General features: G+C 37.6%; 5 protein-coding genes and 1 pseudogene across 5 annotated transcripts; 3 read left to right on the top strand and 3 right to left on the bottom strand.

Moving 5' to 3' along the window:
• Positions 1-2,684: 2,684 nt before the first annotated feature.
• Positions 2,685-3,644, bottom strand: LOC122914154 (olfactory receptor 51L1-like). The gene has a single exon (XM_044260786.1). It carries the CDS (start codon positions 3,642-3,644, stop codon positions 2,685-2,687), a length of 960 nt encoding a protein of 319 aa, XP_044116721.1.
• An 18,903-nt stretch (positions 3,645-22,547) lies between these two features.
• Positions 22,548-23,528, top strand: LOC122913522 (olfactory receptor 51G1-like). The gene has a single exon (XM_044260219.1). The coding sequence runs from the start codon at positions 22,548-22,550 to the stop codon at positions 23,526-23,528; it is 981 nt and encodes a 326-aa protein (XP_044116154.1).
• Positions 23,529-34,382: 10,854 nt separating this feature from the next.
• LOC122914153 (olfactory receptor 51L1-like) lies at positions 34,383-35,342 on the top strand. The gene has a single exon (XM_044260785.1). It carries the CDS (start codon positions 34,383-34,385, stop codon positions 35,340-35,342), a length of 960 nt encoding a protein of 319 aa, XP_044116720.1.
• A 4,767-nt stretch (positions 35,343-40,109) lies between these two features.
• Positions 40,110-41,042, bottom strand: LOC122914152 (olfactory receptor 51L1-like). Its single transcript, XM_044260784.1, has one exon. It carries the CDS (start codon positions 41,040-41,042, stop codon positions 40,110-40,112), a length of 933 nt encoding a protein of 310 aa, XP_044116719.1.
• A 13,986-nt stretch (positions 41,043-55,028) lies between these two features.
• LOC122913521 lies at positions 55,029-56,146 on the top strand (annotated as a pseudogene).
• A 3,797-nt stretch (positions 56,147-59,943) lies between these two features.
• LOC122914150 (olfactory receptor 52A1-like) lies at positions 59,944-60,894 on the bottom strand. Its single transcript, XM_044260783.1, has one exon. The coding sequence runs from the start codon at positions 60,892-60,894 to the stop codon at positions 59,944-59,946; it is 951 nt and encodes a 316-aa protein (XP_044116718.1).
• Positions 60,895-72,089: the final 11,195 nt, after the last annotated feature.

The following is a 72,089-nucleotide window of genomic DNA, read 5'->3' as shown; positions in this document are numbered from 1 at the left end:
ATTTAAATAAATAGTATGGCTGCACCAACTTGCATTCCCACCAACAGTGTAAGAGGGTTCCCCTTTCTCCACATCCTCTCCAACACATGTTGTTTCCTGTTTTGTTAATTTTGGCCATTTTAACAGGTGTAAGGTGATATCTCAATGTGGTTTTAATTTGAATCTCCCTGAGGGCTAATGATGATGAACATTTTTTATGTATCTGATAGCCATTTGTATGTCTTGATTGGAGAAGTGTCTGTTCATATCTTCTGCCCATTTTTTGATGTGTTTGCCTGTTTCGTGTGTGTTGAGTTTGAGGAGTTCATTATAGATCCTGGATATCAACCTTTTGTCTGTACTGTCACTTGCAAATATCTTCTCCCATTCCGTGGGTTGCCTCTTTGTTTTTTTGACTGTTTCCTTTGCTGTGCAGAAGCTTTTGATTTTGATGAAGTCCCAAAAGTTTATTTTCGCTTTTGTTTCCTTTGCCTTTGGAGACGTATCTTGAAAGAAGTGGCTGTGGCTGATATTGAAGAGATTACTGCCTATGTTCTCCTCTAGGATTCTGATGGATTCCTGTCTCACATTGAGGTCTTTTGTCCATTTTGAGTTTATCTTTGTGTACGGTGTAAGAGAATGGTCGAGTTTCATTCTTCTACATATAGCTGTCCAGTTTTCCCAGCACCATTTATTGAAGAGACTGTCTTTTTTCCACTGTACATTTTTTCCTGTTTTGTCAAAGATTAATTGACCATAGAGTTGAGGGTCCATATCTGGGCTCTCTAGTCTGTTCCACTGGTCTATGTGTCTGTTTTTATGCCAGTACCAAGCTGTCTTGGTGATCACAGCTTTGTAATAAAGCTTGAAATCAGGTAACATGATGCGGCCAGCTTTATTTTTGTTTTTCAACATTTCCTTAGCGATTTGGGGTCTCTTCTGATTCCATACAAATTTTAGGATTATTTGCTCCAGTTCTTTGAAGAATGCCGGTGGAATTTTGATCGGAATGGCATTAAAAGTATAGATTGCTCTAGGCAGTATAGACATTTTAACAATGTTTATTCTTCCGATCCAAGAGCATGGAACACTGTGGAGATTCCTCAAGAAATTAAAAATAGAGCTTCCCTATGACCCTGCAATTGCACTCCTGGGTATTTACCCCAAAGACACAGATGTCGTGAAAAGAAGGGCCATCTGTACCCCAATGTTTATAGCAGCAATGGCCACAGTCGCCAAACTGTGGAAAGAACCAAGATGCCCTTCAACGGATGAATGGATAAGGAAGATGTGGTCCATATACACTATGGAGTATTATGCCTCCATCAGAAAGGATGAATACCCAACTTTTGTAGCAACATGGATGGGACTGGAAGAGATTATGCTGAGTGAAATAAGTCAAGCAGAGAGAGTCAATTATCATATGGTTTCACTTATTTGTGGAGCATAACAAATAGCATGGAGGACAAGGGGCATTAGAGTGGAGAAGGGAATTTGGGTAAATTGGAAGGGGAGGTGAACCATGAGAGACTATGGACTCTGAAAAACAATCTGAGGGGTTTGAAGTGGCGGGGGAGTGGGAGGTTGGGGGTACCAGATGGTGGGTATTATAGAGGGCACGGCTTGCATGGAGCACTGGGTGTGGTGAAAAAATAATGAATAATGATTTTCTGAAAATAAATAAATTGGAAAAAATAAATAAATAAATAAATAAATAAATTTAAATACCAAAAAAAATAAAAATAAAAATAAATAAATAGTATGCTCTTAATTATTAAGATGCATTTAACCCAATGGATTATAATCATAGACTTCACGTCATAATATCTGGAGTGTTTAAGAAATGACAGAATCTCAATTTTTATAAAATTAAAATTATTTCTAAAAATTGAGCAAGAGAAAAATATGCATATTGTACTTTTCTATTCCAGAGGAAACTAAATATCCTTAGTATGGTATAACATGAATATAAACTTTTGAAATATGATGTGGATACATTGCTAGGCTTTCTAACTTCTGCTTTGAGCTCTAAAATGCCTTTATGTCAAGATAAGATTTTTCTCATTGTTAAGAAAGAAAGAAAAAGTAGATATCCAGAGACACTGATATTACAAGAAAGGGAATAGTAAATTCCCTGACAAATGCAGAGTATCAGGAAGCAAAGATACATGGATTTAATATATTTAATGAAGAATTAACAGATAAATCACCCTGGAAAAGATTGGAATTAGAAATGGAAGGGTGGGGTGCCTGGGTGGCTCAGTGTGTTAAGCCGCTGCCTTCGGCTCAGGTCATGGTCTCAGGGTCCTGGGATCAAGTCCCGCATCGGGCTCTCTGCTCTGTAGGGAGCCTGCTTCCTCCTCTCCCTCTCTCTGCCTGCCTGTCTGCCTCCTTGTGATCTCTGTCTGTCAAATAAAGAAATAAAAATTTAAAAAAAAGAAATGGAAGGGAATAGGTGGAAATGATTTCTATGACACTCCACTCCAATACATTTATATTTAAAGGGAATTTATGAAGTACATGTTAAGCTGTATAGTCCCAATGGACACCAACTCTACTATAACCACTTCTCAACGTACTCTGTTGACTCTATTTCTGTTCTTTACTCTTTTGCTGGCAATCATGATGACAACATATCTAGAGCACATAAATAAGTATGTATTTAAATCATTTAGATTGAAACCTTCATTGCCTTGAGGACATGCCTACATCACAGTAGAACTGACTTTTGTGGGGAAAAGCAGATGGAAGATTCCTTGGCGGATCTGTTTCGTCTTCACACTATAGATGATTGGATTGAGCACAGGTGGCACCAATAAGTAGACGTGAGCCATGAAGATATGGATGAGTGGGGAGGAGTGTTTGGCAAAACGATGGACGATAGAGAGCCCAATCATAGGCACGTAAAGGATGAGTACAACACAGATGTGGGATGCACATGTGTTGAGAGCCTTAAGCCTCCCCTCACGTGATGCAATTCTTAATATTGACTGAAGGATACACATATAAGACACAAAAATACCCAGAGAGTCCATGCCCCACAGCACAATGACCAGAAGCAACCCATATATAATATTAAACATGGTGTCAGCACAGGCAAGGTGAATCATGTCCTGGTGTAGACAATAGGAATGAGAAAGGGTGTGGGAGTGGCAGAAAGGAAAGAAGGCCAACCGGGCCAGAAGTGGAATCATGGCAAAGGCACTCCTAAGCAGAGCTGCAATTCCAATTTTAGCAATAAGTCTTGGTGTGAGAATGGTAGCATATTGTAGAGGGTGGCAGATAGCCACATAGCGGTCAAAGGCCATGGCCAAGAGCCCAGATGATTCTGTGAAGGAGAAAGTGTGAATAAGAAACATTTGGATCACACAGATATTGAATTGGATTTCCCTGGAAATGGACCACAACACCCTGAAGAGTGATATCATTGTGGGCATGGACATGCCCATGTCAGTGAGGGAGAGCATGGCCAGGAAGTAGTACATGGGCTCGTGGAGCCTGGGGTCCGTCCGAACAATATGCAGGATGGTGCAGTTGCCCATTATTCCAACAAGGTAGAGGACACAGAATGGGATGGATATCCAGTGGTGAAATTCCTCATAGCCAGGGATACCTGTGAGATAGAATGTGGAGGACAGGGTATTACTGGAGTTTATGTTTGCCATGGAGCTCACTGTTAAATCACAACCCAGTTTCAGGATCCCACTCCAGTGGGGAGGGCAATGATAAGATCAGCATCTGAGCCTGGAAAGCAAAACAAAACAAGTGAAACTTCAGTGCTTTCTGTAAACACTCTTCCATTCATCCCCACATTTCTTGCTCTTTCTTCATTGCATTGCTGAGCATGGCAAGTTACGTAAAATATCTACTTTACAACCACAAGGACTTTTCTTCTTGCCTCTCAGATGCAGACCCATTGACATCCTGTCTAAATATGGACAATCTTCTTCTAAATACACTATGAGGAGCAGTATATAGACAAAGGGTTCTAGATTCCAACTTTTATTTTATAGTTTTCTTCCAGAATTTCCTTGGTGAGGGCTATTGATTTTAACATTACTCTTTTTTAAATAACTCCTTCAGTGATTTACATATACTGCCTTATTCTGCCTAAGAACATAGATTTTCAGGAATACTAGAACACCATGCAGGTACCTTTACAAGATTTGGGCAAGTATGGGTCAGCAGTACTTATGAACATAAGCAGGTCTTACTAACATATCCCCAGTTATAAATTGAAGGAATAGGCCTGGCAACTAACATTGCCAGAAGCTAAGTATGAGTTAAATTAGACTTAAATAAAATAATTTTGAATTTAAAAAATATAATAATTAAATATGGAATTTCAGATCTTATCAGTCATTTAGAGAACTGGCACCTTCTACAAGAAAAAAAAAAAAGAAAAAGAAGTGATATAAGGAAAGACAGAATAGTAAGTCATGCTTCAAAGCAAAAACAAGAGAAAATAAGATTAGGAAAAGAAATGATAATGTTCAGAAAAACACCTGATCTTGAAATGAAATCTTTCCTACACAGAACAAATGAGAACATTTATTTCCCCCACAATAGATGCCTGTACTTCTTCTGTGGTCAAGAAAAACATCTCTGAAGCAAGAAAGATCAGCCACCTCTCAACATCTCACTTTCCCATCACTTGCCAAGAATTCCTGCTTAACAAAATGCTCTATTGAGAATTTATAATCCAGGAGACAGATTACTTGCGGTTGTAAAAAAATAGCTTGTCTCTTCCTATCATGTAAAGTCTATGTTCATCCTTTAGGAACTTCAAATCTCTTTCAATCTTCTCTAGCTCCACACAGATAAAACCTGAATTCAGCAATTTTGACTGGAATAGTTAATAATCACAATTTTCTAGGAAATGGAAGACCAGTAATCTAGAAATCAAATAAGCAAATGTCAGAGATAGATTCAATCTCTCTGACTACTCACATTACAATTGAAAACTGCTCACATATTGTATACCTGGTGCCTATGGTCCTATTTTCTTCAATCTGCCTGGCTTATTACCACCACAATTCCTTCTTCTCTTGCCCTGGGCTTGCCCCTTCACCTTATTTTCTTCCTTTCTACACTTGAACCCATTACCAGATTCTCCAGTATTATTTCTTTTTTATGTTGATTATTTTCCAATATCTCATCCCTAATCCAAACATAGAAATATGGCTTATTTTTACCTCACTCCTTGGTCAGTTCAGACCATTTCTCCAATTTTATAGGGGCTCTCTCCCTCTGCCACGAAGAGGTGAACTTGAAGTTTAATTTAAAACTGGAAGATACCTGAGCTGGAGGCCAGTCTGAAGCAGCTTTATCATCTCCATGACTTTCTATTGAGGTTTTAGGAAACAACTGTCCACCATTCCCCTCATTCAGACTCTCCCTCTGCTTCCACAAACCTATCCACGTTGGGAATATTCTGGTTCCAAGGCTTCCTCACTTTTTAAGTGGGACAAATTGTTGATTTTCCCCTGTAGCAAAGTAGCCTCATCTGTGAACTGTAGATAAAAACTATTTGACAGGATTGTGCTTCAGAATAAAGGAGATCCTGTGGGTGAAATACTTAACCTAGAGCCTTACATATAATGAACATAAAATAATGGTGATAATGATGAAGACAACAATGACAACAACAATATTTCTTTGAAGTGTAATGGAAGGAAGTAAGAGATGAAGAGACTCTGGAGTATCCTTCCAGAGAGGAAACCCCTGAGTGGGCATCTCACAAAAGTGACCTAGGTCAGCTGAGTAAAGTGAAAGATACCAGATTCATCTCTGTGTCATCTAGTGAAAAATTCAGTATTGCCATAGGTATAAACTGCTTCATGTTCTTTTACTCTACTCCCAAATTCTTCTGGTAATTTTGATAGCTTTACTTATATACTTTTCATTCTATTCATTGCCAAATTGAGAAAAAAAAAGATACATTTCAGGATAAAATGGGAAGTCTCTTGAAGAAAAGCAATGAGATTTGGGACTACCATGAACTTGGAATCTGAGCAGCCATGTTAGTATTCTGAAGTTGCTACAACAACAAATACGCACCATATTCCATGTATTCACTAGGATCTGCCTTGCCTATTATCCCACAACTCCTGTATTTTGACATGGCTTCATTTTGACTGCCCAACTCCTACTACTTCTGATCCTGTAATGTAAACTTCATTCACATGGCCTTGTGATGTCTTCTACCATTCCTCTGAGGAGGAGGATGGTGTTTGAGGACTTAGTTTATAAACTCAAAGACTGAAAGGAGTTATAATTTGGGGTTTAGATTTGTGAGTCACAATTAATGTCATATCAAAAGCACTGATATTTGGGATTCTTGGAGTCTTTGAAGGTGATCTGATACAATCTCAATCACCCTGGAATCTCCATTCTGTCATGTCAGAAAAATAAATTGTCACCCTGTGTAAACATCATATCCTGCCCATGGACACAGAAACCACCTACCATAAAGGTCTAGGGGATCTCAGGCAGGTCTAATCTGAAAAGTCTGACTGAGTCTGGCCTGAATGCTATAAGAATGAGCATGAACAATGAAGGTATTTTGGTGAAAATTATGTCCTGTGATGAATTGAGAACCCCTTCCTTTCAGAACAGTCTCCTGGTTCTCCTCCTCACACTCTGGGTTCCACCCTCCTCTCTTTTGTCTCTCAGGTCCCCCTCTGTGTTTTCCTCTTACCTCCTTCTTTCATTGTGACTAGTCCTCACATACCTGGCAGAATAGTACCTCTTGGCATTAGAGACCATTCTAATTCTCAGAGCCAGAAGGATCAGATAAGTCTTCCTCCAGTCCTTTGAGACAGGAAACCCCAGGATAAATGCAACACAGTGTGTGTAACCCTGTTAGTGCTGCCAGCTCAGTGTGGTTTCTCTCCAGCACTCAGGCTGCAGCAGGCGATGGCAGTTTGGGAATACAGGGGCAAGAATCCTATTGAGACTCTTTAACGCTTTCTGCCTCAATGTCTGGAACAAACGAGGTAGTGCAACACGAGATGAAATACTAGTTGGTATCCAGAATATGATGGGTCAGTAAAGATGTTTGGTTACAATATAGTCAGTGAGAGGGCCTTGTTAAGTACTTAAACTGGGGATGGACCTAGAGTTTGTGCCATGAGAGCTGGAAGTGACATTAGTTCAGTACCGTTATTATACACTGGATAAAAATGAGATTCTGTTATGTGATCTGCTTCCCTCAAAATCATACAAGTGGGTATATGGAAATGTGTGTTCCTTTCACTCAATTTTGCTGTGAACCTAAAACCACTATGAAAAATAAAATCTATATTTAAAACCAGATATAACACAATAAAACCAATGTTATCACTCAACTGATTGGCTGGTGTGGTCCTGTGCCATAGAGTTCTTGATGCAGATTAGTATGTTTTATATGATTAAAAATTCCTCCTGATGCAGATGCCCCCTATCAGGTATCAGGATCTCCCTTCTGTTGGGGCCGATTCCATGTTAAACCGCTAGGGCCTGCCTGGGCCTGCTTAGCCAGAGTGACTCCATGTTACCTAGATAGCCATTCCGTTGCCTAGGTAGCCATTATGTTGTTATGTTGCCTAGGTAGCCATTTTGTTGTTTAATAAATGCCTCAGCAGTTAGTGATATCAGTTCCGGGTAACAGTTGCTAAAACACACAGAAATAAGGCCAGAATAAAGGTAAAATAAGGCCAGACAGGTAAGAGACATCCAATCAGCCAAAGCCACATATGTAGAGGTCTGCGGTTGTGCCCTATAAAAACTAGCCTGTAAGACCAATGGGGGTCGCTCTCTTCGGAGGCGGCCCTGGCAGGTCAGTCTGACTTCAAATGCTTGGCATAGAATAAGGCTTTGCATAACTTTCACTTTGTCTCAGTCTCATTCCTTTGATAACGGACCCAACACCTTCTGGTCTTAAAAACTGCTATGTACGATGTAGGCAATGTTACTATATTTCATCAAGGTGAATATACCATTGGTTTAAAAAAAAAAAAAAAGACATCCCAATTTCAGAAATGTTAAGATGCAAATGAACGTGTCAGTCTTAGAACCTTATAGATTGATAAAATGGTTGGTAAACAGCTCCTACACCAACCATCCGCCGAGTAAAGAATGGAGAGAGAGCAAGGAGGAAAGAGTGGGAAGTGGTGGGCGCCCAGGTGACTCAGTCATCATTGAGCGTCTGCCTTTGGCTCAGGTCATGATCCCAGGGTCCTGGAACTGAGTCCGAGATCAGGCCCCGGGGGGAAAGCCTGCTTCTCCCTCTCCCACTCACCCTGCTTATGTTCCCTCTCTTGCCCTGTCAAATAAATATAAAAAATATTTAAAAAAAAAAAAATAAAAAATAAAAATAGAGGCTTTTTCTCAACTATTACAAGTCTATTTTTTTCAAAAATACTGACTCCTTAATGTTTCTTTGTGGTTGAGTGGTGCAACAGGGTGGCATGTGCACTAATGAATAATCAGAACTCTCTAGTTGGGATGGGAGTTTCAGTTGTAAATTCAGAACTGTTTGGTCCAAGAACGACTTTTAAAAACGTGGTCCTCTGTTAATTTTTCAACCCCAATTTTGATCTTGGCAATATTGGTCTAATTATAATCCTTACAACTTTATCATGTGTCCACTCCCCTCACATGTTGTCTATTGAACATAAATTCCAAATTGCTCATCTTCAGGCACTGCTGTATTTAATACTTTCAACTGAGAACTGGCTTTTTCAGGAGTTGAGCACCTCAGTATAATAATTGTCCTACAGAAAATGTACTCAAGTACTAAAGAAATTCGTAATTCACTGATAGTCTAGGAAAGTGAGAGATTATTTATAGCTTAATTGTCAAAAAACCCTCACAGTTCCATCTTTGAATGTCTTCTTAGGGAATTGTCAGACAAATGATCTAAACTTACTGACTTACCTGGCATTGGATGCCTCTCATTCTCCTTATACTTTAATTTCTCTAATATGAATTTAAATCACTCTTCACAGATTTTCTTATAAAGCAAATCAATAATAACATACATTTTGAAACCTCTGCTGATTTAAGTAAGCCAAGATGCAAGGAATTTTCGCCTATGGTGAAATTACAATGTCTATAAATGTTTAAGTAAAAATTCTTTGCATCATATCACATTTTATCATATGAGCATATATTTCTGAGTTACTCTACCTTAGCAAGGACACTATCCAAATAAATGTGTAGAAATTGTCTTTATTGACAGACAACTGCAGGAGTATTTTGTTTCCTTATTGCAAGGCACTGAGATGATCTCTGTAAATATCTCCTTATTCATGAAATGGAGAAGCTTTACTAACTTTTACTAATATATTTCCACAGATGTGCTTTCATTAATATACATGTATGTATATGTAATTTGCTATATTACCAGTGTCATATAAATGAAGGAAAGTACTAAGTATTGATATCTAGAGTTAAATGTAGGAAAATCCAAAAATCTTCCATTGGGAAGATAGTTATACCACTTGTAAGCTGAAGAATGTGTATGAGTCCTAGGTTTGGAGTACTTAGTAAGAAATAGTCTAGTTGTAAGACAATAGAGTGAGACATGGTCTGATAGACAGTTTTCACAGAAAATAATTTCCCCCAGATTTTTTAAAGATATTAGTCTAAACTGTTTAGGGACTGCCAAATTATAGGGCAGGGCTTTGAGATTGAAATACCAGAATTTGTGAAGATATGCTGCTTGCTGGGGAATGAGCCAAGGGAAGTTCATTTGCACCAACATGAATTTCATTCAGCATGATGTCAAGGTGAGCTTGTTGAGTGTGTCAGAAATGGAACGGCTCCTTGCATTGCTCCTGACTCTCCACTTGTGACACAATTTCTATTTACTTCTGACCTCAGCAGGCAAGAATTGCAGCATTGTGGTTATAATCCACACTCTGAGGTTCCTTCTCTTCCTTACATGTTTCCAGTTAGTGCCATAGCTTTATGACAGTTTTATGACTTTCTCTCCATTCAGTCCCCTCTCTAGACAAATTCATCCAAACTTCCCCTGAGGACCTTTCCTTTGCTCTGCACACTTCTGTATTGGCCGACCCCTCTACCACCCCATACTGTGATTTGCTGACTATACTTGTTTCATTTCTTAACACCATAGTACAATATTTTGAAAGTCGTACTGGTCCCATAATAAACAGCCTCCACCCCCCCCACACACACACTATCTTCCTTTTAGGAGCGCAACTGACATTATTCCTTGGACACTCTTTTACACTACCCACTGATACCAAAGGCAGGGGAATTCTCAACACCTGAGACCTCAACTGCCAGCCAATGCCGGGTTCTTGACTGTGCTGGAGAAAGAATTAAAAAACAAGTCAGAATAAAGTGTAGCAGAAGAAGCTTTATTGCAAAAAATGAAAGTGCACACTACAGATGAGGAAGTGTGGGCAAACTCAGAAAATTCGAGTTGTGCCATTTGGACGTTGAGCTCTGATGTTTATGGGTGTTTATAATGTGGGAACAAAATATTCATGTGAGATTCTGGGTATAGGAGTGGATTTCTAGGAATTGCGTCTAATATTATTCATGATATATTGTAGGTATTATGTGCAGACAGTCTAATCTTTCTCTTGCAGGTACTCCATATATAGACATATAGACAAAGCCTACTACGAATCTTCTCACATCCCAAGTGGAGGGGCCATTCTGTCATTTGAGACCATTCTGTCATTTGAGAGCTAGCTGGCTTTTGGTGCGTATGTATGCTGCAGTTAAGCAACAGTAGCAGGATGCTTGTGGTTATGGGAAACCACAGAGCGACCTTAAGTTTGCTTAATCACCACAAACTGTCAGGTGTCAGACTCAGTTCCCTGTTTTTTTGTTACTCTTGAAAATATCCAGCACTTCCTTATTCTGCCTGTCTCACCCATATTACAGACATCAGAAAATTATGGAGTCTTGTGATGAGGAAAAATAACCCTTAAACCAGTGTCCATTGAAGCAGGGATTGGAATATGTATGGCAGAGAGGGCATCAATATTGAGTTACAGTGATCTACTTGTCCTGTTGTTGAAGTTTCATACTCAAAATTTCTGCTTATTGTGATTATATGGCCTTCAAGATCCTTAGGGATGAATATTTTCTTTTGAACATGAAAACAGCTGGATGGGGTCAAGGAGTAGGGAATGTCTAGAGAATAACATTTTTGAATCATGATATAAACAGGGACACAAGAGGACTACAGGGAAACCAGATTATTGGGAAGTTATATAATAATTTGTCAATCCTAAATGTTTACTCAGAATCAGTTGTTTTTCTGAGAACATTCCATGTATTAAACCACATAAATTTTAACTCAAATCAGTATAAGTTTAAGTGACTTGTATAGCATTAGACAGATGACAAGTGATAGACCTGGTTTGTCTCCACACACTGACTCCAGAGCCCTCATTCTAAAATGTTTTTACAAATTGTCCTAATGACACAATAGTTTATTTGTATTTTTGCATGTGAGACACTGGGTGGTGACTATTCTGTACATAATATTGGAAAATACCATCATCATTAATTTGATTATGGGTGTTGGTTGAAAATACCCCCTTTTTTTTTCAATTTATTTATTTTCAGAAAAACATTATTCATTAATTTTCACCACACCCAGTGCTCCATGCAAGCCGTGCCCTCGATAATACCCACCACCTGGTACCCCAACCTCCCACCCCCCCGCCACTTCAAACCCCTCGGATTGTTTTTCAGAGTCCATAGTCTCTCATGGTTCACCTCCCCTTCCAATTTACCCAAATTCCCTTCTCCACTCTAACGCCCCTTGTCCTCCATGATATTTGTTATGCTCCACAAATAAGTGAAACCATATGATAACTGACTCTCTCTGCTTGACTTATTTCACTCAGCATAATCTCTTCCAGTCCCATCCATGTTGCTACAAAAGTTGGGTATTCATCCTTTCTGATGGAGGCATAATACTCCATAGTGTATATGGACCACATCTTCCTTATCGATTCATCCATTGAAGGGCATCCTGGTTCTTTCCACAGTTTGGCGACTGTGGCCATTGCTGCTATAAACTTTGGGGTACAGATGGCCCTTCTTTTCACAACATCTGTGTCTTTGGGGTAAATACCCAGGAGTGCAATTGCAGGGTCATAGGGAAGCTCTATTTTTAATTTCTTGAGGAATCTCCACAGTGTTCCATGCTCTTGGATCGGAAGAATAAACATTGTTAAAATGTCTATACTGCCTAGAGCAATCTATACTTTTAATGCCATTCCGATCAAAATTCCACCGGCATTCTTCAAAGAACTGGAGCAAATAATCCTAAAATTTGTATGGAATCAGAAGAGACCCCAAATCGCTAAGGAAATGTTGAAAAACAAAAATAAAGCTGGCCGCATCATGTTACCTGATTTCAAGCTTCATTACAAAGCTGTGATCACCAAGACAGCTTGGTCTGGCATAAAAACAGACACATAGACCAGTGGAACAGACTAGAGAGTCCAGATATGGACCCTCAACTCTATGGTCAATTAATCTTTGACAAAACAGGAAAAAATGTACAGTGGAAAAAAGACAGTCTCTTCAATAAATGGTGCTGGGAAAACTGGACAGCTATATGTAGAAGAATGAAACTCGACCATTCTCTTACACCGTACACAAAGATAAACTCAAAATGGACAAAAGACCTCAATGTGAGACAGGAATCCATCAGAATCCTAGAGGAGAACATAGGCAGTAATCTCTTCAATATCAGCCACAGCCACTTCTTTCAAGATACGTCTCCAAAGGCAAAGGAAACAAAAGCGAAAATAAACTTTTGGGACTTCATCAAAATCAAAAGCTTCTGCACAGCAAAGGAAACAGTCAAAAAAACAAAGAGGCAACCCACGGAATGGGAGAAGATATTTGCAAGTGACAGTACAGACAAAAGGTTGATATCCAGGATCTATAATGAACTCCTCAAACTCAACACACACGAAACAGGCAAACACATCAAAAAATGGGCAGAAGTTTGAAGTGGCTGGGGGGGGTGGGAGGTTGGGGTACCAGGTGGTGGGTATTATAGAGGGCACAGCTTGCATGGAGCACTGGGTGTGGTGAAAAAATAATGAATAATGTTTTTCTGAAAATAAATAAATTGGAAAAAAAAAAGATACCTAATGTCTCTGAAAAAAAAAAAAGGCAGAAGATATGAACAGACACTTCTCCAATCAAGAAAATACCCCTTTTAAAAAAATTCCTCAAAGGGGCTGTTCCACATCTCAGCCTTTCTCTTCCAAATTAATGCTTTTGCAGTGCACTTACCCACCATGTATGAGCCTCAGAGTAAAAAATCATCACCAGACAAAAGCTCTCTCAATCTACCATTCAGTTTATGTATACTCTTCAAGAAAACTCATTTTTACATACTTTCCTTTTTTTTTGGTCCTAAAATAAACTTATATATCTTTTTATCTGTGTTTGTGGCTTCATCAAGAGTTTCATATTTCTGGGTGCTTGGGTGGCTCAGACGGTTAAGCATTTACCTTCAGCTCAGGTCATGATCCCCAAGTCTTAGCATAGAGTCCTGCATCCGGGTCCCTGCTCAGTGGGGATTTTGCTTCTCTGCCCCTCCCCTGGCTTGTCACATTCTCTCTCTCCCTCTCGCTCACTCTCTCTCTAAGTAAATAAAATCTTTTTTAAAAAATTCACATTTCTCATGCACTTTCACATTCACTCTTTCTATCTTTATCCTATTGCACAATTTATTTTTTCTTTTTTTATTTAAATTAAATGACCCAACATATGGCACATCATCAGCTTCAGATGTAGAGTTCAATAGCTCATCAGTTGCATATAACACTCAGTGCTCATCACATCACGTGCCCTCCCTAATGCCTATTATCCACTTACCCCAACCCCCACCGAACTCCCCTTCAGCAACCCTGTTTTTTCCTATAGTTAACAACCTGGTTTAAAACATGGTTTGCCTCCCTCTCTGATGACCTTCCATTCAGTTTTCCCTCCCTTCCTTTGTGATCGCTTGTGCTATTTCTTATAGTCCACATATTAGTAAAACCATATGATGACTGTGTTTATCTGACTGACTTCTTTTGCTCAGCATAATTCCATCCACATTGATGTAAATGGTAAGAGCTCACTTTTTTTTAAGGTTTTATTTATTTGACAGAGAGAGAGATTACAAGTAGGCAGAGAGGCAGTCAGAGAGAGAGGGGGAGGCAGGCTCTCTGTTGAGCAGAGAGCCCAATGCGGGGCTCGATCCCAGGACCCTGAGATCACGACCTGAGCCAAAGGCAGAGGCTTAACCCACTGAGCCACCCAGGCACCCCAAGAGCTCACTTTTTTGATGGCTGAGTAATATTCCACAAATATATAAACACACACATATGAGAGACATATTGTGTGTATATGTAGATATATACATATATATGTATATATGTGTGTGTATAATATTATATTCACACACATACATACATATACACACCATGTCTTCTTTAGCCATTCATCTGTCAATGGACTTCTGAGCTCTTACCACAGTTAAGCCTCATGCTGTCAAAAATTTGCTTATAATTTCTGACTCTCCAAAACTTAACTACTAATAGAGCCTTCCATTAGTCCTACTGATAATATAAACAATTCATTGATGAACATATTTTGTAAGTTATATTTATTATATACTATATTCCTAGAACAAAGTAAACTATAAAAATAAAATGTTAAGAAAATCATAAGGAAGAGAAAATACATATACTGTACTATATTTATAAAAACAATACATGTATAAGTGGACCTAGGCTGTTCAAACCTGTGTTGTTCCAAGGTCAACTGTGTAGTATATACACAATTGTAATGGGAATTACATAAATATAGGAAAATACCTAAAAATCCACACATCCAAACTAGGAGTCCAAAATGTAGGATGGATGGCAAAAAGTACAGAAAAGGTATAATTTAGTTGACTTTCTGTGGTCTGACATTTTTAACAGTGCCAATGTACTCAGTGCTTTCCCGCCTTACCTGTGTTGCAGTTACAATTGTATTCATCAGAAAAAATACATACAAATAAATTACAAAGAAGATGTGGCTTTCCATGTCTTGTAAAACATTCAGAAATCTTTCGATCCTCTTAAAATACTTTTCTATATCTCTCTGCATAAAGAACTTGTCATCTACTTAATTCATGAAGGTGGCAACTCCGTGTCTTTTTCTTCATGGCATTTCTTCATGCACAAAGACCTCCCTTGGTAACTTGGTTAGAAGTGATGGCTCTTTTCACATATCAGCTCTTATAAGAGTAATTTTCTAGGAATTTGAACCCTGCTTGACACTTATCCTCTCATCCATATGACATGTGCACTTACCTGTCTTTTATCTCTTGTCATATTCACTTTATATTTTTGCATGACTTTCTCCTTTATTATATTGCACATTTTTCCTTGGAAGAGATCTTGTCTTTTCATATAGTTGGCTGCCATTCCAATGAATGAAAAAAAAAAGAGAAGCAAAAATAAAGTAAGAGAGTGTTATTATGTTTTTGGTAAATAATATCAATGTAAATTTGAGACAACCAGCGAATTGTCATAAATTTATTAGAGCCCACACTAACCTCTAAATGCTATAGTGCACTAACAGTTTCCTGATTATAATATTAAATCTTTCAGACACAACCAAGAATCAGTCTCCAGCAAAATTGAATTATGTCAACATTTTGCTCCTTATTTAACTACAGAATGGAAAGAAAAGAGAATAGAGGACAGAAACTCACATCTTTCCGGGAAGAATAAAATAAATGACCTGTAATGTTTTCTGGCTAAATCCTACATCCTCTCTCTATCTCTTTACAAGAAATTAATTAATTAAAACAAACAAAGAAAGAAACAAATGCATACTGAGCATATATGAAGGCTGTGTGAGTTGCATTACAGGCGTTATCCCATTTACTTCTTTTTTATTTATTTCATTTTATTTTAAATTTAATTCCAGTATAGTTAATATACAGTGTTCTATTAGTTTCAGGTGTACAATATAGTGATTCAACAATCCTATACATTACTCAGTGCTTATCTTCATAAGTTTATTCTTAATTCCCTTTAAGTGTTTCATCCATGCCTCCACACAACTCCCCTCTGATAACCATTAGTTTGTTCACTCTAGTTTAAAGAAACTCTTTCTTGGTTTGCTTCTCCATCTCTTCTTTTTTGTTGTTCATTTGTTTTGTTTCTTAAATTCCACATGTGAGTGAAATCATATGGACTTTTCTTTCTCTAAATGTATCATTTCACTTAGCATTATACTCTCTAGATCCATCCATGTTGTTGCAAATGCCAAGATATCATTCTTTCTTTATGGCTGAGTAATATTTCTAGGGATGATAGATAGGAATTTATCTATCTATATATCTATGTAAGGATATATAGATAGGAATTTATCTATCTATCTATCTATCTATCTATCATCTGTCTTTATATATATACCACATCTTCTTTATCCATTAATCTATCAATGGACACCTGGGCTCCTTCCATAATTGAGCTATTTTACATACTACAATAAATATAAGGGTACATGTATTGTTTTGAATTAATGTTTTTGTATTCTTTGTGTAAATATCCAGTAGTGGAATTACTGAATCATATAATTCTATTTTTAATTTTTTAAGAAACCTCCATACCATTTTCCATATTACAATTAATACTTAAGAAATTTCATGGGATATAATCATAGCATGACACAGTTAAGCAAACAAGCTAATAATGTTCAATTCATTTACCTAAAACTACTCTAGTATGAATTCATTATACTGGAATTTGAACCCAAGTATAATTACAAATTTGTAATCTTTACACTTACATTGTAAACTTTGGATTCATATAGTTACATATCATTAAGTCAGTAGTCACTAAACTATTAGTAGTTAAGTTTTGGGGTAGTCAGCTTAAAAGATAAGCACTCCACAGGATTTTGTAAATGTAAAATAACATAATGCATTTAAGACTGTTTTGAGCAGCATAAAACATTACTCAAATACCATAGACTTTTTAAAAAATATTTAATTTATTTATTTATTTGACAGATAGAAATCACAAGTAGGCAGAGAGGCAGAAAGAAAGAGAGGAGGAAGCAGCCTCTCTGCTGAGCAGAGAGCCTTATGTGGAGCTCGATCCCAGTACCCTGGGATCATGACTGGATCAAATACCATAGATTTCTAAAGTTTGTTCAAAATTTGGGACTCCTACATCTACTCTCCCACCCATTCCTTCATCAACCTTCCTCTGATGGACTGAACTAAGCAGGGGCATCCATGCGTGAATTCATCTTCAAAGAGGTTGCAGTCTAGTCCCAAAGTATAACAGGGTAGAGATGCTGGTGCTTGTAAGATGGGCAATTGTATGATCTTAAGAGCCATAGATCCTTTATTTTATTTAAGGCTTTAATCAGTGGAACGTGTCCACTCCTACTATGCATTTAAGCTCAGCTAGTCATCAGAGATACAGAGCTTCTTTGAATTTGTCCACCTAAGTCTCCCTTGGGCATTCTCTCTTCCAGTGAAAATCCCCACTATCTCATCCTGAGCCACATTCATCCCTCAGGCCCATGGGTTCCTACTCCTTAAGTAGTATTAGTAGCTATAGTTCCCTCAGACTTCCAGGAATCCTGTATAACCAGGAGAACCTAAAATCTTCTTTCGCTTCAGATAGATAAACTGGTAACCTCCTATGTCCTTTAGGAAACACTATCTCCAATTTGTGAACTCTGAGCAAGAAAGCAAAGCAGTGAATGTTCATTAAGTGATGGGGAAACAGAAGTGGCTATAGATTCAGGTAAGTTTGCTATGGGGAAGGAGGGCTAATCTTGGAGGAAAAACAATGATCAATTTCTCAATGGAAAGGAGGGCAGAAAATTTGGGGTAAAGAAAAAAAATTGTGGGTAGCTCGAAATAAGGATTGAAATGAGGTGAAAAAGGGGTTTGAAGGAAAATAATGCATAATGTGGCACAGTTATGTGAGATTAGATATGTTGAGTGTTTTAGGTAAGTGAACAGGTAACAATTGAATAGAATTATGAGAAGGATATGTAGATTATTTTATAGAGAAAAAGAAAGAATATCTGTGCTTTGATGAATGAGGGTAACAATAATATGTATTGAGGTCAGAAATAGTAAAGCTGTCTGAGAGGCACTCTGGAGGATTTGAGCACAAAGGTAAAGAGAAAGGGGAGTAGGGACAAAATCATACATATCAATCCATCTCCCTTTCCCCATACACTGGAAAGAAGGATCTTATTAGTAATGACAATGGCTTTCCTTTCATCCTGAGATCAGTAGGCAGCAGTTAATAATTTTAAAAACAGGAATGAAGGATGCCTGGGTGGCTCAATCAGTTAAGCATCTGTCTTCTGCTCTGGTCATGATCCTGGGGTCTTGGGATCAAGGCCTACTTCAGGCTCCCTGGTTGGTGGGGAGCCTGCTTCTCCCTTTCCCTCTGCCTACTGGTCCCTCTGCTTGTGCTCTATCTCTCTGTCAAATAAATAAATAAAATCTTTAAAAAAAACCCCAAAACACAGGAGTGATTTACCTTGTCTATGTCTTTCAGAATTGACTGCTGTAAGAAAAATTGATTTAAAGGAATGACACAAAAAAGGGAAGAATTAGGTGAGTTAAATGGCTAACAAAATAGTTTAGAAGAGACATCATGACAGAACTAAAGAGAAGAATTAGTTAAATACTTTGGATATAGAAACAAGAGGACATATTGATGGGTGGATAGAGTAAAAAAAAGTTTGAATAATCAAGGACAATACTTAGTTTTTACATATTATCAATTACACAGCATGAATTACATTTACTAAAATAGAAATATTAAGGCAATTATCAAGAATTCTTTCTTGGCCATCTGATCTTTGATGTGCCTTTTAGACACACAGACAGAGATATCTAGTAGACCATTTCTTATTTCCCCACTATTGTTGGAGATTCTTTTTTTTTTTTTTTTAAGATTTTATTTATTTGGGAGAGAGGCAGTGAGAGACCATGAGCAAGGAGAAGGTCAGAGGGAGAAGCAGACTCCCTGTGGAGCTGGGACCCCTACACGGGACTCGATTCTGGGACTCTGGGATCATAACCTGAGCCGAAAGCAGTCGTCCAACCAACTGAGCCACTCAGGCGTCCCTTGTTGGAGATTCTTATAGGTCTCCCCACTTAACTCTCTTCTCTGCCTAACAAAACCTTTTCTTTTCAAGACCTGCCTCCTTCAGTTTTCTTCTAGACCTGTCTTTTGGGTAAAATAATAAAGAAAAGAGGGAAAACAATACATGCTCAGGTGTTGGAGGCATTTGCAGGCGAGGACAAGGGTATTACTGAGGGGGCCTGGTAGACATGCTCTGTAGTCTGAGTGTGAAGGGTCCTTTATGAGTTATAGCTATCACTCTAATCCCTAGTGTGTGACTGAGAGTCATCATGGTATAGAATCGGAACTACTTTTTAAAATAGGGTTAAAATGTTTCAGTAGCAGTTACAGAACCTTTAGAAGCAGAGCTTAAATTCTAATTCTAATGATTCTTTTTTATTTATTTTGAGAGAAAGAGAATGAGAGAAGGGGGCATGGCAAAGGGAGGAGAAAGAGAATTTTTTTTTAAGATTTTATTTATTTATTTGACAGACGGAGATCACAAGTAGGCAGAGAGGCAGGCAGAGAGAGTGGGGGGAAGCAGGCTCCCTGCCGAGCAGAGAGCCCAATGCGGGGCTTGATCCCAGGACCCTGAGATCATGACCTGAGCCAAGGCAGAGGCTTTAACCCACTGAGCCACCCAGGTGCCCTGAGAGAGGGAATCTTAAGCAGGCTCTGTACCTTGCATGGAGCCTGATGTGGGGCTCCATCTCACAATCCTGAGAGCATGACATGAACCAAAATCAACAGTCAGGTGCTTATCTGACTGAGTTACCCAGGTGGCCCTAATTCTAATGATTCTTATGTTTGCTCAGTAACATTTCTGGGCTTCAGGCTACTCATATGTAACATGGCCTCTGTTGATCTGATATAAATAGTTAGTAGTTCAAATATAATATATATCTATAAATAATTTTTATGTCAATTAGCTACTGTAAGGTATGTGATTAGTGTTTTTTTTTGAATATTTTACTTATTTATTTGACAGAGAGAGATCACAAGTAGGTAGAGAGGCAGGCAGACAGAGAGAAGAGGAAGCAGGCTTCCCGCTGAGCAGAGAGCCCGATGCGGGACTCGATCCCAGGACCCTGAGATCATGACCTGAGCCAAAGGCAGTGGCTTAACCCACTGAGCCACCCAGGCACCCATGTGATTAATTTTTGATGTAGTGTTCAGTGATTCATTAGTTAAATATAACATAATTTTAAGGAGTCTACAAGTACTCTTGGACATTGGGATATGATTATAACTTATGAATAAACTCAAGGAACTGGACAATGATATCTGTTTTTTCTTTATGTAGTTATCACTATTCGTAACTTTGAATGAATCATTGAATTCATTATGAGAAATAAGATATAGATGGTTAAGTGACCAGGGCTTTAGTGACACATATGTGTGGTTGTTGTGTCAGAAGGAAAGTGTGGCAAAAAAAATATAGATTGATAAAATATTAAGCTAGTGAAGTGTCTGAAGAAACTGAATTTGTTGTTTTAACACTGCTTTGGCATTAGCAACTGCATGTGGTGGTAGGCTGGAACTCAAATGTTGACCAAGCTAGTCACATGGCTATAGAAAGCAGACAGGTGAGGGAGGGGGGTGAGGGCGTCACTATCCAGGGAAATCACCATCTACATGAACAAAACCATGAAACCAATATTTATGAAAGCTATTATTGTACCTGTTTGACTTCAGGCAAACCACTTCAGTCTCTAAGCTTCGGTCTACATATCTATAACAAGCCTCTATTTTGACATTATTGGAGATATTTTACAGTACAAATATAATCATTAATATGTAAAAATATGGGGCACCTGAGTACCTCAGTGGATCAAGTCTCTGCCTTCAGCTCAGATCATGATCTCAGGGTCCTGGGACTGAGCCCCACATCAGACTCTCTGCTCAACAGGGAGTCTGTTTCCCCCCTCTCTCTCTGCCTGTCTCTCTGCCTACTTGTGATTTCTCTCTCTGTCAAATAAGTAAAATCTTTCAAAAAGTGTAAAAATTCAAATTGAATGAGAACTGGGGTAAGAACATTCATAAATCATTTAATGTAATCATCTATATTCTATTGTGAGATAGGGTTTATTAACTTTGTTACTGAAATACATTCAAACTGAATGAACAAAGAAGCAAAAACAAGAAAATTAGGAGGTTGTCACCAGACTGGATCACAGTCTAAGGATGTCAGGGGTCCTAACTTCATTCCAAGGCCATAGTGACAGTTAGGCTGAGATGGGTGGTATTTTTCCTGCTTCTGTCAGAGATGACCCAAGGTCATGTGTAGACAGGAGCATTAGAAAAGGAGCTGCAGGGGCGCCTGGGTGGCTCAGTGGGTTAAGCCGCTGCCTTCGGCTCAGGTCATGATCTCAGGCTCCCAGGATCGAGTCCTGCATCGGGTTCTCTGCTCAGCAGGGAGCCTGCTTCCCCACCCCACCCCCCGCTCCTGCCTCTCTGCCTACTTGTGATCTCTGTCTGTCAAATAAATAAATAAAACCTTTAAAAAAAAAAAAAAGAAAAAGAAAAGGAGCTGCAAGTTCCAATGACACCAAAAAGGTGGCTCCAGGATCAACAAGGATGATGTAGTTCACAATTCAATTGCATCAATGGAAAAAATGTTAACAATTCAATTAAGTAAAATCCTGGCCTGGCTGCAGTTTAAGTACATGTAGATGAATCTTGGTAGACAATATGAAATGGAAACCAAGCTCCAAATACCTGTGATTGAGTAAGTGAGGATAAGTTCTATTTACTCTTGGATGGGGTTCTGGTTCCCATTTAAACCAGTTTGAGGACTCATTTATTTCACTCTCTAATTGGTAATCACATTGCTGCATATACAATGTTTTTGAAGTATCCATTTATATCTCATAATATGATTTGATTTATGGACTATTTTCTATCAGAGATAGCTAACTCTCTATACATTTATTGCCTATGCTTTTTCTGACATTCTTTCTAAATTATTTCCATCCAGTTTCCTTGTCAGAGGAAAATGAATGCTTAACATGGAGAGGTCTTGGCAAATATCCTTGCTTAACATCATACACAAAATGAATGACAGGTAAATGATGACTCTAAAAGTAGATAAAAACAAACCAACTTATAAAATATCAGTAGAATATATTACAAATTTAGGGGAGGGAAAAGTATCCTGTGAATAACTCAAAATCCAGAATCAATGGAATAAAAGTTTGACAGAAAACTACATAACCATAAACCATGTAAAGGATTAAAAAGTAATATATTAAAAGATGATGGTGTCTTTGGATAATTTAAAAAATCATTTTACAAACTGTACAGATACTGCCTCTACAAAGAATAAGAGGAAAAAAAAACCTAATGCAGAAACGTAACTTGCTATCTTCTTAATGTTGTGTTTTTCTTCCTTCTAGGAAACCACATTCTTATGGTAGGAAAATGGCTACTTGGGACACCCTTTTAACAGGTTCTAACTCCAGTACTGAACAGTTTGTTTCATTCTACCTCACTGGGATTCCTGGCTATGAGAATGTTAATCACTTTATTTCCATCCCTTTTTGTGTGTGCTACCTGATTGGGATAGTGGGCAACTGTACAATCCTTCACATCATCCACACAGATAAGAGTCTCCACGAGCCCATGTACTATTTCCTGGCCATGCTGTCCGTCACTGACATGGGCATGTCATTCTCCACCTTGCCCACAGTATTAAAAATCTTATGGTTTGATGCTAGGGAGATTGAGGTGAATGCTTGTGTGGCACAGATGTATTTTATTCATACATTTTCTCTGATGGAGTCAGCTGTGCTTCTAGCCATGGCTTTTGACCGGTATGTTGCCATTTGTGATCCTTTGAGGTACTGCAGCAAACTCACTCCACAACGCATTATCTATATAGGGGTCTTCATTATAATCAGATGCTCCATTGTCCTTCCTGTTATTCTTGTTCGTATTCCCACATTTCCCTTCTGTCACTCCCATGTTCTCTCCCACTCTTTCTGCTTACATCAAGAAGTCATCCAGTTGGCCTGTGCTGACATCTCTTTCAACATTTTATATGGCTTGTTTGTTGTTGCATTTTATTGGGGTGTAGATTCTCTAGGGATCTTGTTATCTTATGCTTTCATCCTCCATTCTGTGCTAGGCATTGCATCCCAGAGAGGGAAGCTCAAAGCCCTCAATACGTGTGCTTCCCACATTTGTGCTGTGCTCATTCTGTATGTGCCCATGATAGGGCTATCCTTAGTGCATCGCTTTGCAAAACACTCCTCTCCCATTGTCCACATAACCATGGCCAATATTTACCTGTTAGTTCCACCAGTACTTAATCCAGTCATTTATAGCATCAAGACAAAGCAGATTCGCCAAGGCTTCCTAAGGATATTAGCGCCCAAAAGGGTTGGACTTGCTCACAATTAGAAGGGATAATAAGGTCCTCTATTATTCTGACCATTGTATCCATAACCTTCATTCTGAAGAAAACCAGCTTAGAATTTTTTGAACATATTTGGTATATAGTAAGTGCATGATAGTTAATAAATTCTACATATCTCTATAAGAAAAATATTTTAATTGTGTCTTTCATTACTTCCCAGCTTTAAAGCATCTCAAAATCCTGAGTCAGTTTAGTAAGAGGAAATTCATTTCAACCAAAACATTTGTGGAGATATTTTTTTGTTCAGGTTTGGAGAGAAGCCCAATCTCCCATGTTAAAACTAAGACTTACAGAATCTAATATTGCAAAGGTAACAGAGGTAATATGTAGTAAACTGGGCACTGGTAACTAGGAACATTTTCTTTCAAATGAAACAAAGTAGACCTCATTCTTCAGATTTTGAGCCAAATCATAATAAAATTGATGTTTCAGTTTAGATACAGAATAAATAATAATATTGTAATTCTTTGTCTGCTTTACTTCTGTTGGAATGAATGTCGGAAAAAAACTTGGGCAATGAATTCATCGGGTTAGTTTTCACAAGACCAATCAATGCTTCACATTCACAGGGCTGTATACTCATGCTGAGTATAAATATATAAAACCCTCCTGGTCAGTGTACACTCATATGAGGAAAAATGTCTTCAGAACTTTAAGCAAAATAGAGTAAGAGAGATGCCAAAAACTTCCCAAGACTCTTGCTGTCTTATCTAATTCCCTAGGAAAGAAGAGGAAACAAATTTCCAAATTGAAGCTTAAAGAGTACACTCTAATGGGACAATGGAAATGCATCTGAAGTAATGAAAGAGCATTCAAACAGAATCTAAACTAATTATTTTTCACTCTAGTACCTTAAAGATAATGAAACTCTGAATGCTGGTATTTTCTTGCATCTGCTGTCTTCTGTGTGTCCAATCATTTCTCAGTGCCCACTTTTGTAACTGATGTATTTAGGAAAATGAAATATGCAGTGATTGATCTGAAGTTTTCTTTCTTACACTTCTCTGAGGTAACCCCCAATTTTGAAAAAAGAATTACGACTGATTAATCAAAAAATGGACTTCAGATTTCTTATAAGAAAACAATGAAGAAAAATGACATATTAAAAATTCAACACTTAATAAAATCCAGATAGTGATAGTCCTGGTGATCCACGCAGAGATGGTAAGGGATAGAGATGTATACATGCATGTGAAATAGACATTTCTCTTTCAGATTAATTAAGAATTTGTTAGGAAACAGATGCCACACTCAAACTAGATAATTTCAAGAATTTGATAAAAGGGTCAGGATTCATTGAAAATATGTTGGCAAGATTTAGGAAAATGAGGAAGGTTTATATTCATAACTATATCTATATCTATATTTGTATTTATAGTATTCTGGATGAGAAGTTTGTTACTATCACTAGTCCCATTGAGGCAAAGGAAAAAGAATTTACCCAAATTTAGAAAAGGCATCATGTGGAGAAGGACACTTGACATCCATTCCCTCTTTCTGTAGAAAGGGGAGGGTATGTGCTTTTGGGTAAATTGGAAGGGGAGATGAACCATGAGAGACTATGGACTCTGAAAAACAATCTGAGGGGTTTGAAGTGGCGGGGGGGTGGGAGGTTGGGGTACCAGGTGGTGGGTATTATAGAGGGCACGGCTTGCATGGAGCACTGGGTGTGGTGAAAAAATAATGAATACTGTTTTTCTGAAAATAAATAAATTGGGAAAAAAAAAAAAAAAGAAAGAGGCAACCATTGTGAGGGGTTGGTGGGCTTCCATAAGAGTTAACACCTCAACTGCATGTTCTTCTGTATTCCTGTTTTCAGCTTCCATCACTGACTAAGTCAAACCAGAAGCCAGAGATTGAAAGGAGCTATTCATGCAATTCATTATGGTCAGGACAGAAAGCAGAGTAGATTTGGGAAATAGAATGAGTATGCCCTTGTCACAGAAACCATTTTGCCTTTCATTTTTATATCCACTCTTAGGCTTGTGACCTAGATAGTACTCTACCCATAGCTCTAAATGTGAATATTTGCCCATCACATTTTCCTCATCATAGTGAATCATTCAAAATTGAACTTATGACTTAAGGTTGTCAAAAATGTTGGCAGTGGAAAACAAAATTATTTTCTTATTTTTTCCACTGTATATCTGAGGAATATATATAGACCATACAGAAAAAGAGTATGGATGCAATGACTAATGAAAACACTTTAATTTGGGAATCCTTGATTATATCAAACTTACATGATACCAAAGTGATTTAAGATAAAGAAACTAAAGTGTAAGGAGAATTATGAAGCATTCAGTGCCAGTAAAGGCAGTAAGTTCAGATCATTTGTCTGGCAATTCCTCAATACGTTTGAAGATGGAACTGTGAGCGTTTTCCTATTGTTACAGTATAAATAATCTCACATTTTCATAGTCTACCAGTGCATGATAAATTTCTTTAGTAATTGAGTACTTTTTCTGTAGGAAGACTATTACTTATACTGAGGGCATCAGTTTCTGAAAAAGCCATTTCTCAATTGAAAGTATTAAATGCAGCAGTAACTGAAGATTACTGAGTCACTGTGACATATGTGCAATAGAAAACACCTGAGTTCAGTGAACACATGATAAAGTTGTCAGGTGTTTTTGTTTGTTTGTTTGTTTGTTTGTTTTCAATTTTCTTTCTTTTTTTCCTTCTTTTGTTTGTTCTTTCTTTCTTTCTCTTTTTTTTTTCTTTCTTTCTCTTAAATTTCACTTAGTTAACATACAGTGCAATACTGGTTTCAGGAGTAGAATTCGGGGATTCATCACTTACATATAATACTCAGTGCTCCTCACAACAAATGCCCTCCTTAATACCCATCACCTAATTAGCTCATCCTCCTACCCACCTCCATCTATCAACCCAGTTTGTTCACTATCATTAGGAGTCTATTATGTCTTGTTTCCTTCTCTCCTTTTTTTTCTTTCCCCCTTCCATATGTTATCTATTTTCTTTCCTAAATTCCACATGAGTGAGATCATATGGTATTTGTCTTTCTCTGACTGACTTATTTCACTTAGCATAATACACTACCTCCATCCATGTTGTTGCAAATGGCAAGATTTCATTCTTTTTAATGACTGAATAATATTCCAATATATATATTATATATCATACACACACACACACACACACACACACACACGCACATATACCACATCTTCATTATCCGTTCATCAGTTGATGGACATTTGGGCTTTCTCCATAGATGGCTGTTGTTGATAATGCTGCTGCAAACATCTGGGTATATATAGCACTATATTGTATCCTTGGGGTAAATGCTTACTAGAGCAATTCCTGGATAGTAGGATTGTGCTATTTTTAATTTTTGAGGAACCTCCAAACTCTTCTCCAGAGTGGCTGCACTGGTTTGCATTCCTACCAGCAGTGCAAGAGCGTTCCTTTTTCTCTGTATCCTCACCAATACCTGTTGTTTCTTATATTTTTAAATTTTAGCTATTCTGACAGTTGTAAGGTGGTACCTCATAGTGCTTTTGATTTGTATTTACCTGATGATGAGTGATGTCAAGCATTTTTTCACGTGTTGGTAAGCCACCTGGATGTCTTCTTTAGAAAACTATCTATTCATGCCTTTCATCCATTTTGAATTTATTTTTGTATATGGTGTAAGAAAGTGGTCCAGTTTCATTCCTCTGCAGTTGCTGCCTAGTTTCCCAACTCCATTTGATGAAAAGACTGTCTTTTTTCCATTGGACATTCTTTCTTGCTTTGTCAAATATTAGTTGACTCTATAGTTGTGGGGCCATTCTGCGTTCTCAATTATGTTCCATTGATCCAAGTGTCTGTTTTTGTGCCATTATTATGCTGTCTTGATGATTACAGCTTTGTGACATAGCTTGAAATCTGGAATCATGATGCCTCTATTTTTGTTTTCTTCTTTCAGAAATGCTTTGGGTATTTGGGGTCTTTTGGCATTCCACACAAATTTTAGGATTGTTTATTCCAGCTCTGTGAAAAATGCTGGTGTGGTTTTGATAGAGACTACACTGAATGTGTAGATTACTTTGGGCAGCATAGACATTTTGGCAATATTTTTTCTTCCACTCTATGAGCATGGAATGTTTTTCTACTTATTTGTGCCTCTTCATTTACTTTCATAAGTGTTCTACGGTCTTCAGAGTACAGATCTTTTGCCTCTTTAGTAAGGTTTATTTGTAGGTATCTTACTGTTTTTGGTGCATTGCAAATGGAATCGATTTCTTTTCCTGTTGCTTAGTAATTGTTGTATAGGTATTTCTGCACGTTGATTTTATATCCTACAATGTTGCTAAATTCTGGGAGAAGTTCTAGAATTTTTTTGGTAGAGCTTTCAGGTTTTCTACATAGAATAGCATGTTGTCTGCAAATAGTGAAAGTTTGATGCTTCTTTCCCAATTTAGATGCATTTCATTTCCTTTTGTTTTCTAATTTCTGAGCCTAGGATTTCCAATACTATGTTAAATGGTAATTGTGAGAGTGGAAATCCTTGTCTTGTTCCTGACAATAGGGGAAAGGCTCTCAGTTTTTCCTCATTGAGGATAATACTAGTTGTGGGTCCTTCAAAATGGCATGATGTTCAGGTATGTTCCATCCATCCCGACTTTGTTGATTTTTTTTAAATTATTTCTATTCAGCATAACAGTATTCATTGTTTTTGCACCACACCCAGTGCTCCATGCAATCCGTGCCCTCTATAATACCCACCACCTGGTACCCCCAACCTCTGACCCCCCGCCCCTTCAAAACCTTCAGATAGTTTTTCAGAGTCCATAGTCTCTCATTGTTCACCTCCCCTTCCAATTTCACTCAACTCCCTTCTCCTCTCCATCTCCCCTTGTCCTCCATGCTATTTGTTATGCTCCACAAATAAGTGAAACCATATAATAATTGACTCTCTCTGCTTGACTTATTTCACTCAGCATAATCTCTTCCAGTCCTGTCCATGTTGCTACAAAAGTTGGGCATTCATCCTTTCTGATAGAGGCATAATACTCCATAGTATATATGGACCACACCTTCCTTATCCATTCGTCCATTGAAGGGCATCTTGGTTCTTTCCACAGTTTGGCGACCATGGCCATTGCTGCTATAAACATTGGGGTACAGATGGCCCTTCTCTTCACTCCATCTGTATCTTTGGGGTAAATACCCAGGAGTGCAATTGCAGGGTCATAGGGAAGTTCTATTTTTAATTTCTTGAGGAATCTCCACACTGTTCTCCAAAGTGGCTGCACCAACTTTGCATTCCCACCAACAGTGTGAGAGGGTTCCCCTTTCTCCACATCCTCTCCAACACATGTTGTTTCCTGTCTTGCTAATTTTGACCATTCTAACTCGTGTAAGGTGATATCTCAATGTGGTTTTAATTTGAATCTCCCTGATGGCTAGTGAAGATGAACATTTTTTTTTTTTTATGTGTCTGTTAGGTATTTGTATGTCTTCATTGGAGAAGTGTCTGTTCATATCTTCTGCCCATTTTTTGATATGATTGTCTGTTTTGTGTGTGTTGAGTTTCAGGAGTTCTTTATAGATCCTGGATATCAACCTTTTGTCTGTACTGTCATTTGCAAATATCTTCTCCCATTCCGTGGGTTGCCTCTTTGTTTTGTTGACTGTTTCCTTTGCTGTGCAGAAGATTTTGATCTTGATGAAGTCCCAAAAGTTCATCTTCACTTTTGTTTCCTTTGCCTTTGGAGACATATCTTGAAAGAAGCTGCTGTGGCTGATATCTAAGAAGTTACTGCCTATGTTCTCCTCTAGGATTCTGATGCATTCCTGTCTCACATTGAGGTCTTTTATCCATTTTGAGTTAATCTTTGTGTATGGTGTAAGAGAATGGTCGAATTTCATTCTACATATCAAGAAAGGATGCTGTATTTTGTTGAATGCTTCTTCCTCATCTACTGACAGGATCATATGGCTCTTTTTTCTTATTAATGTTGTGTATCATGATGTTTTATGTGTTAATGTTGAACTACCCCGTTAGCCAGTGATAAATCAAACTAGATTATGGTGAATAATTCTTAAATTCTCAAATACTTTCTCAAGAACTCTTGAATTTGATTTGCTAGGTTTTTGTTTTTGTTTTTGCTTTTTTATAATTTTTGTATCTATGTTCATCTAGGATTTTGGCCTATAATTCTCCTTTTTACTGGACCTTGATTTTGGAATCAAGGTAATGCTGGCATTCAAGAATGAGTTTGGAAGTTTTCCTTCCATTTCTATTTTGAAACACTATGAGGATAATAGGTATTAACTCTTCTTTAAATGTCTGGTAGAAACCCCTGGGAATCAATATGGTCCTAGATTTTTATTTGCTGGGAGACGCTAGCCATTATGATTACACCAATATTGCCAAAATCAACACCAGAGTTGGAGAAATTCATAGAAGACCACATTTTTAGAAGTAGTTTTTGTAACAAACAGGGCTGACATTAAAATTGCAACATCCACCTAATTATAGATCTCTGATTATTCAGTAGTGCACATGCCACCCTGTTGTTTCTCAATCCCAAATAGAGATTCAGAAGTCAGTATTGTTGACAAAGAGAGAGTTTTAAAAGTTAAGTAAAAGCTTCTCCTTTAGACATATTAAACATTTTAATCTGTGTCATTAGGAAGAATTCAATGGCACAGTGAAGAAAATACCATACCAGGCAATCAGATCTAAGTGATAATATTGGTTTTATTGTTTTATATGTGGTTTTAAATAAAGATTTTATTTTTTATAGTGGTTTTAGGTTCACAGCAAAATTGAGTGAAAGGAACACACATTTCCATATACCGACTGTTGTATGATTTTGAGGGAAGCAGATCACATAACAGAATCTCATTTTTATCCAGTGTATAATAATAGTACTAAACTAATGTCGCTTCCAGCTCTTATGGTACACACTCTAGGTCCATCCCCAGTTCCAGTATTTAACAAGGTCCTCTCATTGGCTATATTGTAACCAAACACCTTTACTGACCCATCATATTCTGGATACCAACTAGTATTTCATCTCGTGTTGCACTACCTCGTTTGTTCCAGACATTGAGGCAGAAAGCGTTAAAGAATCTCAATAGGATTCTTGCCCCTGTATTCCCAAACTGTCATCCCCTGCTGCAGGCTGAGTGCTGGGGAGAAACCACACTGAACTGGCAGCACTGACAGGGTTACACACACTGTGCTGCATTTATCCTGGGGTTTCCTGTCTCAAAGGACTGGAGGAAGACTTATCTGATCTGGCTCTGAGAATTAGAATGGTCTCTAATGCCAAGAGGTACTATTCTGCCAGGTATGTGAAAACTAGTGACAATGAAAGCAGGAGGTAAGAGGAAAACACAGAGGGGGACCTGAGAGACAAAAGAGAGGAGGGTGGAACCCAGAGTGTGAGGAGGAGAACCAGGAGACTGTTCTGAATGGAAGGGGTTTTCAATTCATCACAGGACATAATTTTCACCAAAATACCTTCATTGTTCATGCTCATTCTTATAGCATTCAGGCCAGCCTCAGTCAGACTTTTCAGATTAGACCTGCCTGAGATCCCCTAGACCTTTATGGTAGGTGGTTTCTGTGTCCATGGGCAGGATATGATGTTTACACAGGGTGACAATTTATTTTTCTGACATGACAGAATGGAGATTCCAGAGTGATTGAGATTGTATCAGATCACCTTCAAAGACTCCAAGAATCCCAAATATCAGTGCTTTGGATATGACATTAATTGTGACTCACAAATCTAAACCCCAAATTATAACTCCTTTCAGTCTTTGAGTTTATAAACCAAGTCCTCAAACACCATCCTCCTCCTCAGAGGAATGGTAGAAGACATCACAAGGCCATGTGAATGAAGTTTACATTACAGGATCAGAAGTAGTAGGAGTTGGGCAGTCAAAATGAAGCTGTGTCAAAATACAAGGAGTTGTGGGATAATAGGCAAGGCAGATCCTAGTGAATACATGGAATATGGTGCATATTTTTTGTTGTGGCAACTTCAGAATACTAACATGGCTGTTCAGATTCCAAGCTCATGGTAGTCCCAAATCTCATTGCTTTTCTTCAAGAGACTTCCCATTTTATCCTGAAATGTATCTTTTTTTTTCTCAAATTGGCAATGAATAGAATGAAAGTATATAAGTAAAGCTATCAAAATTACCAGAAGAATTTGGGAGTAGAGTAAAAGAACATGAAGCAGTTTATATCTATGGCAATACTGAATTTTTCACTAGATGACACAGAGATGAATCTGGTATCTTTCACTTTACTCAGCTGACCTAGGTCACTTTTGTGAGATGCCCACTCAGGGGTTTCCTCTCTGGAAGGATACTCCAGAGTCTCTTCATCTCTTACTTCCTTCCATTACACTTCAAAGAAATATTATTGTTGTCATTGTTGTCTTCATCATTATCACCAATATTTTATGTTCACTATATGTAAGGCTCTAGGCTAAGTATTTCACCCACAGGATCTCCTTTATTCTGAAGCACAATCCTGTCAAATAGTTTTTATCTACAGTTCACAGATGAGGCTACTTTGCTACAGGGGAAAATCAACAATTTGTCTCACTTAAAAAGTGAGGAAGCCTTGGAACCAGAATATTCCCGACGTGGATAGGTTTGTGGAAGCAGAGGGAGAGTCTGAATGAGGGGAATGGTGGACAGTTGTTTCCTAAAACCTCAATAGAAAGTCATGGAGAGAGTCAATTATCATATGGTTTCACTTATTTGTGGAGCATAACAAATAGCATGGAGGACAAGGGGCGTTAGAGAGGAGTAGGGAATTTGGGTAAATTGGAAGGGGAGGTGAACCATGAGAGACTATGGACTCTGAAAAACAGTCTGAGGGGTTTGAAGTGGCGGGGGCGGTGGGAGGTTGAGGTACCAGGTGGTGGGTATTATAGAGGGCACGGCTTGCATGGAGCACTGGGTGTGGTGAAAAAATAATGAATACTGTTTTTCTGAAAATAAATAAATTGGAAAAAAAAAAAAAAAAGAAAGTCATGGAGTTGATAAAGCTGCTTCAGACAGGCCTCCAGCTCAGGTATCCTCCAGTTTTAAATTAAACTTCAAGTTCACCTCTTCGTGGCAGAGGGAGAGAGCCACAATAAAATTGGAGAAATGGTCTGAACTAACTAAGCAGCAAGTTAAAAAGAAGGCATATTTCTACATTTGGATTAAGGATGAGATTTGGAAAATAATCAACATTAAAAAGGACTAATATTGGAAAATCTGGGCATTGAAGGTAACCAGTGGAAGTATAGAATGACAGAAAGGAAGGTGAGGGAGACAATCCCAGGGTAAGAGAAGCAAGAATTGGGTGTGGTCATTAGCCACACAGATTGAAATATATGGGAAGACCATAGGCACCAGATCTTACAATATGTGACACGTTCGATTGTAATGTGAGTAGTCAGAGACCGAATTTATCTCTGGCATTTACTTATTTGATTTCTTGATAGTGGTTCTTCCATTTCCTAGAAAATTATGATTAGTAATCATTCCAGTAAAAACTGCTGAATTCAGGTTTTATCTGAGTGGAGCTAGAGAAGATTGAAAGATATTTTAAGTTCCCAAGGAACAAAGACTTTACAAAACAGAAAAAGGCCAATTTATTCATTTGAAATGGGAAATACCCTGTCTCCTGGATTGTAAATTCTCGAAACAGCATTTTGGTGAGCAGGAATTCTTGGCAAGTGATGGGCAAGTGAGATTTTGAGAGGTGTTTTCCTTCCTTACCTCAGAGATGTTTTTCTGGACCACAGAAGAAATACTGGAATCTTTTGGGAGAAAATATATTTTCTCTTTTGTTCTGAGTAGGAAAGATTTAATATCAAGGTTAGATGGTTTTTTCTGAACATTATAGTTTTTGTTATCCTATTTTCCCTTATTTTTGCTTTGAAGCATGGTTTTCTACTCTATCTTTCCTTATAGTACCTATTTTGTGTGTGTGTGTGTGAGTGTGTGTGTGTGTGTGTGTGTGTGTGAAAGGTATCAGTCTCTAAATGACTGATCAGATCTGAAACTTAAGAGAAAGAAGGTTTTGAATTTTTAAAGTCAGAGTCAGACACAGTTATGTTTTGCTTAAATCATATATTTTCTTACAGTAAGAACATTACATATAAAATTTCATATTTCATTATTATAATTGTTAAATTCAAAATTGTTTTAAATAACTCTATTTCACCTTATATTTAGCTCCTAGCAATGCTAGTCCAGCACCAGGCCTGTGGCTTTAATTACACAATGAAAGATATATGTTAGTAAGATCTCTGCTTATGTTATTAAGTACTGCTGACCCATACTTGCTTGAATCCTGTAAAGATACCTCACATGGTGTTCTAGTACTTATTGAAAAAGCTGTGTTGTTTAGACAGAATAAGGCATCATATTTAAATCACTGAAGGAGTCATTAAAAAAAAAAAAGGCAAATGTTAAGATCGGTACCCCTTGCCAAGAAAATTCTGGAAGAAAATTATAAATTAAAGATGTTAGCTAGAAACATTTAATTTGTGTTTGGTGCCTTAGAAGTGTCCTTAGAAGAAGATCGTCCATATTTAGACAGGATGTTAATGGGTCTTCATTTGAGAGGCAGGAAGAAAAGTCCTAGTGGTAGTAAAGTAAATGTTTTACTTAACTTGCCATGCCCAGCAGTGCAATGAAAAAAGACAGAGCAAAAATGTGGAGATGAATGGAAGAGTGTTTACAGAAAGCACTGAAGTTTCACTTGTTTTGTTTTGTTTTCCCGGTTCAGAGGCTGATATCATCATTGCCCTCCCCACTGGAGTGGGATCCTGAAACTGGGTGGTGATTTAACAGCGAGCTCCATGGCAACCTTAAACTCCAGTAATACCCTGTCCTCCACATTCTATCTCACAGGTATCCCTGGCTATGAGGAATTTCACCACTGGATATCCATCCCATTCTGTGTCCTCTACCTTGTTGGAATAATGGGCAACTGCACCATCCTGCATATTGTTCGGACGGACCCCAGGCTCCACGAGCCCATGTACTACTTCCTGGCCATGCTCTCCCTCACTGACATGGGCATGTCCATGCCCACAATGATATCACTCTTCAGGGTGTTGTGGTCCATTTCCAGGGAAATCCAATTCAATATCTGTGTGGTCCAAATGTTTCTTATTCACACTTTCTCCTTCACAGAATCATCTGTGCTCTTGGCCATGGCCTTTGACCGCTATGTGGCTATCTGCCACCCTCTACGATATGCTACCATTCTCACACCAAGACTTATTGCTAAAATTGGAATTGCAGCTCTGCTTAGGAGTGCCTTTGCCATGATTCCACTTCTGGCCCGGTTGGCCTTCTTTCCTTTCTGCCACTCCCACACCCTTTCTCATTCCTATTGTCTACACCAGGACATGATTCGCCTTGCCTGTGCTGACACCAAGTTTAATGTTATATATGGATTGGTTTTGATCACTGTGCTGTGGGGCATGGACTCTCTGGGTATTTTTGTGTCTTATATGTACATTCTTCAGTCAATATTAAGAATTGCATCACGTGAGGGGAGGCTTAAGGCTCTCAACACATGTGCATCCCACATCTGTGCTGTACTCATCCTTTATGTGCCTATGATTGGGCTCTCTATCGTCCATCGTTTTGCCAAACACTCCTCCCCACTCATCCATATCTTCATGGCTCACGTCTACTTACTGGTGCCACCTGTGCTCAATCCAATCATCTATAGTGTGAAGACCAAACAGATCCGCCAAGGAGTCCTCCATATACTTTTCCCCACAAAAGTCAGTTCTACTGTGATGTAGACATGTCCCAAAACAATAATGACATCAACAAAATGACTTAAACACATACTGATTTTTGTATTATAGGTATGTTAGCATCATAGTTGCCAACAAAAGAGTAAATAGCAGAAATAAAGGCAACAGAGCATCACGAGAAGGTCCTAAAGGAGGCAGTTCCTATCTACTAGACCATACAGCTTGACTTAATGTGTTCTTTACAAATTCCCTTTAAATATGAATATTTTGGAACAGAGTGTGTTATAAATCATTTCCATCTATTCCCTTCAATTTTTAATCCCAACCACTTGCAAGATGAGCATTTATCTATTAATTTTCATGAAATATATTAAACCCATGTATCTTTGTTTCCTGATACTCTGTGTTGTCAGAGAATTTAATATTACCTTTCTTGTTTTATCAGTGTCTTTGTATATCTACTTTTTCTTTCTTTCTTAACAATGGGAAAAATCTTATCTTGACATAAGAGCATATTAGGACTTGAAGCAGAAGTTATCAATCTTCATAGGGCATCAGCATCATCTTTTAGAAGTTTATACACATATTCTGCCCTTTCTGAGGTTATTTCGTTTCTTTTTTATTAATTTTTATATTGTGCTAGTCATCATATTATATTTAGTTTCCTTAGGAATAGAAAGGGCCAGGGCTAGTGAGTACAGCAACAAAGACAGGTAATGAAATTTTTATAATTAGTTTTTGAAAGATAAAACTCAAGGAGAAGGGAGTTGAGAGAAACTGGAGGGGGAGATGAACCATGAGAGACTGTGGACTCTGAGAAACAAACTGAGGGTTTTGGAGGAGAGTGGGGTGCAAGGTAGGATGAGCCTGCTGGTGGGTATTACTAAGGACACATATTGCGTGGAGCACTGGGTGTGATGCATAAATGATGAATTCTGGAACACTGAAAAGAAATTTAAAAAATAAAAAAATTAAAAAAAAAAAACTTAAACAGGTATCCTAGTGCTGGATTTCCTTAGTCTTTTATGGTGGAATAAATATCTTTGGCTTTATTTGGAATCCTTAGACTTTTATTTCCATAGATCAATTTCCCTTATCAAGTGACCCGCCTGAGCAGGCACTGCAATCGATTTGTTATTCCCACAATGATTTAGCACAGATTCCCAATTTCTTTTTGCAATTTATAGAGAAGAATAAGAGAAGGAGATGCTATTGGTTTACCTAAATTTCTTTTTTAAATTATTATTATGTTATGTTAGTCACCATACAGTACATCGTTTTTGATGTAGGGTTCCATGATTCATTGTTTACATATAACACCTAGTGCTCCAAGCAATACATGTCCTCCTTAATACCCACCACTTGGTTAACCCATTCTCCCACCTTCTCCCCTCTGAAACCCTCAGTTTGTTTCCCATAGTCCATAGTCTCTCATGGTTCTTCTCCCCCTCTGATTCCATCCCCCTTCGTTTTTTCCTTCTTTCTCCCAATGTCCTCCATGCTATTCCTTATGTTCCACAAATAAGTGAAACCATATGATAATTGTCTTTCTCTGCTTGACTTGTTTCACTTAGCATAATACCCTCCCAGTTACATCCATGCTGTACAAAAGTTGGGTATTTATCCTTTTTAATGTTTGAATAATATTCCATTGTATATATGGACCACACCTTCTTTATCCATTTGTCTGTTGAAGGGCATCTCAGCTTCTTCCGTGCTTTGACTATTGTGGACATTGCTGCTATGAACATTGGGGTGCATGTGGCCCTTTTTTCACTACATCTGTATCTTTGGGGTAAATATACAGTAGGGCAATTGCTGGATATTTGGATAATTGGTCATTTGGATAATTGCTGGGTCACAGAGTAGCTCTATTCTTTCTTTTTTTTTTTTTATAAGAAATCTCCACACTGTTTTCCAAAGTGGCTATACCAACTTGTATTCCCACCAACAGTGTGAGAGTATTCCCCTTTCTCCACATCCTCTCCAAAATTTATTGTTTCTTGTCTTGTCAATTTTTGCCATTCTAACTGGTATAAAGTGGTATTTCAATGTGGTTTTGTTTTGCATTTCCCTGATGGCTAATAATGTTAAACATTTTTTTCATGTTTCAATTAAAGTTTATGGGAAACTCCAATAATGTTCTTTCCTTTGATCATTTCTGTTACTATATATGATCCCAATCCCAAGACACAGCTTCCAATGGTCAAGTGATAATTGTTCATGTGTATGGATAAACCACCTTAATTAGGAACAGAGTATATAAAACTGTCATTACTAGCCATGATTTTTAGTGGCAATTATACATGAACAGACCAAAGATATATACACATTATTAATTAAGAGGAGTCTACTTTATAAGTTTACTTGAGGGAAAAACAACAATTGACTCATTAAATGTTGATGAATCAGACAAGTGACAATTTATTGCAGTGGTTAGAGAATACAAGTAAGATGAGATTATTCCTTTCATGAAGACAAATAATTATGATGCTTTTCAGTGGTTATAGATATAAAACAGTGCAGTTTATCTTCATATATATTTTTATTTTCAGGTTAATTATATTTGTACCTTTAGGTACTCCTTGAATCTGAAGTCACATACCCTCTTAATTCAAAGTGTTTTAATAAATCACCCATTTTATTAATTTTATGTTTTAAAGACTTTATTTATTCTTTTTTATATATTTATTTGAGAGTGAGAGAATATGTGTATGAGGGGGTATGGGACAGAGGGAAGGGAGAGAATTTCAAGCAGACTCCATGCTAAGCATGGAGTGGAGGCAAGACTGGATCTTATAACCCTGAGATTATGACTTAAGCCATAACCAAGAGTCCCATCCTTAACTCACTGAGACACTCAGGAACCCTAGTAAGTTACCTATTTTAATTCATCAATCTGAAGTTATCAAGAAATCCTTCTATTGAAACCCATGAATATCTCATCCACCAAATTTGAGAAATTATTATCAGTCAGAAAACACTGGATAATATAAAACTATGCTGCATTTTCCACCAAGAAACATTCCAGGCAGGGTTCAACAATATGATATTCATTTAGAATGTTCCTATGTGCCAAATATAGGTCTCAGCCTCACCTTTGCTGTTGATCTCACAGAGTCATGTCTAATCACAAATATCCTGTAGTTCCAAGAGATAAATCAACAATGCAACTGCTTTTCCCTATGGTCCTTAAGATTATGTAATTTATTCCTTGTTTAGATATGACATTGATTTTTTTGTCTAATTTGTGGATTATGTCACAAATAATTTGGGACTGTATATTTATTTCTTGATTCTTTTAATATATATTTTGTAAATCACATTAATGCTGGGATTCTTATTGGTATGGATACTCAGTGAAAGATACATGTTAATGAAAGAGATACATATTCTACAGTAAAAAAAAAAAAAAAAAAAAAGATAAGAAAGAAAAAGAAAAACGTTTCCAGGGTAAGATAAGGACATTGAGTTCAAAAAATTTTTATCTGGAATGATAAAAAAGATGAAAATGACAAATGACAAATAAAAATAACCATGGCAGAAAATCTCCATTGGCTTTCCAGAGTGTCTAGACAGAATGTATGGGGTTGGCAGTAGATTGTTTACAGGCGCACGTGGGACAATGAGTTAAATTTACAAGACCTTACTTTACCTTACAACCATTTAAAATTACCATGAATTTCCTGTCATATCCAGAAATCTTTGTAAGTATAATGTTGTAGAAACCTATTTGTTGGTTTTTTTCCTCAGTAAATACAGGAAAGTTATAGAAATCAGCAATTTCTCATTAAGGTATCAGCATTTCTCATGAGATGAGCAATATATAAGCCCCTGTAGCCTTTGGGAAGTTATAGTACTGGTTCATGAGGATCTCCTTATTCTTGCCAGAATAGGCTGCAAATGCAACTCACTTGAGGGAGTTATTTCTCGTTCTTGCCGTTATTTTAACAGCAAGGTTTAAGGTTTAATGTTTTTACTCTTTGAAGGTAAAAACTATTTAAAGTGAGTACTGTTCAAATAAATGTATCTTCCCTGTAAAAAACTTCTCAGCAGCACATTCCCCAATTGATACTGAGTCAATAGCCTATTTTTACTTAAGTTTAGTTACATAATTTCATGAATCAGGAGAATGCTAATTAGCAAATAAAAATATGAGATAAGAGGTAGTGCCTAGCATGCAATGACAAAAATTCATTTCAGATTTTCAGTCTGTTCTTTAACTTCTGGCCTAGATTTCTAGGCTTTATATGTGTGCCTATCATTAGATGTCAAAGTGGTTGAGTCAGTGCATGGTAAAGTAGGATAATACATTGTAAAGTAATATCTAAATATAAAACTTTCACAAGTGAAAGCTGAGAAATTTATATAATTTCAAAGGTATCTTGGAAAAAGTCATGGAAGAGACATTCATGGAAGATATCATCAGAAGTTACATTGCAGAATGCAAGGGGTCAGATGAAAACATGGCCTCTACTGGATGCCTTATGATTTGCACTCTACATCTTCCAACTAATCTGCTCGTTTCCATGGATATTGGGGCTCTCTGACAACATAGATGACTGAGAACTCACCTTTTATTTATATGATTATTTTTCATCTATCTGCACTGAGTTACTTGAGGGAAAGGAAAAGCCAAAAGATACTGTTAGTACCTTAAAAAACTTCCAGAAGACTGAAAGATAAATATGTCCATGGAGATTGTGAACATATGAATATTTATCCAAGATATATGTTTCCTTTGCTCAAGTTAGAAGCTGATTTCATAAGGATTATTCTAGAAATATATAAGTGACCCTAAAGCACTCTCTGCTATAATCTTAAGAAATTACCCAGAATACGGGTGCGTATCTCCTGGGTTTTAACACAGTATACAATAGGGTTGAGAACAGGAGGAATCAGCAGGTATACATAACCCATAATAATGTGCACCAGCGGTGGAACATGTTTTCCAAAGCGATGGATAATGGATACCCCCAGCATAGGGACATAGACCAGCAGCACAGCACAAATGTGGGAGACACAAGTGTTAAGGGCCTTGAATTGTTCTTCCTGGGAAGCAATGCTTAGCACAGTGATCAGAATCTTCACATAAGAGAGGAGAATGAGTACAGAATCTACTCCAAAGGTGATGAGAATGATGATGAGGCCATAGATGCTATTTATTCGGTGGTCAGAACAGGAGAGTTTAATGATATCTGGATGCAGGCAGTAGGAGTGGGAGAGCACATTAGCCTTACAAAACCTGAGTCGCTTAATGAGAAAGGGTCCTGGAAAGATGACAACCACAGCCCGTAGCAGAAGCCCTACACCTATCTTAGCGATGGTGGAATCAGTCAAAATAGTAGTGTACCTCAGTGGGTTGGAGATGGCCACATAGCGGTCAAAAGCCATGGTGAGGAGGATGCCTGACTCCATTAGGGAAAACACATGAATGAAGAACATCTGGATGAGGCAGGCATCAAAGTCTATTTCACGAACATTAAGCCAGAAAAGCTTGAGTAGTGTGGGCAGGGTAGCAGCACAGAGTCCCAGGTCTGTAGCAGCCAACATGGAGAGAAAAAGGTGCATGGGTGCATGAAGTGACTGTTCTACCCGAATAACCACCAAGATGGTGATGTTCCCCATTAGGGCAATCAGGTAGAGGGCACAAAACAAGATGGAAATCACTGGATGTGAGTCTTCCAGACCAGGGAAACCACTCAGCAGAAAGGGTCTGTACGTACTACCATTGAAAAAGACCATGACGTGTCGTTTGGAGTAATCAATAATCTTTGTGTCCAGAGTAAACCAGTTAGGATCAGCACACCATCAACATGAGCCTTATGTCACGAAGCTGACATTCTGTGGATATGCCGTTGACTATATAAATTCCGTTCACCACCTATTCAAAGCTGTAATCAAAGAGAAACATGCAGGCACTAATAAACTTTCAGACAAGAGCTTGTAATAAGAAACTTGTATCAGTATGTATTTTCCCCAAATAATAAGAAATGAAATATTGTGTAAAAACATAGTCTCTAATTTTTTCTAACATTTCTAATATAAAGTGTGGTATGGTTTCTAGCAGAGAACAACCTGAAACTTGTTTCAGGATTAAAGTCTAAACAAATAGGAGCAAATTGGAAAAACTCTCCAGTTTTCTTATGCTTGTGTTCCCTCTTCAGTCCACTAAGAGAATCAAGTGCTGAAAATAGGGAAGTGTGGATATCACCCACACAGAGTTCCTATCTTTGCAAAGAGAACAATCTCAGATCCCTGATTACATTAGAATCTCTATCACTACATAAGCTCAGGGCCCTGTTAGGAGATGATGCTAACTCCATTATTCCTGTATCTTTATTCTCTCTCAACTTCATTTTGAAAGTGTGGACCAAAGAACAAGACTGGAGTCCAAGAAGTCCGTATTCTTCTGTTCCTCATCTGACACTAACTATTTGATAGTGACTAAGTTGCTTCTGATCTCTGAACTAAGTTTTTTTTTTTTTTAATTTTAAAATACTTTTTTTTTTTTAAAGATTTTATTTATTTATTTGACAGAGAGAGATTACAAGTAGGCAGAGAGGCAGGTAGAGAGAGAAGGAGGAGGAAGCAGGCTCCCTGCTGAGCAGAGAGCCCGATGCGGGACTCGATCCCAGGACCCCGAGATCATGACCCAAGCCGAAGGCAGTGGCTTAACCCACTGAGCCCTTAAGTGATGTGAAGTTAAGTAAATGATCTTCTAAAGACTCTTGCCAAGAGGATCTACTTGGTTAATTTATAATTTTTTTAACAAGTAAGTATTTAAAAAATTATTATGTACCTACAAAACTGCCAATTCTAGATATTGTCTTGTGCAATCAAAATATAAAGTGGACCAGATTACAATGCTATGCAGCTACATGTATCTTGTGTTGGGAAAGCTCTCTGGGAGGGAATATAAGAGGTCATATTTAAGTGGTCCTAAAGGTGGGGAAAAAGTGCCCATGTTGGGTTCTGTGATGGGATAGGAAAATTCCATAAAGATAGAAAAACCATGAAGCAAAGGAGAGTATGAAAAGTTCTGGAATTTATAACAATTTGCAGAATAAGTTTTGGATATAGATAAAGCCTTGATATGAGAAACATTATGAAACAAGACAGAAGTAAGTAATCTTAAAAAAATCCATATTATTCCTAAATAAATTAATGTAAGTGCTAATTTTGAATGAGTGTGTATGTGTGTGTGTGTGTGTGTGTGTGTTTTTGAGAGGGTGAATGGTATGTTCATGTTATTAAAAGATGATTCTAGTTGCTCTGTGGTCAGTTAATTGCATGAGAAAATTTTATAATTCTCAGTAAGGTTATTCCCCTGTTTGGGAAGCTGTATATGGATAACAATAGCTAAATTCTGCTGAAAAGGACTAATACGATAGGTCTGGGACTGTAACAACTTTAAAGATCATCTCCATAAAATATATGAGACCCCTATGAAAAAAATTCTTATTCACTCTTACTTTTCTGATGAAGTATCAAGCTTTTAGAAGGAAAGTGATTTTCTTCAGAAATGGCTATTAAGCTGCAAGACACTGAATTCAGTGGAGGCAAGAAAATACACAATCTATTAATTTTGCCATACTATGACTGATTTCCTAAATGGACCATCTCAGTACAAACAAAGGAAAACACTGGGTTTTGCTTGGCTTCAGTGGTTGTATGGCCTTGGGCAAATAATTTTACCTCTTTTAGCCTAAGGTTTGTACCTTCACATTATGGATAGTAACTGTAATAATGTCTATAACATACAAGTTCTGTGAGAAGTAGATGAGATGATACATATTAAGAATATATAACTTAGTCTGGTATGAAGGATCTTCTTAGAAATATTGGCTATTAAGAATATTTCTGAGGACACATGTTTCTATGCTGTATCAAAGAAAACAAATAGGTCACCTGAGTCTGTGTTGCTAGCTACAGAAACAATTAGGAAGTGAGCACCATACATTTCATCAATAAGATCCCATGAGTTCTTCCTATCAGGGCATGGCATTCCCCAGAGACTTACTTACTGATCATTGCTTGCTTGCATCTAGCATCTCCATTGCTCATTTTGTAAACCTAGTGAGTCCCAGCAAATTTGCATCTTTAGAATGAGTACAGTGAACCAAGATCAAAAGGAAGGAGTGTTCCACCAGCCTCAGTCTCATTATACAAATAGATACGTAGAGGAAATGAAATCTGTGGACAAGGATGACCTTTTAAGACCTCCTTTCCTGGAATTTCTGTTAGGAACAAGAAAGATACCTGATTTTCCACCATAAAAGAAAGATACCTGGTTTTCCACCATAGACAAGAAGTCAGTACTTGGGATCATAAGCATAAAAGAAATATTCCTAAAATTATGTCTAGGAGCAGACAGTTAATTAACTCTGTGTGTGTGTGTGTGTGTGTGTGTGTGTGTGTGTCTGTTTACCAGCCAGTATCTGAATTCTTCTGAAGTTTCCCTATAGAAATCATGTCTATCTCCCATGAGAACCATGGGTGTTTCCCAAAGTCCATAAATCTTATGTAGCTATTTTCTTCCACCACTTTATAAGGCATAAATCAATCTTTCTTTTGCACTATTATCTATAGTATTTTTCTATCCTAAGTAGGATCTTAATGCAGATCACTTGGGAGAAATGCTATGCAATTAACATTAGATTCTGTGGGTAGTAGCAAATGAATTATATGGGCTAGTTTTTAATTACACTGGGTTACTAATTATAGAATACATGGGCAAGATCTTTTCTTTGATTTTTTCGCATGTTAACCTGTTTTTTCACTGTATCTGTGTTTATGGTAGAGGAGACTATTGTTTACCTGACTGCATGGGCACACACATATCAGAGTAACAGAAAAAGAAAAAAACAAAAAGAAAGGGAAGGGAAAATCCACAGAGAAACATATATTAATGTTGAGTAAGGTTGAGGCTGAACTGTTCATATTATATTAACTAAGAAAGACTGCAATACTTCAAATATTTAAATGCTGTGAAGATGGGCAGAAGATACTTTCACTTTAAATATAAATAGGAATTGATATAGTTAATTACAATGGTGAAAATGTTGAGGATGATGATAGTCAACATGACAGCATTGACGATACTCAATCAGAAAAAGAAAGCCTCTGCAAGAATAATTTTCAGCGTCCTCCTCTCTGTGCCTATGTGATAACACAAGGCGGGAATACAGGTGATCCTGCAGATGAAGCGTGTTGGCTATTGATCCTCAAGAAAAGAGAGAGGAACCATAGGAAATGGATAGTAAATGCTGCAGTGATTGATTGGATATGAACTTGTTTGAGCAGAAAAATGTCTAAGAAAATGATTGCCTCAAAGTGGTACCCTTCAGAGTGGTCCATTCTTAAATAAATAAGTAATCAGAATGAACATCAGTAAACACATTATGAAAATGAAACATAGTAAATGGGGTACTCAGGACATCAAAGTTAAAGGCAGTGCAGGATTATACATTATCATACACATACACAGAAGACAAAAGGAGGGGATACTGTCTTGAAACAAATTCCAAATAAATATAATGAATGATCACCTTAATGAACTCAGCCAAATGAACCTATGTTTAAAAGATATCTTACATCACATTTGATTGAAAAAGTGCAATAATCATCTTCACATGACATCCTGGCTTAGAGATGTGAGAGGCAATCTTCATTAACTTATGTAGTTTATAAAACGGTATCATTCTCTTAATAAATAAAAATGTAAAGATTTCTTCACGAGGACAAGTTCAGAATAACAATTGTATCAATCTGTGGATTAAGGAAGACTAATATTTTATTGGATTCATCAGTGTTTTTAAACATGACTTTTCTGGGGTGCCTGGGTGGCTCAGTGGGTTAAGCCTCTGCCTTCGGCTCAGGTCATGATCTCGGGGTCCTGGGATCGAGCCCACATCAGGCTTTCTGCTTAGCAGGGAGCCTGCTTCCCCCCTACCCCTACCTGCTTCTCTGCCTACTTGGGATCTCTGCCTGTCAAATAAGTAAATAAAATCTTTTAAAAAAAAATCTTAAAAAACAAAACAAAGCAAAACATGACTTTTCTACCTTACAATCCTGGAGTTTTTCAGAGGAACATGGATCACAATGATCCTGGTGCTATCCTAAAGTGGCAGAGGGCTGATGTTGGCCCTTAACTATCAGAGACACCGTGGGTATAACTAAATTCCTTCCCACACATGTTCCCCAAACTCTTGCCAGTACAGATTGTTGTAGTCTTACAAGTTTTCAGTGAATAAACTAACTAAAATCGGAGGGATGAGATTGGTTAAGAAGGATGTCATCTTATGTTTTGCACGAGGTTAACGTGCTGCCATTATTTTTCCAGAGTCCAAACTTGCAAGTCTTGCATGTGTACTTCTTCAGTTATGTGTGTATTCAAAAAAAAAAAAAATGAGTCATGTGGTTCCTTGACATCTGGATGATTAAGTCTAGAATGAAACACAACATCATTACATAATTGTTGGGACTATGACAATGAGGAAAAGGAACCCACATTTACAGTGGAGTTGGGAGGCTGTGAGGGGTGCTCTCCTGTACCTGCCACATGTTGTGTTTGCATAATCAGCAAGGAGAGGAAATTGTTTTGACAGGGGAGGACACTTTTCTCATAGGAATTTTATCTCCTACTCTTTTTTTAATTTAAATTCAATTAGCCAACATATAATACATCATTAGTTTCATATGTAGTGTTCAATGATCAATTAGTTGTGTATAACACCCAGTGTTCATTCCAGCAAGTACCCTCCTTAATACCCATCACCCAGTCACCCCATCCCCCGCCCATCCTCATTTCCACAGCCCTCACTTTGTTTCCATGAGTCAAGAATCTCTCGTGGTTTGTCCCCCTCTCTGATTTCTTCCTTCTCCTGCTTTTAAGAAAAAGAAAGACGATCCCTCCCTGTTTTAGCAGCAACACATTAACCACTGCCTGCAGCCAGTGGGAATCTGCCACAACCTCGAAATCTCTTTCTGCTCCATAAACTTTTGTACGAAGCAGTCCTCCCCAATGTCCTCCTAAAATTGAATAAAAGCTTACTTTCCCTTGGTCTTCTCAGACTTACCTATGGTTTGATATCATTTGCTCGTCCCAATTAGTTAGTTCTTTGCTATTCCTAAATAAACTCATTTTGCTGCTAAAACAACTGGCCATTTTATTTTTAAGGTTGACATTACCCAGGTACAGTGAACACAGACTCCCCTCAGGTCAGCCCGTCTGTCTGGCATGTAAGTGTGCCTCCCATTAGTGTCCCATGTGGAACTGGAAAAAGGTAAGGAAGAGAGCCTTCAGGACTCTAACAAGGATCAACCCCAGACTCCTGTGCCTAATGGAATAGGCATTAAGTTAAAGCAGTCAACAAACAGGACACATACAAAAATGAGCTTTAAGAGTAATGAGTAACACTGAAGTGGGACACAAAGGAGTTCTGCTGTGCATTGCCTTACCTGACCACAGGTTCTGTGGGAATGAGGTTGAGCACCCATCTCACCTGAGGAGGCCTTCAGTTCTCTCACAGTCTTATAGCTTTTCCAATAAGCTCAGCTACAGGTAAGTTTTTGAACATTGAAGGCTCCCAAGGGCATGGAGGCAAATGGCTTCCCGGTGGTATCATGGTAAGACACTACTGGGAATTGGATTTTAAGTCTTTACTTTTAACATCATAGTAATTAGAGAATTCAGGATTAGGTTGTTGGGGGCAAAAGCGGTGAATCCTCCTCAGCTATCTCTGGAGCCTGCTCCTCAGCAGGATTGTTTGAGTCTCAGAAGTTTTGATTCTTTTCAATATCATATGTATGCATTAGAGAAAAAAAGGTAGTGTCTAGTCCCTTTTTTTAAATAAAGCCTTTTTATCCTGAATATAGTAGATCTCCACATCTGTCCTTCAGAATCTTAACAGATCATAAAGAAGCCTTAAGGGGATTCAATCATGTAGATCATGGAGATGGTCTTAACATCTTAGTCTCTCAAGGCTTTGTCCTTGGAATAGCTCTTTGTGTAGAAATGGTGAATGGAAAGTCCATGCCAAGGTGGGAAGTTGCAGTAAGGAGCCTGTCATTGCCAAGGTCCAGCTGTGGGGTTAGTTGGGAGTCACCACCTCTTGATGACCTCCTTTAACACTCCATCCCTCACGACAAGCTCTCCCATGCCCCCTCTTCTGCAATGTGCCCTGAGCAGTGAGCAGGAGTTTCAGTAGTATGGGTTGAAGGAGGGTTCATCTGCTATCTGCCTGCTTTGGAAGCACATGTCCCAGCAACAGTAGAGACTCATGCAAGAGAAAACATAGATTAAGATAACAATTGCCAAAATAAGCAACATATTTTTTCCTCCAAGAGCCCCATGATCCAAACCACTGATGTATTAAGTTCTCTAGGCTGGGAGACAGATAACTCAGTGTCCTCAAGTAATTTAATAAAGATGATTTACTAGCAGACTCATGAGATATGAACATGCAACATTCTCTTTGGATAATTTCACAGGGGAGCAGTGATAATATCCAAGTCCATGTTACTTTGGAGGACAGCTGTTCCCATTAGAAAATTTTAGTGTTCAGTAAAGACAGGCTTTGCTGACTATCATTTCATTTTGTCAAGTGAATTTAGTGGAGGCTTCTATATGTGCTATATCGTGTCCTCCAGGTCAGAGGAGGGAACAAAGACAGTGGCCAAATGATTGTACCACTGAAAAACACAATATGCACACCTGGCCTTGAGAGAGGGAGGTCAGCCAGCCCCTTTAAGAACCTAGCCAGGTGTGCATACCATGCATGTGGGCTAGGCGAAACAGTACTGCCAGCTGGGAGAATGATTTGGGGTATGATATGCCAGCCCGAGACCTCCATTATCCTCTCCTTTCTCTCAGAGGTGGGTGTTCCATTGCTGGTAGAGGATGCTTCCATAGTTCTGGCCCATAGCAGGACAATAGGATCCAAGTAGAGACTGAGTAGTTCCCCCTCACACAAAGCTGTGAAGTAACTCACCTACCCTGGTGGGAGTCCCCATGGCAAATTCCAATAGGTAACACCTTTTCCAGGCGTGTTGACCTTGATGCTCTTGGCAACATAGCACGTTGATCCACACTGAGTAGTGGAATGGTTGTTATCTCCTGCAATGTGCATAGCTTTATGATGTTGAGTGTCCTGGCAGACGTCCCCAGTCTCACATAGGGGGCAACAGGCCCTACTGGTTGATTATTTGATTATTCAGATGTATGAAAACCTGGGACAGTACTTTAGCCCACCCAGCAAAGGTGGTTTTACTTGTTAATCATTTAATAAGCTGCTTTAATATTGCATTCTTCCTATCAATCCTGTTGCTTGTGGATTATAGGGGAGGATGGAACCTCCATTCAATGTCATGTTCTTTCACTTGGACTGCATATGAAGACATTTGAAATGTGACCCTTGATTATTGTGTATTTGGTGAGAGTGTCTAGAAATAACACTCAGCTTTTAAATTCCCTGAGGGTGACAGCCCTGTTTGTAGCATGACAGGGAAAGCTTGGGGTAGACCAGACAACGTGTTTACACAAACCAAGGCATATTTAGAACATCGACTCAGAGGAATGGGACCAATATCATCAATTTCTTAATCCCTCACCAGTTGGGAGCTCTGTGGTTGGCCAGACTCCTTTGGCAGCTGCTTTGGGTGTTGCTCAGAAAACAGAGACTATACTGTTCCTGCATTAATCAAGTCACTATTCCCAGGGCAATCTGTCATCCTTGACAAAATGCCTTCCCACCTGACACTACAGTGCCTACTTTTTCTTTGTGATCATCTGCTGAATCTACTGCAGGGTCAGTTGCTAGAGTGTGTACCCAAGCTAGTGTAGCAGTTTCCTGATGGCCAGGGAATGTCAGCACCTTATGAGCTGGGAAATGGAACACAGGAAGGACTGCTGCAGATTCTTGCAGGTGAACCCAAATGTCTTTCCTTATATCCCAACCACACAAGGGCTTATTCGTGATCATCCATCTTCCTGCTTCCCATTCTTCAAGCTGTGGGGTTAGTCTTTTTAAGTCCAACTGATTTGTCAGAAGTCTAGGGTAATTACTATTATAAATTTTCTTGTATTAGGGGTTGGATGGAGTGGGGCACATTGTCTTTTTCACTCTCATGACATCCTCCCCTTTATTCTGTTCACTTTCCCCCGATGCCACCTCTATTTGTCCAAATTAGACTGTGATACAAGACCTCAAACTTTAATCCATGGCAGCCTGAACCTTCTTCTCTTTGCCAAATGACACGCTAAGTTCTTCAACTTATTACTCTGTTCTCCCACCTTTGTCTATAGCCCCAAAGCTTGCAGAGTAGTGGACACCTGTATGTCCTTCTCTAAACTAGGATATTTCTCCAACTTTCTAGCTCAAGTTTTAGCCTCTCACTGGGCATTGGTGGCCGCCAGTTTGCCCACAGGGGATGCCTCCCCATAGTGGCCACCATGTGCTTCCCTTCTTTGCCAGAGTGCAATACATGTAGTTTCTCAAACAAAGGTATTAGACCAGCTGTTGTTTTCTGGGGTCCCATATTACTGTGTTGTACACAAGTATGTGGTATATGGGCCATGCCTCTCCACACAAAGTCTGATGGCCAACTCCATATTCTCCTGCCAACACCTCTTCTCCAGAACACATTTCCTCTATCTCCTGGCTGGCTCATCAATTGTTAGTTCATAAACCGGACTAATCGTAAATGGCAACATATAACTATAGAAAGAGATAGGCTACACTAGACAAATAGGTGACTGGTTTAATAAGCAAGGGAGCTTACTCATGAGGCTTTTATTGGGTGGTCACAAGATGAGTAGCTCTCTTCACCTGTGCACAGGAATCTTACAAGTTTATGTAGAGGCCTTCATGGGTTTTGGTCATATACAGTATCCAGGTGGTCTCAGAAACACACTGCTCTCCCAAGACTGAGTCCTTGGAACAAGTCCTAGTGCAGGGATGGTGAGTGGAATGTATATTCCAAAACAGTGGAGTGAGTGAGGAGCCCAATTGCCTGGACCTAGCTCATGAGTTGAACACTGGCCAAATCTTCGTAATGACCTCCTCCAAAAACATGAACACAATATTGATAACAAAACAATTATATATATTATCTTCCTTGAACTACATCTTCCAGAATTCTTGTATATATTTCATGATTTTTTTCAATAAATGTCATGTGTGGTTTATTTATCAAAAATAGTGGGGCACTGTCGTGGGGCACTTGGGTGGCTCAGTTGGTGGAGCATCAGATTCTTGATCTCCATTCAGGTTGATCTCAGAGTTGTGATTTTGAGTACTGCATTGGTGTTTATGCTGGATGTGGAGCCTAGTTTAAAAATATATATATAGAGAGAGATTCAACAATAGGACTTAAACCCTCTTTGCAGGGTAGTGTTCAGAGCAGTAGCTGTGTGTAATTTTAGTTTTCTTTTTTATTTATTTCTTTTATATTCCTATCACACCTCAGTAAAGAACTGATCTTCACATTTTTCCCCTAATCAGTGTAACAATAAAAAACAAGACACATATCCAAGAACTAGAAAATGGTTAAGTGAATAATAGAACATAAAATTAAATATGTATTTTGTGACCATTAAAATTATAATTACGAATACCATAACATTAAAAGTAATGTCTTTACTGCATATTTTTTTCTCATAGGATATTAGGAATTATGTATGTGTAATCAAGGCAAAAATCATTATGTAAAGCCAATGTGATTATAAGTTTGAAAAATTTAGTGCAAGAAGCACATCTGTAAACTATATTTGACCAACCAGTATGCCTTTACTGAAGATAGTTTCAGAGTGAAACAAATTCCATTGAAGAAATTATTCTTTTTGTTCCCTTTTCTCAAATCTTTAATAAAAATGTTGGGAAATTACCTCTGAGGACTTGACGCTATCTCTGTTCAGGATTCTGCTCCAGCATAAGTTGGAGAGAATGCATGCACCCCTGGGCCACTTTCCTGGCTCCTATGAGGTGGTGGTTCCAGATCTATTATATAGTTGAGGTGAGCTGAAAAGGCAGAAGATTATAAAAAGACAGGCCATGAACTTTGGATGATTCAGGACAGGTAATATCAAAATAACACAAAACCTCAAATCTCCATCATCAATAGCATGGAGAATGAGGCCCAGAGGACTTCATAAAGGTGAAAGGGGTATGAAAGCCGAATAGCATTGGAAGAGTCAAATGAGCCCTCAGGCAGTAAGAGTGAGGAAATCATGGGACGAGGATTAGTATCTTCTATGAAGGAACTTCCTTATCAAATTAACAAGAGGCCATAAAATCATTTTTATTATGCTTTTCTCTTTCATTCTATCAGTCCTATCAATTTTGATTTGACTATGATGTTTCTTGTACCGCAATTTTCCTTCTCTCCAGTAGTTTTACACTATTCCCATCTGATTTGTTCTCCAGGAAAGGCAGGCAACCCAGCTGAGGTTTTCCAAGGATAACTAATGGCAGTGAGAACAGGGGACCGAAAAGTAGCAGCTCTTTGACCTCCTGTTTAGTCAAATCCTAAGACGAAGCGGGTGTACACCAGATGCAAGGACAACCCAGGTTTTCTAATCAAGAATCTGAGAATGAAGAGTTCTAGGCTGTGATACAGAAGGAAGCACTTGGAAAGAGAGGGGTTGTAAGTTTATTCTCTTTTTCCAATTCTGCATGCTCAGGAAGGCTAACTGCATTTGTCCTGTCTGCTGAAGAGAAGCAGGAGCTTTGAGACTTACCAAAGAAAAATCAGTTCCTGTAACTTCAAGGGGACCCAGAGAAAATAATTCCAAGCAGGTATTGTGCCACTTGGCTTCCGGGGAAATAGACAATATGACAATGTCCCCAACAGGATCCAGGCTGCCCCCCTCCTTCATGTTCTTACTCCTTACGGCAGAATACTCAAAGGGCTCTGAATTGTTCATTCAGGACCCAGTCACTAAATCTCCAGAAGAAAGTAAACACCAAAAAACGGTGATTACAATGGTTGATGCCTATGGAAAGAAAATTTGTACAGAAAAATATTCTTTTGGTAATGGGTCTTCTGCATGGGCCACATAATTCCCTTGAGTGAAATGTATGTGGAATTTCACACTCAATATTTCAATTGCTGTTCAGTGTTTCTAAATTTGCTTAATTTTTCTCTGTAGCTTTTTTTAAATTTGGAAGACTCTTATCAGATTTTCCTCTCTTTTAAATCATATACTCGTAATATTTTACTGTTCTGCCAGATCACCCTTTCTTTTTATTTTCATTATTGCCTTGCTCCTATTTTACTAGAGGTTATTGTTGGTGTTATTTTAAAATTCTTAATTCATACTGTTTTTCTGAAAATAAATAAATTGGAAAAAAAAAGTAAAACAAAACAAAACAAAAAAAAAATAAAATAAAATTCTTAATTCAATGTTTATTTATTTTTCTTTTAACATTCATATAATAAAGCCAACGAACTCTATGAATTTACTGCAAACGCACAATTAGCATTATGCCATGTAGATGACAATGTTCTCATACTTTACAATTTTACAAGAACGTGTTGTTTTGAACTTGATTTTCTCTTTAATTGAAAAGCCAATCTGAAAAGCAAATTTAATTGCACAATGATGGGTGTGCTTTACTTGTCCTTTACATACTACTATCTCATTTCTAAACTGTTTTATTTGCTGAAATAAAGCGACTATGCAAAAAAAATATTGAAATAAACTATTTATTAGGCCAATTCCCAATTCCATTACCAAGTAATTTGGGATTTCCTTTTTTTTTAAATTTAATTTTTTTTCAGTGTTCCAAAATTCATTGTTTATGGATTTGCTTTTTTGTCTTTTTTTTCTTTTTCATTTTAAATGAGAAAGATCAGCCTATGCTCACTGCTTCCCAACTCCAAAACTGAATGATGTTTATCTCTTCTCCCATGCCATCCTCCAGGCTGCAGAAGTAGTAATCCTTTTAATCCTTTTTAATCCTTTTTCTCTGACTACACCTGGAGTGGGTGTTGGGACCATGAGAAGTTCTGCATCTTCTATATATTTCTCAACAGAGATAGAGTTTTCTGCTCAATCACCCTTTGGGTCATCTTCGGAACAGTAATCAAACCTGCAGTTTTCACTTTTATAAGCTCTCTCTTTCCTGTATCTTCAGCGGGTTTTAGTTGCTGTGATTTCTGTCTCTCTAAGGTTACCATGTGCCACAATCATTATCCTTGTGTATCTGGTCCGTAAACTGTCCTCAGAGTTAACAGCAGGACCTGTGAGCATGCACACCTCAGCTCTCTGCTAGACCCCACAACCTACAAAACTCTGAATTCTGACCCTGTTGAATGGGAGGTTGAAGGAAAGAGGAAGTGCTTGAAGGAGATTGAGACATTAACTGAGGCATGAGGATTATTGCCTGTTTCAAAAATTGTTTCCTGTCATAAGAGGGTGGCTCCTAATTTTTGTTTAATTTGAAGAGAAACATGCAGATGTTCCCTGGCTTAGAACATTTTGCTGTCACTCTTTTACCTCTCATTCCTTAGAAGAAGAACCTAGATTATATGAAATTAATATTATTTATTAATACATGCTAATTAGATGTAGCATAGTGGATAATCTAGTAAAATTTAGGAAAGAATCTCCTGTTTTTTTCATTCTACAGTTTCATTGCCATATAAATCTGTTTAAGGAACAGTTCTGGACAAGTGAATTCTAAATGAAGTGAGGCAATTACAGTTAGAGTTCTGCTATGATCATTCCCATGTAATAGCAAATTCCCTATAGAGCCCCTCCCAGGATATATGGAAAACAATGCTATACTTCTAAATAGATCAAGGAAATCAAAAGAAACATTAGAAAGCCATTTGGTGAAAAAATAATGATACTGTTATGCTGAAAATAAATAAACGAAAAAAAATAATAATAAAAACTTGGAAAAAATGAAAATGAAAATGAAACTTGTTAGAATTAGTGAGAAATCACTAATTCATTACTTTTTCTTCAAAATGGAAAAATAATGCTTGTCTGTTATACAACTTTTTTTTTTAAAAAATAAGGATTGTTATAAAGAAGCAATACTTTGCTACTGTCTCCTTGGGTGTACAATTCCCAAATTCTGCTAACAGATTGGTTTGTAATATTTTGGACTTTTCTCTCTGCTGCGGTATATACAAAGGATATTATTTAGGCAACCATATTATGTATAATACATAGAAATTTTCTTTTGCCAATTCACAGTGTATCATGGTGGTTTCACCAGTGAAGTTGATAGCACAAGGAGGCAGAGATAAAAGCTTATGTCTCAAACAACTACTTCATCTTTACCCACATACAAACCAAAAGACATTCTTTGATCTCTCAGTAGAGGCACTGATATCTTCTGATTGTGAACTTGATTTGAGGTATAATTTTATCCTTATTTTGAAGGTCCAGAATGCTTCAGAACCAAGATTAAGCATCATAACCATGAATCCTCTGACTCATACAAGTGAAATAAATCTCCTGGTTTATTCACATAACTTTTATTGCAGTAATCACTAGGGAATGTAATCATGGGTTTGCATCAGTTTTTCCACGATTAGAATGTTAAATTCTAAAGTTATGGATTGCATCCTATTTATCATTGTCTCCTTAGGGTATAAAACATTGCCAAATATTTTATATAAATTAACAAATGAAAACATCAGTAAATGAATGGACAAATGAACATGAAAGAGTCTATACCATCCTACAAATGAATTCAGCCAGGAGTTTCCATCATGTCAAATGATACGAATTTCCATCCCAGTACTTTTCTTCTCCTTGGCATTCCAGGGATGGAGGCTATCCACACTTGGCTGTCATTGCCCTTCTGCCTTGTTTACTTGAGTGCTCTCATGGGTAATTTTGCTATTCTATTTATTGTCAGAGCAGATTCCAACCTGCACAAGCCCATGTTCTTCTTCCTCTGTATGCTCTCTGTGGCTGACTTGATCATCTCCACTACTGCTGTGCCCAAAATCCTCAGCATTTTTTGGTTCCATGGCAGGGGGATCTATTTTGAAGCCTGCCTTTTATAAGTGTTTCTCATTCATTCACTATGCAGCATGGCATCAGGTTTTATCTTGGCCATGGCTTTGACAGGTATGTGGCAATCTGCGATCCTCTGAGACATTCTACTATCCTGACACATAGAGTCATCAAGAACTTGGGGCTGGCTATTGTCTTCTGTGGGGTTTTGCTCTTCAGCCCTCAATCATTCATGCTTCGGTGGCTTCCTTACTGTAGAACTAATATCATCCCTCACACTTACTGTGAATTTATGGCTCTGATCAAGCTTGCTTGTGTGGAAACCAGGATCTGCAGAATCTACAGTCTGACTGCTGCCTTCCTCACTGGAGGTTTAGATTTCCTACTGATCCTATGTTCCAATGTTATCATCCTTTACACGGTTTTCCATTTTCCATCCAAGGCTGCTCGACTCAAGACACTGGGCACTTGTGGATCCCATGTGTGTGTGATTTTAATGGCCTACACTCCTGTTTTTTTCACTTTCCTTACTCACAGGTTTGGTCAACATGTGGCTCCTCATATTCACATCTTTGTGGCTAACATCTACCTCCTTGTTCCACCCATGGTGAACCCAATGATCTATGGCATTAGAACCAAGAGAATCAGAGATCGATTCAAGCTTTTACATTTCACAAATTCTGAAACAAGAACCTCTTCAACTATTCTTTCACTAAGTTGTCGACTTATAGAGGAAAAAAACAAAAAGACATTAACTCTCCTTCTAAAAGCCCAATCCCTATATCTTCTATTTTTGATATTTAAATTATTAATTATCATTGATTGGATTTTGTTCTTCAGAGAATTTCTTGGGAAATGGCAGATTTAGGTTATTTATTCTTAACATATTTGCCTGATGATCCAATAGCTCCACTACTATGTGCTCTTATCTGCCATGTTTGCTCCAGAGGACTATCCTATTGTTCAGTCTTATCAGCTTTATCCGAGATGTTTTACTGACTCCTATCTCTGACTTTTCCTGTGTTGTTGTACATTTGTAGGTCTTCACTAACAGGAATGTTTATATCTCCTGAATGATAAGACTGAAGGCAGTTTAAATCTGTAAAGTTGAAAATTGGCCTGGTTTTGGCAAAATTTCTGAATGGATGGATGAAGAAATTGTCAGGATATGCTGTGTAGAGAGTTCTTCTTGGAATTTTTTTTTCACGTAGTCTTATTTTATTCTGTATACCTATAATTCTTTTAAAGTTTTTTTAGATGAAATTGCTTCCCACAAACACTCTTCTAGAAGACCTGATGACATCAAAAATTGTCCTACCATTTTTATTTTATCTGTTTCCTCACTGCGGTTCAGTTTGACTCCGTTGATTCTTTGAAAATATCTGTAGTTGTCTGTCCATTCTTTGAAGGTCTTGCATATTCTAATACCATCTACCCCCAATCTATGTTATAAATAGGAGAATATTTTGTTCTGGTATTTTCTTATAATTTATCTTTCTAGCTACTCTTGACTGTGATATGCCTTTTTTTTTTCTTGTTTTGAAGTTCAATGACTCATATTTATATGGAATTTTGTGTAGGATAGTCAGTATTGTATGTAATACAAAGATTTAGGCTTCTTTAAGATCTATTGTTAAAACAGTTTTGTCATTAGCCCATATTAGTATATGTTAGCAATTTCTGCTGTAGCTAGAATACCTCTCTCCATGTATATTTATTCAGGATCATGTCAGTTTTTACCTTGAAATTCTTATTTTCTCTTTCTGGACAAGTGGGTTATCAGGTGCCAGGTATAACATGACCACTTTTTTGCTGACTGCCATATGATTTCACACTTTCTCCCTTCAAAATAAAGTGCTACCTGTGTGCTCATATTTCTAGTAGTCTAAAATTTTTTTATTATCCTCGATTACACATTGCCTTAGATAAGATATATATTTGCATATATACAATTCTAAGAGAGGCAATTAAAAAAAAAGGTCATGTTTGAGACAACTGCTCAGGTTTGAATCTCCAAACAACCACTTACAAACTATGTTGTAACTTATCAAGATATGGTAGCTTTCTGCCTCAGTTTCTTGAATGATGAAATGGAGACATTGACAGGAGTTATTTCAGAAAATAATCTTGACACTTTAAAAATTTTTCCTACATATAATCAGGCTCCACTGGAATTAATTTATCAGGATCTTGGAAAGTCAGAGCCTGGAAGTAAAAATTGTTCAGCAACTGTGTTTAAATTGGAATCAGGAAAATAGGAAATAACTTCACTGTTTAGGGGTATATTTGTATTAATTCTTCTGAAAAATGATGAAAATTTGCCAGTGAACATAGAAAAGAAGAAGATTCATGAAAGAAGAAAAGAGTCCAGTTAGAAATCCAGACTGGGGCACCTTGGTGGCTCAGTTGGTTAAGCAACTGCCTTCAGCTCAGGTCATGAACCCAGCATCCTGGGATCAAGTTCAACATCAGGATCCCCCTGCTCTGTGGGGATCCTGCTTCTCCCTTTCCCTCTACAGCTTCTCCTGCTTGTGCCCTCTCTCTCGTTCTCTTTGTCAAATAAATAAAGTCTTTTTTTAAAAAGCTAAGATAATATTCTCAGAATCATTTTCATATTCAGATTTATACTGAATGTACACAGATATACTTAAGATGAAAGTGATGACTTTGGCTCATGATCCCACTGTCATAGGTAAAGGGTTTTTTTGTGTTTTGTTTTGTTTTTTTTTTTAATTTTTTGTTTTCTGGATCTGTGTGTGTGAATACTAGTTAATATTGAAGAAGAGTCTTCAATTATTTCTAGATAAATCACAACACATTCTGGCAGTTAGGACGCTAGGCCACTAAACACATAATAGGTCAGCCAGCTGCTTAATTAAAAAAGTTTCACACAATGAATATATGTCAGAATTCTACTATGGCCCAGTAAGTGCTGAAGATGCAATAACAAACAAGGATGATATGAAGCATATGGGCTCTTTGCTTCATATAATGTCCACCTAATGGAGAGAGGGCATTTGAGAAATAGCATAAAATAAATTATTTAATGCATAAATTCAGTAAGGATTTTCACATTTTGAAAATGTGGTATAAAAATGGATGAGGTGGTCTGAGGGAATGAAAGATAGATGTCTAGAAGGATAAAGCATTTGTCTCATGTCCCAGGTCTTATTGTGACCATACAAGGAAAAAAGATAACTTGATTCTGTGAGTGAAGTAACAGACTTCTGGTTGTAGCAGGAATGACAGCTTTACTGTTGGTAACTCAGGAATTGTGCCTTACTGGCACAGAACAATATTGTGCACCATGCTATAAAATAATGTTAGACATGCAAGCAAACAACTGACTCAGCTGCTTAACCGGGAAAGATGACTCAGGCACAGTTTCCCTCACCATGACTGAATTACTACTCATATCTAAGGACACAAATCCAGAGAAAAGATTATGAAAATTGGAGTGAAGGTAAATTTGTGCTGGGAGAAAGACTTACCTTCTCCACTTATGGACTATAAAATGGTCCTAGACATATCTGAGATAATGTGAATGATAATGCCATTGGTATTGATGATGGTTACTGGCTAACTCATTCCTCTTGGCTGGCATTAGGAAGGTATACCTGCAAGCCCATATACCAAAGGGCAACAGGCTTTGGCATTTATCAATAAGGGATATGTGTGAGGGTCCCTGCCATGAGATAGGACAAATGCTAAAGCTACATACCAGACCACAATGCTAGACAGAGCTATAGGATATGAAACTGTGCATCAGTGCTGCAGTGACTCCAAATGCCTCAACAGCAGATCTGTGGGTTGGCTTTTACTCCACTAGAACTCCAACTCATGGAGAAATACCTAGAAAATTCTGCGTCTCTCCCTGAGGGATGGAGTTTTTGTAGAACAGCCAGACTTCAAGGGCAGATGCAGAAGTGGCGGTGCCAGTTTGACCTGGTGATGTTCTACGGGCAACAGTGTTTATATTAGCGTCACCACTGTACAGCTGGACAAAAACCTTTTAGTTGTGACTGTTATACTAGAATATTCTATCCTAGAGCTTAGCCAATATTCTCTGCTATCATATAGCAGATGATATCCCATATCACATTGGGAATGCAGACATACAGAACTCCTCAAAATGAGAGGTCTTGAGTTGGTTTATTTAAAGTTCAAGTTAGGAAACTATGAATGACAGTTTCTTACTTTTATTGGAATTGACTGTGTGTTAAGATAAGATGTCAATAATTGTGGGATGCAACAAAAGCAGTGGTTGAAATGAAATCCCAAGCTTATAATGTAAATATTCCAAAGGACAAAAGTTTGAAAATCAGTAAACTTTCTTATAAAAAATTAAAAGAATTGTAAATTAAACAAAAAGGAAGACATTGATAAAAATAAAATTATAATTTAAATGAACGAATAGAGGTAATAGCAGTCTTAACCTGAACAGATTTTATTTCATCCTAGCTATAGTTTGTGAAATAAATGCCTTTTAATAAATGTCTTTAAGTTTGGGCATATTGAAGTAAAGCCCCTAATAATGAATACAGCTGCTTAACTGGGAAAGATGATGCGGGCACAGTTTTCTACCTAGGGATAGAGACAGAGTTCAACTTGTCTCTACCCCTAGGAAGTAAAATATTCTCTCCAAGAACATAACCATTTAATAGTTTACTGCTGGGATTGATGATTCAGAAAAAAAATCTGTACCACACGTTTACGGATTACCTTGTTTTTTACACCATAAACAATAGGATTGAGTGCAGGTGGTACAAGGAGATAGATAGTAGACAGAAGAATGTGGGTAGGGGGAGCAACATGTCCAAAACGGTGGCTAAAGAAGGAGAAGAAGGCAAGAATATAAAATTCAAGGAAAACAAAAATGTGAGCTGTACATGTATTAAATGCTTTGAGCCGTGCCTCCTTTTGGTGTAGACGAAAAACAGCTTGGAAAATAAGGATATAGGAAATGAGGATAAAAATCATGTCAAATCCTAATATGGTAAAACCTACAAGGAGACCACACGTTTTATTGACTCTGACATCTTCTGCAGCTAACTTGACCACAGCCATGTGCTCACAGTAAGAGTGGGCAATTACAATGGAATGGAAAAGATGTAGCCTTTTGATTAAAACTGGTAAAATGCCAACAAGCACCATTGCCCGAATTGCCACAACCAGCACCATAGTAACCAGAATGAAAGGTGTGAGGACGGATGTGTGTCTCAGTGGATCACAGATGGCAACATAGCGGTCAAAGGCCATCGCCAACAGGATGCCAGATTCCATGCCCTGCAAGGCATGGATGAAGAAAAGCTGGGCTAAGCAAGCATCAAAAGTCATGGAGCAAGACCCAAACCAGAAGATGGCCAACATCTTGGGAGCAATGGCTACACAGAGTCCTATATCAGTGGCTGCCAACACTGCCAGGAAGATGTACATGGGTTGATGCAGACTGCGTTCTGCTGGGATGATGATCAGTAAAATGATATTTCCCAGAAGAGCCACCACGCATATTACAAAGAAAGAAAACCCAATCCAAAATTGCACGTGCTCTAGTCCAGGGATCCCAATTAGCATTACTGTTGTGGGGTCAATATATGACATGTTAATGGATGCCATGGAAGTTAGTGATCTCTCTTTTCATTAATTCTCATTCCTGTAGAAAGAGAATGGGAGTGGGAAGTGAAGATACACAGACCCTACTATTACTCAGACATATAGAGCTTTAAGAAATAAGATCAGTACTTTGGATGACAGTTTGGCCAGATTATTCAGAGGTTTAATGCTACATGCCAACATAGCAATAGCAAGCAATCCTACAAAACCTCCACGAGAAGGGCACCTGGGTGGCTCAGATGGTTAGGCGTCTGCCTTCGGCTCAGGTCATGATCCCAGGGTCCTGGGATTGAGCCCCGCACTGGACTCCCTGCTCATCAGGGAGTCCACTTCTCCCTCTCTCTCCCCACTGTCCGCCCTGCTTGTGTCCTCTCACTCTCTCTGTCAAATAAATAAATAAAAATCTAAAACAAAACAAAATAAACAAAACAAAACCTCCACTAGACTCATATGTGAACAAGGGAGAGTATTAGGATTTCTGACATTTTTTTGTGGAAATGGAAATCACAAGTCTGAGATCACTGATCTTTTGCATTTCCCATGATCTCTACACTCAGGTGTTTGAAACACCTTCTGTAGGCTTTCCTTCTTTATTTCCTTGTGGATATCAGTCCAATTTTGCTGTAAATGCAGATCCCCTCTGGGCATCTTGTGGACCTAGAAGAACCCCATTTCTCTTCTATGTGGGTGAGTACATAGCTAATGAGAGCCTTATCCTCAACCAATATCATTCCTGGTCCTGGGGAGCAGGTTATAGATCACTGAATCTGTGACATTGGCTCTCAAATGAGGATTGGTGGGAGAGAGTCTAGCTGTATATTTACTCAGTTTTCATCATAAAGACATTGAACAAATCACTGACGGGACATTAAGTGTGGCCCTTCAAGGAGATTTGAAGAGGGTTGTCTGTTGTCACAGGCAGCCAGGGATGTTTAGTTGTCTGAATGAATTAAATTCACTTAATTTTAAAGTGGATTTGTTGAGTGGAATAGGAAGGGTAAAATATGGAGGATGTTTTTTTACAGAGGGGCTTAGGAAATTAGAAAAAGAATAGAGAAACATTTTAAGATGAGTAACAGCTAAAAATAAGACAGGATGCAAGCAGAAGCAGAATCGGTTTAGAGATACCATACTCCTGGATGAATATGATGTTTTCTCTTCACAAGCTAAATGTCAACGGATCACTCAGTAATCTGTGTGGAAGCCCTCTGGTTTCACAGTGGGAGTCTTACATTCTTATTAATACCTTTACACTATACTATGACTCTGTATTAAGATTCTACACATTACACTATGATAATTGCTGTGATTTGAATCCTGAGGCACCTCTGAATATCATGAGCTAATCTTACAACTTTCTGTTTTTATACTTTTTACAGAATTGATCTGACCTCTCTTTTTTTTATTTTATTTTTTTAATTTTTTTCCAATTTATTTATTTTCAGAAAAACAGTATTCATTATTTTTTCACTACACCCAGTACTCCATGCAAGCCGTGCCCTCTATAATACCCACCACCTGGTACCCCAACCTCCCACCCCCCCGCCACTTCAAACCCCTCAATTGTTTTTCAGAGTCCATAGTCTCTCATGATTCACCTCCCCTTCCAATTTACCCCAACTCCCTTCTCCTCTCTAACTCCCCGTGCCCTCCATGCTATTTGTTATGCTCCACAAATAAGTGAAACCATATGATAATTGACTCTCTCTGCTTGACTTATTTCACTCAGCATAATCTCTTCCAGTCCCGTCCATGTTGCTACAAAAGTTGGGTATTCATCCTTTCTGATGGAGGCATAATACTCCATAGTGTATACGGACCACATCTTCCTTATCCATTCATCCGTTGAAGAGCATCTTGGTTCTTTCCATAGTTTGGCCTCTCTTTTTTTTAAAATATTTTTTTTATTTATTTGTCAGAGATCACAAGTAGGCAGAGAGGCAGGCAGAGAAAAGAGGAGGAAGCAGGATCCCTGCTGAGCAGAAAGCCTGATGCAGGGCTCAATCCCAGGATCCTAGGATCATGACCTGAGCGAAGGCAGAGGCTTTAACCCACTGAGCCACCCAGGTGCCCCGATCTGATTTCTCTTTAAGGGGATTCAAATTTCATTTTTAAGAAACTCATTTTTTATTTCCCAAGTGTCTGTTGCATTAATCATTCTCTGATAGCTAAACTGGTTCACACTTTATACCAGTCTTTCCATGTCAACACACTGATTGAAATAACCCACAACAAGTTTTCCTCTAATCTGATGATATCCATAGAACCTGAAAAATGGAACCTTTTAGGTATAGTAATGGAAGTCTATTTCTTTCTTGGGCAATCTCTTGGAAATAGTCATATAAATAGCTGTGTCATAGTCACATAAAGTACATGTGTGGACATATCAAAGGAATTTTTGGTACAATAATTATTACATGAATGAAAAGTAATTGGTGGAGGGACATTGAGTTCTCTTTGCTTGTCTTCTTGCAAGAATACTAATGAGCAGACAATAGTCAAAGTAGTCATAAGATATGGGTTAAAGCCATATTGTGTAAAATGGTTTCCTTTGATGTCTCCATGTTATATTTGGATGTATGTGGTGGTAAAAATGATGGAATATGTGGAGAATGTTGCTAATAGTTATGAATGTGAGTTTCCAGTTGATAGAAGCTAAGAGAGAAAGAAATCTCAAAATCTTAATAAATCGGTATCTCCTAAATAATCGTTCAATAACTGGCTGATATTGTAAAGGCAGAAATATTGTACTTAGCTGCATTAACTTGATAATAATGCCTTTTTTCAGAGAATAGTTATCTAGGAATCAACAAGTGGTTAAAATCAAGGGTATGAAACTGATAGATGAGTCCCCCACCACACACACATATTTATATTTTATGGGATCCTGCCAAATTACCTTACACACCACCCCAGTTTATCCATCTGTAAATTAACAACAAATCCTTACTTACCCCAGTGCTAAATGAGATCATATATAGAACACATCAGTGGTTGGTACAGTTCACATTTTATCTGTAGCAGTTTTTGAAAAGGTATTTTATTAAGACAGAAACAGGCTGCACAACATCAAAGAGACAAGAAAAAACAAACAAAAGTGAAAACTTTTGATGATAGAAATGAAAAAATTTCCTCAAGAAGATGAAAATTTCAGAGCTTCCTTCCATCTTCCTGTATATAAGATTGACCACAGCCAAAATAAGGTGATGTTCCAACTAGTTTGTAGATTTCCATGCAGTTAAAAATGTCACTTGATTTTTACAAAATCTTTGTAACAATTATTCCTTGGCAAACTTTGCGAGTTATTAGGAATAAAATAAGATGAGCCCACTTCATCTGAGTTACTTAAATATAATTACTATGAGAAACAACAAGGCCATGAATTCGATGATTTAGCTTTCAAAATGGCCTAAATGCTATCATAAAATGGACTGGCTCATTTTTAGTTACTATGTAGAAGAGGAAGAAAGGTTTTAATACATGATCTCCAACAGAGGCAAGAGGTCAGAAAGGAGGTTGAGATATCTTTTGTTCCATCACAAAAAAGGACAAAGATGGCATATAAATGGATGAGATACTGAAGCTTTTCATGGCCTACAATTTTCCTCTATTTTTCTTCCTTTCTGTATCACTCAAACACTCCACATCTCTACAGATATAAGTGGTGAGTTATCTCATCTTTTTTTTTTTAATTTTCAGTGAGCCTAAGAACATTAGAATTAGTAGGCATCCAGGTGACTAGAATCCAGAATCATGAAAAACACTTTGCATGTATCATAAATTGTTAGAGGACCATACATAGAAGATGGGACCAAATTATCTGCAAAATTCTTTCAAGTCTAAATTATATTAGATTTACACAGATCTAACCCCCTTTTTATCCTTTGGTGGATGAAAAATTCTAAACACACAGAATGTAAATAACATGGCAATGGATAGAAAAATTAATGATCAAAACAGGATTGGAAAACGTTAGTTTCTCCATTCTCTCCTAAAATAAACACCCATTACAGCTCCTTACTAACTCCTAGTTCCAAAACTATAGGTGCAGAACTTTACCTGGATAGAGCTGAGGGCTGATTTGGCATGTGAATAGTCTAGTAGTATCTTTGTATCCACCAAGATTTCCAGCAGAGATTGATATTAAAGGAAAGCTTTCTAGGCCTTCCTGAGTGCCTGGGCGGATCCCAGAGCGTCATTATCTTTCTGATTCCCCAGTGTGTCATTATCCTTCTGACCCCCACGTTTCCTTCCCAGGAGTAAGTTGGCCTGGCCTTGTAACATCAGGTTAGAAAGTTCCCTCAATTCTAGAAGGAAAGGGTCTGCCTGGAATGAGAATTGGGAACTCTCTGATCTTGGGTTAGGTTTAGAGAAATTTGAGCAAAAGCTCATGAGTAGTGAGGACACCAGAATGTGAGAAATGGAGATTTCTCAAGACATAGAAGTAAAGTATATGTGCTGCCGAAGCGAGCACAAGACATAGAAGTAAAGTATAATTATGTTTTCCATCCTCTGTTAATGGAGATGAAGTAGTATAGTAATTTTTATTGCACTAATAAATACTATAGTAATCTGGCTCCACCTGCTTCTCCTTTTCCCACTACTACTACACTATGACTCCTATTTCTCCTTCACCTCCTCCTTTTCTTCCTGATCCTCCTGCAAAGAATGTTACTCTTGCCTAGTATTTTACAGTAATTTTCAACTTCAAATAAACTTTAAGTATTTTTTTTTCTCAAGGCACACATTCTTCAAGCTTCCCATGGTCATTGAGATATTTAAAAATTCTCTCTTCTCTTTTTTGAAAGGTAATGGCAATAACTCCAGTAGCAACATTTTTACTGTGTCACCGTGATGGCAAGTTTTGTAGGTTATTGTTAGTAACAGGTTATTCCTCTCAGAATGTGGAACGTATTTTACAGGTTGGCTGCTTTCTGACCCAAAGTTTTAGTTTAGTCATTTGATGTAGAAAATCATTAGTTAACTGATGGCAATATGATGGTGGCAAACTCTTTCTCTAGCAAGTCTGTAGGTTACTGGCTTTTGGATGATAGCAGCCAAAAGGCAGAGATTTCCACTTAGATATTTTTGTTCTAACTGAGGTTCAATAGTCTGATACTCTGTATCTTCATGTGATACCATCTTCTTTATTCACTTGTGTACTTAATTTTTGGCTTTAAGTTGTCAGTATTCGTCCAATCTCAGAATTATTAGTCTAGCTTCAGTTCACCTACAAAATCAGTTTGGTCTGGAAGAGAAGAAAATGCTTATAAATGTGCCATTTTTGGGGGGGGTCACCTTTCTTTGATTTTTCATGTTCTTTCTTATTCTCAGCTTCCTCAGGAATTTATGCTAAGGTCTGACATCTTTCTTTTCTGCTCACCACCTTATCTCACCTTCTTTGCTCTACACTTTATTTCCCATATTTTATTCTCTGTCATATCTCTCATCTTTCAATTCTTGTTCCTTTTTTTTCTTTCTCTTTTTCTTTTTCTTCTTTTCTCTCCCTCTCTTTTTATGCTTATTTCACACAGTTTTCTCAAAAAATCTCTGTCAGTAAAAAAAAAAAAAAAAAAAAAAAAAAAATCTCTGTCAGTTGTCTGTTCTCTTTGGAGTATTTTCCCCCTCCCTCCTTTCTTTAATACACTTACATTAATGTGAAGTTTTCATTAAAAGCATATAATCATTTTTAGCCAAGAAATATTTTAGAGATTTTTCTCATTATATTTTATAGCTTAATTATTGAAACATAGTTAATGTCCATTTTTTTTTCTGGTCAGGTCCTATATTAATATGGTTTAATTTTCTTTCTTTCTTTTTATAAAATTTTTATTTATTTATTTGACACAGAGAAAGAGACATGGAGAGAAGGAACACAAGCAGGGGGAATGGGAGAGGGAGAAGCAAGCTTCCCGCTGAGCAGGGAGCGGATGTGGGGTTCGATCCCAGGACCCTGGGATCATGACCAAGCCTAAGGCAGATGCTTAATGACTGAGCCACCCACGTGCCCCATCTTCTTTCTTTCTATTTGAATTTTTCTTGCAAAGAAATAGATATCTCCCTTCATAATCCAACAGTTCTACTACTTAGTATATACTAAAAAGAAGCAAATAGAAAAGTCTACAACAAGACTTGTATAATAATTTACAGACTAGCCCTGAAAACCCAAATGCCATTCAAGAGATAATAAGTTTATTTTATTCATTTTAGTGAGATTTAACATGTGTATGCTCCTGTGTAACCATCACCCAAAGTAAAATACAGAGCACTGGGTGTTGTATGCAACTAATGAATCATTGAACACTACCAAAAACTAATGATGTATTATATGTTGGCTAATTCAATTTAAATTTTAAGAAAGAAAAAAAAAAAGACAAGATTTTCAGTATCTCAGAGAGTTCCTTCATGCCACATTCCAGTCATTGTCCAAGTAAGTCCCTCTCAACTCCAAGCAACTATTTCTTGTTTTTTATTACAAATTACTTTTATCTGTTCTTAGATTTCATTTGAGTGTTATATTTTGAATTAAAACTAATAGAGTGAAGAATAAATGAAACAAGATGGGATTGAGGGAGACAAACCATAAGTGACTCTTAATCTCACAAAACAAACTGAGGGTTGCTGGGGGGAGGGGGGTTGGGAGAAAGGGGTGGGGTTATGGACACTGGGGAGGGTATGTGCTTTGGTGGGTGCTGTGAAGTGTGTAATCCTGGCAATTCACAGACCTGTACCCCTGGGGATAAAAATATATGTTTATAAAAAATTAAAAAATTAAAAAAAAACTAATAGAGTGAAAAAGATAAGAAGAGTGTCAAGCACAGAGATGGATTTGGCAAAGAAAGAGTCTTGAAACAAAGGTTGTGGGTATCTGCACACATTTAGATATTATTACAATCCAGAACATGATATTGTGGAAAATAAAGAGGCAAGTTTGTATGTGTTATTCACAAGTATACATACGTAAAATATATGTACACACAAATACATTCATATGTGAATATATACATATCTATACACAAATCTGCTTGCCTAAACGTATCTTCTACAGTAATTCATGTCAGGTTCTGAACAGTAGAATTTTTAAATATGTTTTGATTTGCAGAGGAAATATTTTAGAAAAGAATTGAGAGTAAGAGTTAAAAGTGTTTACTGTGGAGCATAAGGAATAATACGGAGGACACTGGAAGAAGGAGAGGAGGAGTGATTTGAGAGAAATTGGAGGGGGAGATGAACCATGACAGACTGTGGACTCTGAGAAACAAACTGAGGGTTTTAGAGGGGAGGGGGTGGAGGAAGAGTGAGCCTGGTGGTAGGTATTAAGGAAGGCAAGTATTGCACGGAGCATTGGGTGTTGTGCATAAGCAATGAATCTTGGCACACTGAAAAAATAAAATTAAATTAAAAATTTAAAGGTGTTTGACATCATTTAAGCAAGAAATAATGTAACATTTTCTTGGATCAGAAAATTGGATTGATAAGATTGATTGGATTGATGGGCTACAGTAGAATCCTCCTTTTATTTCTTCATGTCTCTGTGGGTAATTTGCCTTCTTGCTGCTTATCTTTCCTATATAATGCATGCAATGCTTTTCAAAATTCTGAGTCACTAGATGAAGGTATACATTGTTTGTCCATAACTATTTTATGTACCTGCACTGGTGGTAGTTTAACAGAGATCTTCTTTACCTGGTGCAGGGAACTGTCATGAGAAAGGAGCCACCAAACTCAACCATGCTCTGTGGGTATATGTAAGTGTTGCATGTTGTTATAAGACTTAGTCTCTGTTGTTAAACCATAGTTCAGACAAGATCTTTTACTGAAGCATCCTACCTGAGATACTGGGCTCTTACTTGTGGACCAGACACTTAAGGCTCCTATAAGTATATCTCTTTTCTCTACATAGTTGGAAAATGACTTATTCCAAAATTAGTTACAAAACCTTTGTTTTCAGATCAGGAAGCATGCATATTGAATTAAATACTGAGTGGATATATGCATGTATGTATGCATATACATAGACATATGTATGTACATATATATCTGAATACTTCAACTTCAGTATATAGTGTAATATTAATCATTCATCTCTGTTTTTAGAGGATGTAAAAAAATTAACATTAAGGGAAATTAGCAACAATAATATGGGGCAGTGTGGGTTGGAGCTTTCTGGTATAATTCAAATAAATGAGTTTAGTGACCTCTCATAGAGGTCAACTGAAGATGAACATGACAAGAATAAATCCCAGAACCCATCACTACTCTTGTTACTAGTGAATATTTTTAAGTTTTCCAATTTATTAATGGTAACTGTTAGAACTAATAAATAAATTTAGTATAGTTGCACCACACAAAATCAATATACACATGTTATTTGTGTTTTGGTATACAAATAATGATTTATCTGAAAAAGAAACTAAGGAAACAATCCCATTCAAAATAACAACAGAAAGAATAAAATATGCAGGAATAAACTTGACCAAAGAGACAAAAGACTTATACACTGGAAATTATAAAACATTGATAAAGGAAATTAAAAATGACACAGAAAATTAGAAGAAAGTCATATTCAGTGAGTGGAGGAATTAATATTGTTAAAACTTCTGTACTATCCAAAGTGACTTACAGATTGAATGTGATCCTTATCAAAATCTCAATGGCATTACTACAGAAATAGAAAAAAAAAAAAAACACTTAAACTCATATGGAATCATAAAAGTTTCCTAAAAGTGAAAGCAGTCTTGATCAAGAAGAACAAAGCAGAAGGCATGACACTTTCTGGTTTTTAAAATATATTTCAAAGCTGTAGTAATCAAAACAGTATGGTACTAGCATGGAAGCAGAAAAATAGATCCATGAATCCACAACCCAGAAATAAATCCATACATCTCTAATCAACTAGTCTTCTACAAGGGTGCAAAGCAAAGGGAAAACAATAGTCTCTCCAGTAAAAGGTATTGGGAAAGCTGGGTATTCACGTACAGAAAAATGAAATTTAATCCTTATGTCACACCTTTCACAAAGATGAAGATAAATGGATTAAAGACTCAAAAGCAAGATCTGAAAACTTGAAAGTTCTTTAGTTAAACATAGGGAAAAAGCTTCTTGCCATTGGCCTTCACAATGATTTTTTTAGATATGACATCATACATAGCAAAGGTGACCAAAAAAAAGTAGACTGCATTTTGCATCAAACTAAAAAGCTTCTGTATGACAAAAACAAACAAACAAACAAATTAAAACAAAACACCCAGTTTTGTATCAAACTAAAAAGCTTCTGCATGACAAACAAAACAAAACAAAACAAAAATAGAAACACTCCGGAAAGTGAAAAAAAAATCCGTTGAAAAGGAGAGAAAGTTTTTGCAAGCCAGATAGTTCATTAGGGGTTAACATCCAAAATATCTGAGGAATTCATACTAGTCAATACCAAAAGGAAAAACAAAACAGAACAAAACAAAAAACCCAAATATCCCCATCACAAAATGGACAAAGGACCTGAAGACACATTTCTCAAAAGGAGGCAGGCAGAGGTTTGACATGTATATGAAAGGTGCTCAACTCCACACATCCTCAGGAAAATGTAAATCAAAACCACAGTGAGGAGGCGTCTGGGTGGCTCAGTCCCTTAAACTCAGATAAAGGTCTCAGGGCCCTGGGATTGAGGCCTGCATTGGGCTCTCTGCTCTACGGGGAGCCTGCTTCTCCCTCTGCCTCAGGCCCCTTCCTGCTCCACTTGTTTTGTCTCTCTCTTTCTCTCTCTCAAGTAAATAAATAAAATCTTAAAACACACACACACACACACACACACACAGTGAAATATCACCTCACACCCTTAGGATGACTGGTATCAAAAAAGACAAGTAAGTGTTGGGGAGGCTGTGGAGAATAGAGAAACTTCTTATATGCTGTTGGTGGGAGGGTGAGTTAGTATGACCATGATGGAAACCAGTATGGAGGCCTCAAAAATGAAAAACACAAAACCAAACGACCATATGATCCAGCAGTCCCACCTTTGGTCATACAGCCAAAGGAAATTAAATGACGGTTGTCACTGGTTTCCGATTGGAATTAAATTGAGTTAATCAAAGGAATAAAGAATATTTTGTTAGCCTTTTCAGTCCCCTTCAGGATTTCAGGTCCTGTTAAGTGGTTGACAAACTAAATGATACCATGTTGCTGAGGGATGGCTACATTTGGAGCTAAAAGCTGAGGATACGCACAGGCGAATTATTAGGACTGATCATGTAGACTATCAATCACTACCAAGGATACAAACCATTATCCTTTCTGGCAATGATTCTATAGGGACCCATTTGTGACAAATGTTATTCTTGCTTATCCTCTGAGAATATCATGGTGAAGCTGCTACATATAGAAGCAGCTTCTTTGGGTTGCTCTTTGGGTTGCTTATTGGCTCTGATTCAGTATCCTGTATGAGCTAATCAGTATCGTTATCAAAGTAGAGAAGGGTAGAGAAAAGGGGTTAGCCCAGGTGATTTCTGTAAAATTTTTTAGGACATGAGATCTCTTCCAAACACCACCCTTTTATTTTCTGAATCATAGATTCAATGGAGGAGTAATAAATCTTTAAGCAGAGGAAATAAACATTTTTTTATTCTCAATGGAAGAAATGATGAAAGGGCCAGATTTTAGGAGGCAAAGATATTTTTTAAGGATATCATAGAAGTGAGGATTATCTTTCCTTTTGAAATTCTTTTTATATTCCATGAACTTGGAGGAATACAATATGGGTAGCAAAAATAAGGCTACCTTGTGGTATCTGGACTCATGTACAGGTTGGTATTTTCAAGAGGATGTTATCATAGTGATCATATCATGTGTGCTTCTGGGGGAAAAAAAAGTATTTTTTGAAACCAATGTATGTATTCTTCTGTGCAGTTTTTTTCTTTTCCAATATTATATACTGTTTTCAGGTATCCTACATGTATTATTGAACACCTAATAAGTCAAAGCCAATGGTCTAAATCCGGGGTTATAAAATTCCTTGTAAGTTATACAATGTGTATATGTATGTATATATTTTTTAATCCATAGAATCTTAGATATTTTATAACTCTTTGAGCCCAGAATATAGAAGATTTAAATTCAATATGTCATGTTTGCCATTCTTAATGGAACTTTGTGCTTTTTTCCTTGGATATATACATATCTACATATATTCATCTCTATTTATCTAC

This window comes from Neovison vison, chromosome 7 (assembly GCF_020171115.1).
Source record: "Neovison vison isolate M4711 chromosome 7, ASM_NN_V1, whole genome shotgun sequence".
In the NCBI taxonomy this organism is placed as follows: domain Eukaryota; kingdom Metazoa; phylum Chordata; class Mammalia; order Carnivora; family Mustelidae; genus Neogale; species Neogale vison.
This window is presented reverse-complemented; position numbering and strand designations above follow the sequence as displayed.

Coding starts and splice junctions, on each gene's coding strand:
- LOC122914150 (XM_044260783.1), bottom strand. CDS start 60,894: ATGGCATCCATTAACATGTCATATATTGACCCCACAACAGTAATGCTA.
- LOC122914154 (XM_044260786.1), bottom strand. CDS start 3,644: ATGGCAAACATAAACTCCAGTAATACCCTGTCCTCCACATTCTATCTC.
- LOC122914152 (XM_044260784.1), bottom strand. CDS start 41,042: ATGGTCTTTTTCAATGGTAGTACGTACAGACCCTTTCTGCTGAGTGGT.
- LOC122913522 (XM_044260219.1), top strand. CDS start 22,548: ATGGCTACTTGGGACACCCTTTTAACAGGTTCTAACTCCAGTACTGAA.
- LOC122914153 (XM_044260785.1), top strand. CDS start 34,383: ATGGCAACCTTAAACTCCAGTAATACCCTGTCCTCCACATTCTATCTC.